Below are 72,089 nucleotides of genomic sequence, written 5' to 3'. Positions count from 1 at the left end.
TGTTTTCCCTGAAACTGCTGGATCAGGAGTCGACATTGGCGAGTGGTGTGCTTTGGGTAAATGATATTCCCCTCTTCATCTTTCTTCGTGTGAATGTGACACGGCATATCCATCACGTCGTTCCCTTCTTTATCCTTTACCTTCTTGGGGTTCCAGGATCCTTTTGGTTTCCCCTTAAACTTTCCTTGAGTCACGGCCAGAGCCTCTCCAGGAGCTGCCGGTTCAGCCTTCCGCTTCTGTTTCCGACTGGTGTTTCCTTTTTCCGACTGACTCGGCTTGTGCTTGCCGCTTCGGAGTCGGTCTTCTTCTTCGCCGTTGGCGTACTTGGTAGCAATCTCCATCATCCGACTCAAGGTCATGTCGCCGGTTCGACCAAATTTCAAACTCAGTTCTCTGTTCTTGACGCCGTCTTTGAAGGCGCATACTGCCTGATGATCAGAGACATTTTCCACAGTGTGGTGCAAAGTGATCCACCTCTGAATATACTCTCTGAGAGTCTCATTAGTTTTCTGCACGCAGACTTGCAACTCTGTCAATCCCGCTGGTCGCTTGCAAGTCCCTTCAAACGTTCTGACGAACACTCGGGACAGATCTTCCCAAGTGTAAATGCTGCTAGGAGGTAATTGAGTCAACCATGCCCTGGCAGAACCTTCCAACATGAGGGGCAAATGCTTCATGGCCACCTCGTCGTTCCCACCACCGATCTGAACTGCCACTCGGTAGTCTTCAAGCCAAGTTTCAGGCTTAGACTCACCAGTGAACTTGCTGACTCTTGTTGCCAACCTGAAATTGGGGGGGATAACTGCGGCTCTGATAGCTCTGCTGAAACATTAAGGACCAGAAACATGTACTCGACTGCTCGTGGGTACATCTCTATCGAGTGCGCCTCGATGGGCTCTGTTCCGGTCGACCAACCCTTGCACGATAATGGATCGCGCGTCGAAGCCTGGCTCTCTGGGGTCAACTGGAACCCTACGCCCTGTACTGTATTGACGCCTATCATCTGGCTGTCGAGGAGCGTAAGACCCACCCCTCAGAGGGGAATAGGGCACTCGACGCCTATCATCTCGGTCGAGTCTGTCGCCATATTGATCTCGCCGATTCTCACGCCCTTCGCGCCGCGGAGGCGATCTGGGGCTGTGAGCCGACTGAACCGTATTCACAGTGACAGATCGATTGTGAATTCTGTTGCGTGACTGAGACACGGCTGAATTCTGATCTCCTGCTGCCCGGAGCAGATCCCTGATCTGCAGCAAACCTCTGCCAGCTTCCGATTGCGAAGGCTGAATGGACTCTGCTATACGGGTCGCAGCTGCTAAATTCTGAATTGGGGTTCGATATACCTGAGTCGGCGGGAAGAGTTGACGTCGACTGGTGTCGGGAACTCGTTGCCGCGCGCGCTCGTCGAGTGCTCGCTGAAGGTTCTCTAGTCGAGTGCGCTCGGCCAAATTGGCCATACGTGCCTCCTCCAAGGCACGAGCCTCGGGGGTTTCTCCTGCGATGGGAATACGCAGGGGATCCTCGTTCCTGCGGCGAAGCTCTTCTCTTTGCAGGGAGTCGAGTGGCTCGGGCTGGTACTCTTCGTAGTCTCGTGCAGGGTCGCCGCCGTCACCTGCTCCACCACCACGGGCGAAGCCAGGAGGGCTGTGGGGCCCGTCGACCATCAAGATTTCTGCCGCTGGATCACTGCTTCCGCACTCGGATGCAGTCTCTCCGGAGCCAGTCGACTGATCGAACAAGCCGTAGAGAGATTCGTTGGGCTCGATTGCCGCAACTTGTGTAGTGGCCGATTGGCGAGCCACCGCGTGACTCACCCATCGCTGAAGCCTCGACCGGCCTGAGCGCTTGCGCTGGCGGGAGACCGGAAGGGTGGACGATGGAGGAGCTGACCGATACTGGGTCGACGGTTGCCGCAGTAGAACGCCGCGGACACATGCGCGAAAATGCGTCGCACCGCGGACGGGGAGCACGTCTACGTCGAGTGGAGCCTCCTGGAGCCATGCGGAGTCGTCGGCGATGAAGGTGAGGGTGCCGAGACGGATCTCTTGACCCTTGACCAAAACTCCAGCAGACACCATGATGAGAGTACTCGGAAGAATCGCAACTTCTCCACAAAATCGCTAAAACACCTGCCCCACGGTGGGCGCCAACTGTCGTGGTTCTAAGCCTGACAGTAGAGTGGGGGGTAGGTATGGAGGGGCAAGGTCCTAGCTATGGAGAGGTTGTAAGCACAAAGGATGTACGAGTTCAGGCCCTTCTCGGAAGAAGTAACAGCCCTACGTCTCGGAGCCCGGAGGCGGTCGAGTGGATTATGAATGTATGAATTACAAGGAACCGAACCCCTCTGCCTGTGGAGGAGGGTGGCTTATATAGAGTGCGCCAGGACCCTAGCCAGCCCACGCAGGAGAGGGTTTAAGGTGAGTTAAGTCTGGGGCGTTACTGGTAACGCCCCACATAAAGTGCCTTTACTATCATAAAGTCTACTTGATTACAGGCCGTTGCAGTGCAGAGTGCCTCTTGACCTCCTGGTGGTCGAGTGAGTCTTCGTGGTCGAGTCCTTCAGGCCAGTCGAGTGAATCCTCGATGGTCGACTGGAAGGCGACCTCTTCTAAGGATGTCCTAGGGTAAGTTACTTGGATCAGGTCCATGATCCTACCCTAGGTACACAACCCCATCACTTGTGCCCTCGACAGGATCTGTTAGATAGTCAGGCTTCTCAGCCTTTTTCATTTGTAGATGTCTGTACTCAGACATCTTTTTAATATCTTGGCTCCTCGGAGCCTAATGAATAAATACCTTGAGTCATACAGTTATGTTGTTATGCCATGTTGTATTTAGACATATCGAGCATATTGTGTGTATGATTGAAATACTTGGTATGTGTGGGATCCGACAATCTAGTTGTTTATCCTTGGCCGCCTCTCTTATGGGGAAATGTAGTCTAGTGCTTCCATGAGCCATAGTAGTCCGCTACAGCCCGCTTCACCGGAGTCCTGCTAGTCCAGCACTACTGCTCAGGACACTTGACTGGCCGGCATGTGTTTCACTTCGTTCATGTGTCTGTCCCTTCGGGGAAATGTCACGCGGTGACATCCGGAGTCCAGCCTAGCTTGCTACAGCCTGGGTTACCGGAGTCCTGTTAGCCCAGTGCTACAGCCCAGATTCGCACGCTGCTGACCGACATGCTCGAAGTTGATTCATGTATGTCTGTCCCCATGGGTTTGTGCCACTTTGGGTTCACGACTAGCCATGTCGGCCTGGGTTCTCTTTCATATGGGTGCTAGCGACACTATCATATATGTGAGCCAAAAGGCGCAAGTGGTCTCGGGCCATGGTAAGGCGACACCCATGGGAATACCATGCGTGAGGCCGCAAAGTGATATGAGGTGTTACCGGCTAGATCGATGTGACTTGGAATCGGGGTCCTGACAGCATTGGTATCAGAGCCTGACTGCCTGTAGGATTACCAAGCCAAACTGGTCAAAGTTCAGTCTAGAAATGCTTTACCTATATAAGCGAATTGATTGTGGATGAGAACGTAAGGCTCTTTTTACTCCTTATCCTCATGACCTTCTAACCTGAGTCAACCTCTTCTTTTCTACGGGGGTTAAGAACTAGGCTTCTCTTCTATCTCTCAGGATGACGTGTTACTAAACCGTAGTTGCCTAGGATTGTTCAGTTCAAGCCTCCGTTCAGTTCCTACTGCTTCCACATGTTCATAGCTGGCCTCAGAAACCTTGATATTGTGATGTTAAGTGGTTATGCCACTATTTTGCAGGATGTCTCGAATATTTTTGAGCATTTACAGCTGTTATGTTGTCCGAGTCATCCCAGGTTTCTAAATAGTCTGATGCATTTGTAAATTCCTTCTTCCCGTTCTCGACATTCCTTTGGGCCAGATTAAGCACACTACACGGTCTGTGAGGTACTCCGTTGCCTCGGCATATATGTTGGAGCTACTATTATGACTCTAGGTGTCTTATGGAACCATCTAGTAATCTATCCATGTTTTGTGTTCCTAGTGTGATGAATCTGGCCACCATTCTCGAAAGCATCCCATGATGCCACTTAGTAGTAGGCATTCTACTCCTGGGTTTTGAACCCGAGACTCACCCTACTTACCTCATGTAGATAGTGTTTGCTAGTTCCTTTAGGATATTAGTAACCTTTGCTACTTCCGTGAGGCCGCAAAGTGATATGAGGTGTTACCGGCTAGATCGATGTGACTTGGAATCAGGGTCCTGACACCCACCTTCTTCCCAGAAAACTGAAATGGGGATGACAGAACCCCCAGCACCACCTGGAACAACTAGGGTTTACTAAAAACTTTTTCAATGGACCTGAAATGCCCTTCTAAAAAGTCCACCCTTTTTGTTTTGGTTTAAAACCTTTGACAAAAATGGTGCACACGTTTCTAGGACATCATAAGGTCATTGGATTAAATCATTACTAATTGCATTTGGGCAATTTAAATCCTATAAATATTTTAAAATGCCCAAATAATCTTGAAAGTAATTTTAGGCTATTGAGAATATTTTCCAATGTGCCTCTGAATATTTTCAGGTTTTTCCTAAATTAAATAGTACTTTTACTATTTCAAAACACAAAACAGAATAAATAGAAAACAAAAAAGGAGAGAGAAAGGAAACTAACCTGGCAAAGCCACCAGCCGGCCCACCTGGCGGCCTAGCACTATGCTGGCCCGCGCCAGCCAGCTACTTCGTCCCCGCAAGGCAGGCAGGGAGGTGACGCCGGCGCGCGAGAGCTCGCCACCGCGCCGCTTGCTTGCCGCTCGCACCCGTGGGACCTTGGGTGAGCTCCACCGCGCCGCCTGCTTGCCGCCCCGACCCCGCAGACACACCCATTCTCCCCCAGTCTCTCTCCCTTGCCCTCTCCCACCATGGCCGACGCCCCTCCGGCCACACCGTCGACGTAGCCACGCCCTCCGTTGTCCTCGCGCTGCGCCACCATGTCCACGAGCTCCGCCATCATCGACTACGTCGAGCAGGCCGAGCCCCGAGCACTCGCCCGCACTGGAGTCACCCCGACCCCGTCTTCCCCAACTCCGGCCACAGGAGATCCCCTTAGCCTTCACCGCAGCCCCAACTAGTCCGCGACCTCACCGTCTGCCTTTACGTGACCGCCGTGAGCTCAGCCACCTGCCCATCCTATCCGTTTACCCTCTCGAGCACCGTAGCGACTACACCAAGCTCGGCCGCACCCACCGCCGTCACCGCACGTTGCCGTCATAGCCACAGCCACGTTAGCTCGCAACCGAGCACCCCATCACCTTCACCGCACTCGTAGGAGCCCGTAGCACCCCCGCACGCTCCTCGCCATGCCTCCTAGCGACTAGTTCGACCTCGCCCGAACTCCGACAGCCGCAACGCTCGTCGCCGACGTCGTTTTCGGCGACCCTGAGCCCAACCTTTTGCCACCACTCGACGCGGCTTGCTCCTAGCTACGCGTAGGAGGTCTCCGCAGTCAATTTGGTCGCCGGAGTGCAAAACCCGCACTGCCCCGCCGCATCTGGGCTCGCCGGCGGCTAAACGCCGGCGAGTTTGACTCCACTGACCCAGTTTGACCCCCCCTCAGGGTCAATGACGTGTGGGCCATGCCCCTGTTTAAATTAGAATTATATTAGTTAGCGCTAATTACTTTAGTTAATAGGTTTACTCACTGAAATGTGGGCCCAGGCCCTAACTAACCTAGTTTAGTGCTAAAGTAACACTATCTAATTCTGTTAGTTAGTTGTTACACTGACAGACGGGGCCCACCGGTCAGGTTTGACCTGGGCTGGCGCCTTTGACCTGCTGACGTCACCCTGACGCAATGCTGACGCAATAACTCAATTACTGGAACTATTCTTATACAGGAAATTCCAGAAAATATTACAAACTTCAAGTATTCATAACTTTTAATCTGTAACTCCAAATGCAAAGATTTATATATGAAATTTGATCCGAAAAATTCAATCTTTCCATCTGTAGTGGTTTCATGCATTGCAAAACACTTTAACCTTCATGTTTAGGTTAACAAAGCTAATACACTTATAAGGGTTAAGAACATAAGCTTCCATTTGAATCTTTGATTCAAATGGACCCAAACCAACTTGTTTCACATTGCATTAGGCAGGACACCTCATATTGCCATGTCATAGCATGCAACATATTGTTGCATATTGCCATGTGATGATTGTGTTTTGTGGTGTCTTTCGCGGTAGGTTCTGCCTCCGAGGATATTTCCGAGTATCCAGCTGAAGGGCAGTACCCTACTACTACTCATGAGGTGTTACCGGCTAGATCGATGTGACTTGGAATCGGGGTCCTGACAACAATGTAGAAATCAATGCTAGATGCAACCACTATCAAACTGCCATGTTAAAACCGTCCAATCATGAGTGACTGATGCGGGATACACAACATCAGTACTTTGATGTAAGAACACGGTATGATAGATAGATGCAGTGTATTCTAGACACAGAAAGCCATGTCATATGCACATGTATAACGTATAGACTCAGCAGGTGCAATTTAATCAAAATAGAAGAAATACAGGCTAGACAACATATGCAACATGAAACCAATTATCACACTCTCAACTTAGAGCAAACACCTGCGATGGTGCAGCACGGGAGATGAACTCATCATGTAGACTTGGGACTTCAACTTCATTAGGAGTAGCATTGGCAAATCTAGAGAGTCTCTATTTGCATCGGTGCGGAGGATGACCAACATCCCCTAACTTACTCTTTTCCTTCCTATTTTCTGATATTGCGTTATGAAGTCAAAACCATAAGAAGATGAATAAAATTAGCTCTGCATAACTGGTTGATGCATGATACAGACGAACACTACTTTGATGTAAGGCAAGCGCATTATAGGCGGATGGAATATATACAAAAAAGACAGTGTTTCATATTCACACGTACGATAGGAGGATGGAATATGTATGAAAAAACAGTAAGTGGAAGGCATTTCAACAAAAATAGAAGAAATGAAAGCTAGGCACCATATGAACATGCAACCAATATCACCCTATGAGGTAAAAAGTGTCTCGTCGTAAGTGCTATTTCAAGAAATTAGAAGCAGTACAAGCTAGAAGACAATGCAACATGCAACCTACATTACAGTCCCAAGTTAAATGTGTCTTATGGGTAAGTGGTCGTTGCAGGTATAAGTTGTAAGCTACGTAGATGCAATTCAACATAATCAGAAGCAATACAGACTAGACATCATACAGAAAACGCAACCATGTATAACAGTTCCAAGTAAGAGCAAGCACCTGTGATGGTGGAGTAGGGGAGATGTGCTCATCATGTACACGTATGTTCTAGAAACAGGAACACGTGTCATATTCACAGGCATTATGTGTAAAGTAAGCAGATGCAATTCAAGTTAGAAGCAATACAAGCTAGACATCATACGCAACATGCAACCACATATAATAGTGTCAAGTTAGAGCAAGCACCTGTGATGGTGGAGTAGGGGAGATGTGCTCATCATCTACACAACTACGTTGACTGTCCAGCCTTGTGTTTGTCTTGCAAATCTTGTTGGGAGGATGACGGAGTAGAATCTGTAGAGACCCCTTGTTTGAGTTGCTCCGAAGGACCACCGTCATCCACTACCGGACTAATTTCCTTCAGCTGTAATGATTTTGCATTGTGAAGTCAAACCGATAAGAAAAAGGAATAAAATTCGCTCTTCAGAACTCGTTCATGCATGATACTGACGAACACTACTCGGATGAAAGGCAAACACATGATGCGAGGATGGAATATGTACGAAAAACAGGATGGTGTGACATATTCACACATATGATGTGGTAACTAAGCAGAAGGCATTTCAACAGATTAGAATCACTGCAAGCTAGACACCATATGAAAGATGCAACCAATATCACTCTGCCAAATTCAAACTGTATGGCGTTTCAACAAATTAGAAGCAGTACATGCTAGAAATCATATGCAAGACACAATCAATATCACAGTGGCGACTTAAAGGTGCCTTATCATAAGTGACTGATGCGGGATATGCAAGAATAGTAGTCCGATGTAGAAACAGGAACACATGTCATATTCATAGGCATTATATGTAAAGTAAGCAGATGCAATTCAACAAAGTTAGAAGCAATACAAGCTAGACATCATACGCAACATGCAACCACATATAATAGTGCCAAGTTAGAGCAAGCACCTGTGATGGTGGAGTAGGGGAGATGTACTCATCCTCTACACAGCTACGTTGTCTATCTAGCCTTGCGTTGTCTTGCGAATCTTGTTGGGAGGATGGCGGAGTAGAATCTGTAGAGAACCTCCATTTTAGTTGCTCGGAAGGACCACCATCATTCAATGTCTTGCCAATTTCCATCAGCTTTATTGATTTTGCATTGTGAGGTCATACCGACAAGAAAAAGGAATATCATTCGCTCTTCAGAACTCATTCATGCATGATACTGACGAACACTACTCTGATGAAAGGCAAAGTCATGATACGAGGATGGAATATGTACGAAAAATGGACGGCTTGACATATTTGCACCTATGATGTGGTAACTAAGCAGAAGGCACTTCAATAAATTAGAAACACTACAAGACACCATATGGAAGGTGCAATCAATATCACTCTGCCAAGTTAAAACTGTCTCATCATAGGTGGTGTTCATCAAACTAGAAGCAATACATGCTAGAAATCATATTCAAGACGCAAACCAATATCACACTACCAACTTAAAGGTGTCCCATCATAAGTGACTGATGCAGGATACACAAGAAGAGGAATTTCATGTAAGAACATGGTGTGATAGACAGATATAGTATGTACCAAAAACAGGAAAGCGTGTCATATTCACATGTATCATGTGTAAGCTAAGCAGATGTAGTTTACACTAATTAGGAGCAATACGAGCAAGACACCATATGCAACATGCAACCAGATATCACACTACCAAGTTAGAGCAAGCACCTTGGATGGTGGAGTAGGGAAGCGGAGACTTGGACCTTGTAATGCACTATCAGTACACGGAGAATCGGTACAGATGCTCCGTTTACGTTGCTGCAGAGGACCACCATCATCGCCTTCCTTACTGTTTTCCTTCCTCTTTCTTGATTTTGCCTTGTCAAGTCAAACCCACAAGAAAAAGGAATACAATTTGTTCCTCAGAACTCATTCATGCATGATACTGACGAACACTACTTTCATGTAGGGCAGTCGGATGATAGGGTAATGGAATATGTATGGAAAATAGGATGGCGTGACATATTGACATGTATGATGTATAAAGTGTAAACTCAGAACAAGGTGCTTGAACTTGTTAGAATCGATGCAAGCTAGAAACCATATGAAAGATGAAACCAATATCAGTCTGCCAAATTAAAAGGGTGCCCTAACTAATGTATTTGACCAAATTAGAAGCAATACATGGCAACAGGCTAGAAATAATATGCAATATGCAACGAATAAAGGTGACTCATCGTAAGTGATTGATGCAGGATACAGAAGAGAGGTAGTTTCATGTAAGAACAAGGTTAACACATAGATGTAGTGTGTACCAAAAATAGGAAGGCATGTCATATTGACAGGTATAGTGTGTAAACTAAGCAGATGCAATTTACCCTAATTAGAAGCATTACAAGCTAGAGACCGTATGCAACATGCAACCACATATCACACTGCAAAGTTAGAGCAAGCACCTGTGATGGTGGTGTAGGGAAAGTAAGGTCTTCAAGTACAGAGCTACGTTCAATATCTTCATTTAGGCTTGCTGTTTCTTGAGAATCATGTGGAGAGGATGAAATTGCATTCTTTATAAGAGTATTGCGTCTCATATTAACCCAGCGCGTGACTGTCTCATCATAAGCGATAGACGTAGGATACACAAGAACAGTAGTTTGATGTAAGAACATGGTGTGATAGGCAGATGTAGTATGTACCAAAAATAGGAAGGCGTGTCATATTCACATGTATAATGTGTAAGCTAAGGAGATGCAATTTAACAAATTAGGAGCATTGATGAGGGATACACAAGAAAAGTAATTTGATGTAAGAAGATGGTTAATAGAAAGACGTAGTATGTACCAAAAATAGGAAGGCATATTCACAGGTATAATGTGTTAACTAAGCAGATGCAATTTACCCTAATTAGAAGCATTACAAGGTACACACCATATGCAACACGCAACAACATATCACAATGCCAAGTAAGAGCAAGCACCTGCGATGGTGGTGTGGGGGAATTGCGGTGATCAACTAGAGAGCTACGTTGACTATCTTCATTTAGCCTTGTTGTTTCTTGAGAATCATGTGGGGAGGATGACACTGAACTCTTTAAACGAGTAGGGCATCTCACAGTAACCCACTCGGGTGACTGTCTCATCATAAGTGATTGACGAGGGATACAAAAGAGCATTAGTTTGATGCACGAACATGGTTAATAGACATATGTAGTATGTATCAAAAACAGGAAGGCATGTCATTATCAAAGGAATAATGTGTAAAGTAAGCAAATGCAATTAAACCAAATTGGAAGCAATACAAGCTAGACACCATATGCAACATGCAACCACATTTGACAGCTCGAAGTTAAAGCAAGCACCTGGGATGGTTGTGTGTGGCAATTGAGATCATCAACTACAGAGCTACGTTTACTGTCTCCAACTGCTGACACTGCACCCGTTAGAGTGCTGAAACGCTTAGTGCTTATCTGTCACATCCCTACTTCTGGTCTGCTCTGGGTTAGCTAGTCTTGTGTTGCATCATGTTTAAATTTCTCTTAAACCTCAAATGGGGATCAATAAAACCAACCACCCCCCTGAAAATACAAGGTTCAACTATTTCAATGAATCCAAAATGCCCTTCACAAAAGTTCATCATTTTTGAATTGGTCTAGAACCTCTCCCAAAAATGGTGCACATTTTCTAGGCTATTCTGGATTTTTGAATTAAATTATATAGTATTTGCATTTGGGCATTTAATTGCTAATAATAATTTAAATGCTCAAATAATGTTCGAAGTATTTGTGGGCCACTGAAATAATTTAGAAAGTGCTCATGAATATTTTCAGGAGTTATAAAATTGATTTGGTTTTTTTAAACTAGATCAAAAACAAACTGGAAATTAGAAAACAAAAACAAAAATAGAAATAAGAGAGAGAGAGAGAGAGAGACTTACTGGCTTACCTGCGCAGCCCACCTGGCGGCCCAAGTGGCCGGCCCAGCCCACTAGCCTAGCACTGTTGGCAAGCCCACCAGGAGCCCCACCGTCTTCAACCTCTGCCAGTAGACAGAGGCGTGTCAACGCATGCGCGCCGAGCTCCATCTCCTGCTTCCGCCGCTTCTGGAGCCAGTCCCGAGCGCCACGCGGTCTCCTGCTTCCCCTGCACCTCTCCCCACTCTCCCCCTGCTCTTTCCCCTCCCCTGTCTCTCTTCCTCGCGCGCAGTCCGAGCACTGCTGTCACTGCCGTTCGCTGCTGCCGCAGCCACCGCCTCCCCCTTGCTTCCCCGACCGGTCCATGAACTCCGCCACGACGTCCTCGACCTCCTCGCTCCACCACTCATCGCCGGGCGCGCTCCTCTGGCCTCATCGAGCTTGTCCCCGACTGCCGTCACCAGAGATCCCCCCTCACCTCCTCGACCGCTCCAGCCCCTCCCGAGCTCGCCGTTCGCCTCGTCACAACCGCCGGGAGCTCTTGCCCCTGCTCCCTCTCTCTGCTCCCTCTCTCACACGCCATAGCTGCCGCACCGCGTCCACCCACATGCGCCGCCGCCTGCTCTTGTCGACGATGTGCTTCCGGCCAACCAATGGACCGGCCGTTGTGCCCAACCTGCTCGCCGTGCTACGTAGAGCCCGTAGGTGCCACGCTCGCGCCACTACGGCCACCGCAACTGCAACACCGCGCGCACCCGAATGCCGGCCGCCACGGGCAAGCTCCTTGCCGTCGTCTCCGGCTGCCCCAGCCCCTACAACCACTACCTTTGGACGCGCCGCATTGCGGCCGTTCCAACGAGACCAGCCCCGCTTTCTCTTGTCGCCGGAGTTGGCTAGACGGGCAACGCCGCCGCGTCCTGGTTACGCCGGCGATTAGCCGGCGGTGATAGCCACTGTTTGGGGTTAATCACCCCGCTAACTAAGCCTCTAAGCCACTAACAGCCGGGCCCCACCGAATTATTTAAACCCCTAACAAATTAGTTAGACTTAAGTTAATCCCGGTAGACCCACGCGTCCGAGTTGAACATGCTGACGTGGGTGTTGACCTGGCCCACATGTCCGTGACACTAATGGCTCTTGCCACTGACCAGTGGGTCCCATGCGTCAGGTTTGACCCGGACCAGCCCCTGTTGACCAGGTGACGTCAGCATGACCTGATGCTGATGCAGTTAATTATTCTCTGGATTTATTCTTATATTGGAAATTCCAGAAAATAGTTAAAACTTCTAAAAATCATAGAAATTCAACCGTAACTCCAAATGAAATAATTTATATATGAAAAATTATCAGAAAAATTCAAGGAATCTGTTTATGGCATTTTCATGCATGTTAGAACAACTTATGGATGCTGTTTAGGCCAATTCGTATAAATGGAATTCAAACTCTCAGATATGGAGTTTGAATTTGAACCTAGGGTTCAAACCAACTCCATTTAACATGTTGCTAGTTGCATTAGCTCAAACCACAGCATATTGACATGTCATGATCATGGATCATATTGTGCATTGCATTGATAGTGTTTCTTTCTCTGTTTCCGGTATTTGTCCCCTCTCGATAGACGTGGTTTCGACGATGAGATCGATGACACCGATGAAGATCAATGTTATCTTCATGAGTGCCAGACAAGCAAACCCCCTTGTTCATTCCGATACAATCCCACACTCTCGCTCCTGCTCTCTTTTACTGCATTAGGACAACAATGATTCAACTGTTACATGCTGCGGTAGTTGAACCCCTTTCCTCTGCATGACCTATCATTGCCACAATAAATAGATGAAACCCACTAGCATGAGTAGGAGTTGTCTGAGCCCTCATTCATGTTTGTTTGTCATGCCTGCTACTTCTTAGAGTTGAGTCAGGTCTGATTCATCGGGGATGAATCGGAGGCGTGTAAACATGTCCTACTGTTGAGAGCTAAGTGTGTGAACACGATTTGGTAAAGGTAGCGGTGAGAGGCCATGTAGGAGTACATGGTGGGTTGTCTCATTGAAACTGTTCTTAGGAACTAAGTTCTATGTTTGTGATCCATGAACAGTTACTACCACGCATTGGGCCCGAAACCAATGGACCCTCTCGGCTTCTTGATCACCCTTGTCCTCTGTCCAGGAGTTGCAACTAGTTGCTGGTGTTTGTAGGATATGTGTTGGCGGCCGTGCATAGTGCTGACCCTAGGGGTGGGCTATGATGTAGTAGATACATCGTGGCCCGTTTGGTGTCTCGGAACCCTGTACACATCGTCCGGGGCCGTATGTGGAAACCTCGGCCGGACTCCCTGCGGATGGAACCTGGATAGGCGATAAACCTGGACTAGAGACTTGAGTGTTTAGGTAGGCCGTGGCCGACACCCTCGTTGGGCTTCCGCTTGAAGGTTGCCGAGTACATGTCATGTAAACGGCGGTAAGTGGTGAGAGCGTGTGTGAAGAAGTACACCCCTGCAGGGTTAACATCATCTATTCGAATAGCCGTGTCCGCGGTAATGGACTTCTGGTTTGCCTATAACAGTTCATATACAAGTGAAAGTGGATACTCTACAACTCGCAAGATAAGTGTGAGTGCTATGGATGGCCTTCTCGTAGGGAGACGGGAGCGGATCAATAGCGGTGTATTGAATGGTGAATATGTGGACTCGTGTGCGCCACCTCAAAAGAGTTGCTTGCAGTGTAGTTCAGGTTAGCCAGTGAGTCAAAGCTAGCTTGCTGCAGTTAAACTCCACCAACCCCTTTATTGATACTGATGCATATGTAGATAGTTCTGATGTAAGTCTTGCTGGGTACATTTGTACTCACGTTTGCCTATTTTTTTTGCAGAGAGACGTCAATGCCGCTAGTAGTTCCGTGTGGACTTCGATGTTTAGCTTGATACCTCAGCTAAGATCTTGTGCCCTCAGCAGGATCTGGTAGATAGTCAGGCTTCTTAGCCTTTTTCATTTATAGATGTCTGTACTCAGACATGTTAAGCTTCCGCATGTGCTTTGATTTGTATGCTATGATTGTTGGGTCATGATACCCATGTTTGTAATTTCTCGCTCCTCGGAGCCTAATGAATAAATACTTGAGTCTTAGAGTTATGTTGTGATGCCATGTTGTATTTACACATATCGAGCATATTGTGTGTATGATTGAAATGCTTGGTATGTGTGGAATCCGACAATCTAGTTGTTTATCCTTGGCAGCCTCTCTTATGGGGAAATGTAGTCTAGTGCTTCCATGAGCCATAGTAGTCTGCTACAGCCTGGTTCACCGGAGTCCTGCTAGCCCAGCACTACTACTCAGGACACTTGACTGGCCGGCATGTGTTTCACTTTGTTCCTGTGTCTGTCCCTTTGGGGAAATGTCACGCGGTGACATCTGGAGTCCTACCTAGCCTGCTATAGCCCGGGTTCCTAGAGTCCTGTTAGCCCAGTGCTACAGCCCGGATTCACAAGCTGCTGACCGACATGCTCGATGTGATTCATGTATGCCTGTCCCCATAGGTTGGTGCCGCTTTGGGTTCACGACTAGCCATGTCGGCCCGGGTTCTCTGGCATATGGATGCTAGCGACATTATCATATACGTGAGCCAAAAGGTGCAAACGGTCCCGGGCCAGGTAAGGTGGCACCCGTGGTAATACCGTGCGTGAGGCCACAAAGTGATATGAAGTGTTACATGCTAGATCGGTGTGACTTAGGATCAGGGTCCTGACAGCTTTGGTATCAGAGCCTGACTGCCTGTAGGATTACCAAGCCAAACTGGTCGAAGTTGAGTCTAGAAATGCTTTAGTTATATAAGGGAATTGATTGTGGGATGGAACGTAAGGCTCTTTTACTCCTTATATCTCATGCCATCTGATCTGAGTCTCCCTCTTCCTTTCTATGGGGTTAAGAAACTAGGCCTTCTCATCTATCAATCAGGATGACGTGTTACTAACCTGCTGACTTATAGGATTGATGGATTCATGCCGCAGTTCAGTTTCTAGTACTTCCATGTGTTCATAATTGGTCCTAGAACCTTGATATTGTGATGTTGAGTGGTTATGCCACCATTTAGTAGGATGTCTCAAATCTTTTTGAGCATTTACAACCGTTATGCTGTCTGAGTCATCCCAGGTTTCTAAGTAGTCTGATGCATTTGCAAACCCCTTCCTCCTGTTCCTGATGTCCATTTGGGCCAGATTAATCACACTAATCGGTGAGTTGAGGTATTTTGTTGCTTTGACATATATGTTGGAGCTAGTACTATGACCCTAGGTGTTTTAGGGAGTCACCAAGTAATCTAGCCATGTTTTGTGTTCCGGTGTGATGATTCTAGCCACCATTCTTGAAAGCATCTCGTGATGCCATGTAGTGGTAGGTATTCTATTCATGGGTTCTTGAACCCGAGATTCACCCTACTTATCTCATGTTGATAGTGTTGCTAGTTCCTATAGGATATTAGTAACCTTTGCGATAGTCCTCGAGGTTCGTGGTACATCCTTCTTCCAATTATCGTGGACCTTTCTTGGCAGGAGTTCTTTTGAACCAAAAGGTCACGACAGAGTGCTCCTGATGAGTTCTCCATTCTATGTTGTGACTCTGCCAACCCTACCTTCCTACATGGTTTATCTGGAAGAAATATGTTGAACTTGTTCGATGTCGGGACCAGTTTTTCGGGATATTAATTTCCCAAAAGAGGCCCTTGTGCTCACCAGCCCCAGGATTACTGTTAGCTGATGAGACACCAACTTGTTACAGAAACTCCAAGAAAACTACATAATATTTAGTACAAGACCATTCTGGCCTATGGGTACAACAATTGGTTTCTAGTGGTTGATGGCGGAAGCGGTTTGCGGATCATCAGCGTCTATGGGACTCTATTTCCCATAGGAACAGCTTACCAGGATAACTCCTATCTTCACGAGGCTGCTATCTCCATTGCGTAGGTTCCGAGGCTGTCATCGCAACATTCCTTTTCATGCAAGAAATCTGGCCAAGACAATAGCTAGGGACAAGCCAGTGAGTACTTTGAATGTACTCGCAAACATTAAGAACACAGGTATAATATAGCCATTGATAATCCTGCTTTGAAATATTCTATGATTACTTCGTCAGTCATAAATGAAGCTCATGATGCATGCAAGCAGGTTAATCATGTCATATATGACTATGCAATCAGCGAGTATAAACAGAATGCACCGATCGGGTGTCTGAAGCGACGCCTCGAAAGGATAAAAATATAAAGTATGCCTCAGTCGGGCGTCTAAGAGACACCACATAAAGGGCTTATAAGTAAATGAAATGACAAACATGCCACAGTCGGGCGTCTGAGCGACACCACATAAAGGGCTTATAAGTAAATGAAATGACAAACATGCCACAGTCGGGCGTCTGAGCGACACCACTTAAAGGGCTTATAAGGAAATGAAATGACAAGCATGCCATAGTCGGGCGTCTGAGCGACACCACATAAAGGGATTATATAAGAATAATCATAGTGAATATCCAGGAGGTAGAACCGTCTCAGGGATACTCATAAAATTCAAATAATAAAAATGATTAGTTCACAATAATAATAATCATAATCATCATATGTCACAGATCATAACTAATGTTCTGGTTCAGTAGTTTTTCCTCCGAAGGCCGACGCTAAGACCAACACTTGACCCATCCCAGACTGTAGTCCTTAACCATGGACATGGCTATTCGAATAGGTATAATATCTCTGCAGAGGGTGTACTCTTTACCCACGAGTAACGGATTTCCTTAGCCCATCGGAACTAATTCCGTCTACGGTCTTTTAATTGAAAACCCACCTAACCGCGCACACCAGCCAAACTCACCGGTGTCTGGAATCACCCTTGACACCCGTTAAGCAAAACTCTAAGTGGGGAGGCTACAACCTCGACTTAGCATGAGATCACAAAATTTATACCGCGTGCAAACTGGGGGAGCTACCCCCTTCGGCTACAACCGAAAACACCCATGCCCCCGGACCAAGTGGCATGCCTACCGGATGCAACCGGTATCTTCCACCATGGCCTCTCTGTATGGTGTGTGCTAGACAGGGGTTGACAACTTACCGAACCGTACCCTACCTACAGCAGGGACAAGTGGTAGCACGAAACAAGTATAGGGGTTACTGGAACAAGACTCAATCTACGGCCGACTCGGGAGGCTTAAGTATTTCCTGCATGATTAGCTGAAGGATAATATTTCACATCCATCAGACACAACCACCACTCATCATACCTCCCCCTGCCCCACCGGTCATAACCGTCTTGACGAGGGAAAGCTCGTGTCTACCCAAGACAGAGACTGTCCCGAATCCTTCCCGGTAGGCATGAGAGGCATATGAGTGTGATTGCTACCACAAGTATGTCCATTTCCAACAGCAAAAATTTCCATTTTTGCACTCAAAGCATATGATCATATCGTCACAAACACATAACGGATACTCCGTGTCATGGTGGTGTTGCAACTGTATCGAACAACACACAATAATATTATGCCTGAGTTCAGAAATGCTTTCCTTCAAGGTGTGGAGAGGTGAGGTGCCCTCCAAAACTTTTGAAAGTTATATCTCCCTTCCAAATTCCTTTTTTCAAAAATATTCAAATAACACATACTTCAAAAACAGTACAAAAATTTGTCCTAATTATTTTTGAAATAAATCTTAAAATAAACTAGGTGAAATTTGAGAGAGGTAGGAAAAAGAATCAATTCATTTGGAGTTTTATTTAAAAAGATATAGCCATTCAAAGTTTCAGTCAAACTCTGTTTTTAAAATAAAATAGAAAACGAAAACGTTTCGAATACGCATACGCTTTCGGGCAGAGAAACGTACTTTAGGTTTTGCGCTTCCACTTAAAACACGTGGAGGCGGGGCGGGGGTCACCGACAGTGGGTCCCTTGGGCCCACTGGTCAGGTTTGACCAGTCATCCCCCGCCTTCCCTCTCCTTCCGCTGAACGAAGGCAGAGCTCTGGCGATCTTCGCCGGTGAACGGCGGCCCCTCGAGGGCATCCGAGGGCAGGGATGGATCCGCCACTCCTAGGCGGTCCTACCGGTGGTCGACTGGCCGGCGGGGATAGAGGGAGTCGCCGGCGGCGAGCTCCGCGGCAGAGGAAGCTTCAGGCATGATTGGGGAATTGGGCTACGGTGGGTTTTGATCGCGTTTGAGGGGTCGGGCAACTCCGCACGGTCGAGGGGAATCACATGGTGGCACTGGTTGGACGGGAGGGGCTCGGGTTGCTACTGAATGGACCGGAGGGCGGCGGCGGCTGTACTGGCCGGAGATGGGGAAGAAGACCTTCCCTGGTCGACTGCTACGGGATTGCTAGGTGGGGTGGCTTGAGGTCGCCTGAGGTTTCGGAGAGGCTCGGGGCTCCTTAAATAGGCGGTCGGGGTCGGTTCCGACGATGGCCGTGGATAAGAACATCGGCGACCGTCATTCTGTTGCAGCAGGGGGACGTGGCGGCGACAAGCGCTTGCGGACAAGCTTGTGGATGAGCTCGGACTGCTCTAGAGGGCAGCTGGCATGCGGGGGTGGCTTGGGCGGCGCCGTCCATGGTAGGGCACACTGTGGCCGCCCGCTAGCCGCCGTGTCCGACCTGACGGCGGAGCTGTAGGGCGCCAGGGGCAGCTCTGCGACGCGGGAGGGGTCGGGTGCATCTACTGGGAGAGGGGAAGGGCCAAAACGAGCACGGGGCGTCGGCAGTGGGACGCGGCGACTCGGTGCGCGCGCGTGCAAAACGTGCGCTCTGGGCGCACCCAGAGCACGCACGCTGCGTGTTCGGCAGAATGCCACGGCATGCCAGAGGTCTCCAAATCACCTAAGGTTTAGCAGGTCTAGGCTAGGGCCATCTAGGAGTTTAGTGGACAAGCTGGTTAGGTCAGGGGATCAAGTTCACAAAGCAAACTAATAATCATGCCAAATCTGCTTATGCACTCAAGGTGTTCGACAGAATGCTAAGTGCATCTAGGCATCTCCTGGGGTGGCCTAAAATCTCCAGACAAGTGTCTCTTTAGGTGATAGAGAGGGTGGCAGTGTTAGTTTGTCAGAAGCACAAACTTGTTAGTGCAAGTTTGTGAGAAAACTGATTCTGGACAAAAAGAAAAAGGCACTAATGCATGCTCTAAAAATCCTCCAATGAGTCCACTCTCTTGGACTTAAGGGTTTTGCAGGATAGGCTATAAGTAGGAAAAGGAATCATAGCTAAAAGGGCAAGTTAAATGATGGTTGCTGTACGAATCACCATGCTGGACCTGATTGAAAAAGAAGTTGATTCACTCAAATTTTTCAAACAACATAGAAAGGTTTTTGCATAAAGTTGAATAATACATTCCTATTAATATCCCATATTTTTGGTGGAAGCTTTAGAGAAATATTTAAATGGGTTGTAGTGCAAAATTGCCCACTGGACCAGATTTGAAGAATTGGTGTAGAGCTCAAAATATCCAGTGAATGAAATATATTTTTGCATAAAAGTGATTTAAAAACATCACATGACATCTCCAAAATTTGGTTGGAATTTTAGATAAATATATCAAAAGGTTGCAGTGCAAAATTTAGTCCTGAAACTTAAGAAAAATCATTTTAAGGAATAAGGCTCAGAAAGGAATAATTATGCAAATAAATCCACTGATAATAGAAATGTGTTTCTTGAGGGGAGAAACAAGTCCAATAATACATTTGGAAAGTTTTTCACTTGAGGAAAAAAACCCATAATAATAAGGTAAAGAAAGGCCCTGAAACCAGAAGAAAATCCAGAAAATAAAAGTTTAAATTTCCTGGCAAAATTTTTAATCAATAAAACAAGGGTTAAATTTTGGGGTGTCACATTCGACATACTAATCTATGCATCCACAACTCAGAAAGTTATATGTTCCTTTGAGTTGTCCCCCTTCCGTTATATTCCGACCTTCATCTATCAATTGATAGTCAAGAGTATGTGAGCATTCGTTCATCGGTGCCTATTATTCTAGTGGTCCGTTGAGCCGTTCTATTTCAGAATGACTAGGAGAAACAAACTCCAGTACCTCATCCATTCCTAGGATTGGGTCAAATCAGTTGTATTTCGCAGATCAAATGCAATCAAGCTATTGGTCTGTCCTACCCTGAAGTACTATCCACTTTATGTCAGGAATGTCATGAGAATTGCACCTTCCCTTATGAATTCTTAATGTAGTGATACTTCTCGCCATCATTATTCATTCCTCGGTGTCGTGCTGTCGCAACCGGAATACCGACAAGTGAATCGTGATGTGTGAAATCTATACTCCTAGCAACCCTTTGCTTGGTAGTTAATGGACATTAATATCATTCTTAGTGTGCTGATTATTGATTGGGAACGTAGCAGAAATTCAAAATTTTCTTACGTGTCACCAAGATCTATCTATGGAGAAACCAGCAACGAGGGGAAGGAGAGTGCATCTACATACCCTTGTAGATCGCTAAGCGGAAGCGTTCAAGAGAACGGGGTTGAAGGAGTCGTACTCGTCGTGATCCAAATCACCGGAGATCCTAGTGCCGAACGGACGGCACCTCCGCGTTCAACACACGTACAGCCCGGTGACGTCTCCCATGCCTTGATCCAGCAAGGAGAGAGGGAGAGGTTGAGGAAGACTCCATCCAGCAGCAGCACAACGGCGTGGTGGTGGTGGAGGAGCGTGGTAGTCTAGCAGGGCTTCGCCAAGCACCGCAGAAGAGGAGTACGAGAGGTAGGGCTGCGCCAAGAGGGAGAAGTTCTCGTGTATTGGGCTGCTCAAAAACCTCCAATATATATAGGGGAGGGAGAGGGCTGCGCCCCCATCTAGGGTTTCCCCCCCCCCCAAGGGGTGCGGCCAGCCCTAGATGGGGCTTGGGGAGGCGGCCAAGAGGGGGAGAGAGGGGAGGCGCCCACTAGGTGGGCCTTAAGGCCCATCTGGACTAGGGTTTGCCCCCTCCCACTCTCCCTTGCGCCTTGGGCCCCTTGTGGGGGGCGCACCAGCCCACCTAGGGGCTGGTACCCTCCCACACTTGGCCCACGCAGCCTTCTGGGGTAGGTGGCCCCACTTGGTGGACCCCCGGGACCCTCCCGGTGGTCCCGGTACATTACCGATATCGCCCGAAACTTTTCCGGTGACCAAAACAGGACTTCCATATATAAATCTTTACCTCCAGACCATTCCGGAACTCCTCATGACGTCCAGGATCTCATCCGGGACTCCGAACAACATTCGGTTACCACATACAAGCTTCCTTTATAACCCTAGCGTCATCGACCCTTAAGTGTGTAGACCCTACGGGTTCGGGAGACAAGCAGACATGACCGAGACGTTCTCCGATCAACAACCAACAGCGGGATCTAGATACCCATGTTGTCTCCCACATGTTCCACGATGATCTCATCGGATTAACCAGGATGTCAAGGACTCAATCGATCCTGTATACAATTTCCTTTGTCTAGCGGTATTATACTTGCCCGAGATTCGATCGTCGGTATGCCGATACCTTGTTCAATCTCGTTACCGGCAAGTCTCTTTACTCGTTCCATAACACATCATCCCGTGATCAACCCCTTGGTCACATTGTGCACATTATGATGATGTCCTACCGAGTGGGCCCAGAGATACCTCTCCGTTTACACGGAGTGACAAATCCCAGTCTCGATTCGTGCCAACCCAACAGACACTTTCGGAGATACTTGTAATGCACCTTTATAGCCACCCAGTTACGTTGTGACGTTTGGTACACCCAAAGCATTCCTACGGTATCCGGGAGTTGCACAATCTCATGGTCTAAGGAAAAGATACTTGACATAAGAAAAGCTTTAGCATACGAACTACACGATCTTTGTGCTAGGCTTAGGATTGGGTCTTGTCCATCACATCATTCTCCTAATGATGTGATCCTGTTATCAACGACATCCAATGTCCATAGCCAGGAAACCATGACTATCTATTGATCACAACAAGCTAGTCAACTAGAGGCTCACTAGGGACATATTGTGGTCTATGTATTCACACGTGTATTACGATTTCCGGATTATACAGTTATAGCATGAATAAAAGACTATTATCATGAACAAAGAAATATAATAATAACATATTTATTATTGCCTCTAGGGCATATTTCCAACAGTCTCCCACTTGCACTAGAGTCAATAATCCAGTTAACATCGATATGTGATTAACACTCAAGGTCACATCCCCATGTGACTAACACCCAAGAGTTCTGGGTTTGATCATGTTATGCTTGTGAGAGAGGTTATAGTCAATGGGTCTGATCCTTTCAGATCCGTGTGTGCTTTACAAATCTCTATGTCATCTCCTAGATGCAGCTACCATGCTCTATTTGGAGCTATTCCAAATAACTGTTCTACTTGGAGCTATTCTAAATTGTTGCTCCATTATACGTATCCGGTATCTCTACTCAGAGCTATTGGGATAGGTGTCAAGCTTGCATCGACGTAACCCTTTACGACGAACTCTTTTACCACCTCCATAATCGAGAAAATTCCTTAGTCCACTAGTTACTAAGGATAACTTTGACCGCTGTCCTGTGATCCATTCTTGGATCACTCTTGTACCCCTTGACTGACTCATGGCAAGGCACACTTCAGGTGCGGTACACAGCATAGCATACTATAGAGCCTACGTCTGAAACATAGGGGACGACCTTCGTCCTTTCTCTCTTTTCTGCTGTGGTCGAGCTTTAAGTCTTAACTTCATACCTTACAACTCAGGCAAGAACTCCTTCTTTGACTAATCCATCTTGAACACCTTCAAGATCATGTCAAGGTATGTGCTCATTTTGAAAGTACCATTAAGCGTTTTTTATCTATCCTTATAGATCTTGATGCTCAATGTTCAAGCAGCTTAATCCAGGCTTTCCATTGAAAAATACTTTCAAATAACCCTATATGCTTTCCAGAAATTCTACGTCATTTCTGATCCATAATATGTCAACAACATATACTCATCAGAAATTCTATAGTGCTCCCACTCACTTCTTTGGAAATACAAGTTTCTCATAAACTTTGTATAAACCCAAAATCTTTGATCATCTTATCAAAGTACACATTCCAACTCCGAGATGCTTACTCCAGTCCATGGAAGGATCGCTAGATCTAGCATACCTTTTAGCATCCTTAGGATCGACAAAACCTTTCTGATTGTATTACATACAACCTTTCCTTACGAAAACTGGTAAGGAAACTCGTTTTGACATCCATCTGCCAGATTTCATAAATGCAGCTAATGCTAACATGAATCCGATGGACGTAAGCATCGCTACGGATGAGAAAATTTCATCATAGTCAACTCCTTGAACTTGTGAAAAACTCTTCGCCACAAGTCGAGCTTCATAGACGGTGACATTACCGTCCACGTCCGTCTTCTTCTTAAAGATCCATTTATCTTAATGGCTTGCTGATCATTGGGCAAGTCCACCAAAGTCCATGCTTTGTTCTGATACATGGATCTGATCTCGGATTTCATGGTTTCTAACCATTTGTCGGAATTTGAGCCCACCATCGCTTCTCCATAGCTCGTAGGTTCATTGTTGTCTAGCAACATGACCTTCAAGACAGGATTACTGTACTACTCTGAAGTAGTACGTATCCTTGTCACCCTACGAGGTACGGTAGTGATTTTGATCCGAAACTTCATGATCACTATCATAAGCTTCCACTTCAATTGGTGTAGGTGCCACAGGAACAACTTCCTGTGCCCTGATACACACTAGTTGAAGTGACGGTTCAATAACCTCATCAAGTCTCCACCATCCTCCCACTCAATTCATTCGAGAGAAACCTTTCCTCGAGAAAGGACCCGATTCAAGAAACAATCCATATTGCTTTCGAATCTGAATTACGAGGTATACCCAACTGTTTTGGGTGTCCTATGAAGATGCATTTTATCCGCTTTGGGTTCGAGCTTATCAATCCTGAAACTTTTTCACATAAGCGTCGCAGCCCCAAATCTTTAAGAAACGACAACTTAGGTTTCTCTAAACCATAATTCATACGGTGTCATCTCAACGGAATTACGTGGTGCCCTATTTAAAGTGAATGTGGTTGTCTCTAATGCCTAACCCATGAACAATAGTGGTAATTCGATAAGAGACATCTTGGTACGCACCATATCCAATAGGGTGCAACTATGATGTTCGGACACACCATCACACTATGGTGTTCCAGGCGGTATTAATTGTGAAACAATTTCCACAATGTCTTAATTGCGTGCCAAAGCTCGTAACTCAGATACTCATCTCTATGATCATATCATAGACATTTTATCCTCTTGTCACGATGATCTTCAACTTCACTCTGAAATTACTTGAACCATTCAATAATTCAGACTTGTGTTTCATCAAGTAAATATACTCAACATCTACTCGAATCATCTGTGAAGTAAGAACATAACGATATTCACTGCATGCCTCAGCATTCATTGGACTGCACACATTAAAATGTGTTACTTCCAACAAGTTGCTATCTTGTTCCATCTTACTGAAACCGTGGCTTTTCAGTCATCTTGCCCATGTGGTATGATTTGCATATCTCAAGTGATTCAAAATCAAGTGAGTCCAAACGATCCATCTACATGGAGTTTCTTCATGCGTATACACCAATAGACATGGTTTGCATGTCTCAAACTTTTCAAAAACGAGTGAGTCCAAAGATCCATCAACATGGAGCCTCTTCATGCGTTTTACACTAATATGACTTACATGGCAGTGCCACAAGTAAGTGGTACTATCATTACTATCTTATATCTTTTGGCATGAAAATGTGTATCACTACGATCGAGATTCAATAAACCATTCTTTTAGGTGCAAGACCATTGAAGGTATTTATTCAAATAAATAGAGTAACCATTATTCTCCTTAAATGAATAACCGTATTGCGATAGACATAATCCAATCATGTCTATGCTCAACGCAAACACCAAATAACAATTTTAGGTTTAATACTAATCTTGACGGTAGAGGGAGCGTGCGATGTTTGATCACATCAAACTTGGAAACACTTCCAACACATATCGTCAGCTCACCTTTAGCTAGTCTCCGTTTATTCCGTAGCTCTTTTATTTCGAGTTACTAACACTTAGCAACCGAACCGGTATCTAATACCCTGGTGCTACTAGGAGTACTAGTAAAGTACACATTAACATAATGTATATCCAATATACTTCTATCGACCTTGCCAGCCTTCTCATCTACCAAGTATCTAGGGTAATTCTGCTCCAGTGGTTATTCCCCTTATTACAGAAGCACTTAGTCTCGGGTTTGGGTTCAACCTTGGGTTTCTTCACTAGAGCAGCAACTGATTTGCCGTTTCATGAAGTATCCCTTCTTGCCCTTGCCCTTCTTGAAACTAGTGGTTTGACCAACCATCAACAATTGATGCTCCTTCTTGATTCCTACTTTCGCGGTGTCAAACATCGTGAATACCTCAAGGATCATCATATCTATCCTTGCTATGTTATAGTTCATCACGAAGCTCTAGCAGCTTGGTGGCAATGACTTTGGAGAAACATCACTATCTCATCTGGAAGATCAACTCCCACTTGATTCAAGTGATTGTTGCACTCAGACAATTTGAGCACAAGCTCAACGATTGAGCTTTTCTCCCTTAGTTTGCAGGCTAAGAAAATCGTCGGAGGTCTCATACCTCTTGACGTGGGCATGAGCCTGAAATCCCAATTTCAGCCCTCGAAACATCTCATATGTTCCGCGACGTTTCGAAAACGTCTTTCGTGCCTCAACTCTAAACCGTTTAACTGAACTATCACGTAGTTATCAAGATGTGTATGTCCGATATTCGCAACATCCACAAACGACGTTTTGGGGTTCAGCACGCTGAGCGGTGCATTAAGGACATAAGCTATCTTTTGTCCGCATAATCGCTACTGTCAACTTTCAACTATATTTTCTCTAGGAACATATCTAAACAGTGGAACTAAAGCGCGAGCTTACGACATAATTTGCAAAAGGTCTTTTGACTATGTTCATGATAATTAAGTTCATCTTATGAACTCCCACTCAGATAGACATCCCTCTGGTCATCTAAGTGATTACATGATCCGAGTCAACTAGGCCGTGTCCGATCATCACGTGAGACGGACTAGTCATCATTGATGAACATCTTCATGTTGATCGTATCCACTATACGACTCATGCTCGACCTTTCGGTCTCCGTGTTCCGAGGCCATGTCTGTACATGCTAGGCTCGTCAAGTTAACTCTAAGTGTTTTGCGTGTGTAAATCTGTCTTACACCCGTTGTATGTGAACGTAAGAATCCATCACACCCGATCATCACGTGGTGCTTAGAAGCGACGAACTGTAGCAACGGTGCACGGTTAGGGGAGAACACTTCTTGAAATTGTTGTAAGGGATCATCTTATTTACTACCGTCGTTCTAAGTAAACAAGATGCATAAACATGATAAACATCACATGCAATCAAATAGTAGTGACATGATATGTCCAATATCATATAGCTCCATTGATCTCCATCTTCGGGGCTCCATGATCATCATCGTCACCGGCATGACACCATGATCTCCATCATCGTGTCTTCATGAAGTTGTCACGCCAACGACTACTTCTACTTCTATGGCTAACGCGTTTAGCAATAAAGTAAAGTAATTTACATGGCGTTGTTTAATGACACGCAGGTCATACAATAAATTAAGACAACTCCTATAGCTCCTGCCGGTTGTCATACTCATTGACATGCAAGTCGTGATTCCTATTACAAGAACATGATCAATCTCATACATCGCATATATTCATCACATTCTTCTTGGCCATATCACATCACAAAGCATACCCTGCAAAAACAAGTTAGACGTCCTCTAATTGTTGTTTGCATGTTTTACGTGGCTGCTATGGGTTTCTAGCAAGAACGTTTCTTACCTACGCAAAACCACAATGTGATATGCCAATTGCTATTTACCCTTCATAAGGACCCTTTTCATCGAATCCGTTCCGACTGAAGTGGGAGAGACTGGCACCCGCTAGCCACCTTATGCACCAAGTGCATGTCAGTCCGTGGAACCTGTCTCACGTAAGAGTACGTGTAAGGTCGGTCCGGGCCGCTTCATCCCACAATACCGTCGAAACAAGATTGGACTAGTAACGGTAAGCATATTGAACAAAATCAATGCCCACAACTACTTTGTGTTCTACTCGTGCAAAGAATCTACGCAATAGACCTAGCTCATGATGCCACTTATGGGGAACGTAGCAGAAATTCAAAATTTTCTTACGTGTCACCAAGATCTATCTATGGAGAAACCAGCAACGAGGGGAAGGAGAGTGCATCTACATACACTTGTAGATCGCTAAGCGGAAGCGTTCAAGAGAACGGGGTTGAAGGAGTCGTACTCGTCGTGATCCAAATCACCGGAGATCCTAGTGCCGAACGGACGGCACCTCCGCGTTCAACACACGTACAGCCCGGTGACGTCTCCCATGCCTTGCTCCAGCAAGGAGAGAGGGAGAGGTTGAGGAAGACTCCATCCAGTAGCAGCACAACGGCGTGGTGTGGTGGAGGAGCGTGGTAGTCCAGCAGGGCTTCGCCAAGCACCGCAAAAGAGGAGGAGTACGAGAGGTAGGGCTGCGCCAAGAGGGAGAAGTTCTTGTGTATTGGGCTGCTCAAAAACCTCCAATATATATAGGGGAGGGAGAGGGCTGCGCCCCCATCTAGGGTTTCCCCCCCCAAGGGGTGCGGCCAGCCCTAGATGGGGCTTGGGGAGGCGGCCAAGAGGGGGAGAGAGGGGAGGCGCCCACTAGGTGGGCCTTAAGGCTCATCTGGACTAGGGTTTGCCCCCTCCCACTCTCCCTTGCGCCTTGGGCCCCTTGTGGGGGGCGCACCAGCCCACCTAGGGGCTGGTACCCTCCCACACTTGGCCCACGCAGCCTTCTGGGGCAGGTGGCCCCACTTGGTGGACCCCCGGGACCCTCCCGGTGGTCCCGGTACATTACCGATATCGCCCGAAACTTTTCCGGTGACCAAAACAGGACTTCCATATATAAATCTTTACCTCCGGACCATTCCGGAACTCCTCGTGACGTCCGGGATCTCATACGGGACTCCGAACAACATTCAGTTACCACATACAAGCTTCCTTTATAACCCTAGCATCATCGAACCGTAAGTGTGTAGACCCTACGGGTTCGGGAGACAAGCAGACATGACCGAGACGTTCTCCGGTCAACAACCAATAGTGGGATCTGGATACCCATGTTGGCTCCCACATGTTCCACGATGATCTCATCGGATGAACCACGATGTCAAGGACTCAATCGATCCCGTATACAATTCCCTTTGTCTAGCGGTATTATACTTGCCCGAGATTCGATCGTCGGTATGCCGATACCTTGTTCAATCTCGTTACCGGCAAGTCTCTTTACTCGTTCCGTAACACATCATCCCGTGATCAACCCCTTGGTCACATTGTGCACATTATGATGATGTCCTACCGAGTGGGCCCAGAGATACCTCTCCGTTTACACGGAGTGACAAATCCCAGTCTCGATTCGTGCCACCCCAACAGACACTTTCGGAGATACCTGTAATGCACCTTTATAGCCACCCAGTTACGTTGTGACGTTTGGTACACCCAAAGCATTCCTACGGTATCCGAGAGTTGCACAATCTCATGGTCTAAAGAAAAGATACTTGACATTAGAAAAGCTTTAGCATACGAACTACACGATCTTTGTGCTAGGCTTAGGATTGGGTCTTGTCCATCACATCATTCTCCTAATGATGTGATCCCGTTATCAACGACACCCAATGTCCATAGCCAGGAAACCATGACTATCTATTGATCACAACGAGCTAGTCAACTAGAGGCTCACTAGGGACATATTGTGGTCTATGTATTCACACGTGTATTACGATTTCCGGATAATACAGTTATAGCATGAATAAAAGACTATTATCATGAACAAAGAAATATAATAATAACATATTTATTATTGCCTCTAGGGCATATTTCGAACAATTATTGAATCATCACCCTAAGGTTGATCGTGCTACCTAGTCCTTATTTCTTGGTGCACTCTTCGATGAACGGGTTAGGTGTAACACCCTCGATGCGACTATAGCTCCCACGTGTCGAGGCATGACTTAGAGACATAATCGCATTGAAGGCATATGTCGCAAGTTAGGCAATCTTCACAACATCCCATGTAATATGAATAATAAAGGGGAGATAACATAGTTGGCTTACACTCGCCACGTCAATCAAGTACATAAATAACATTACATCATCCAAACACTCATGGCCCGACTACGTCGCCAATATAAAAGAGAACCCAACATGCGACACGGTCCCAATCACCCCCAACTGGGCACCACTACTGATCATCGGGAAAGGAAACATAGTATCGTTGAGACTCTTCGTCGAACTCCCACTTGAGCTCGTACGCGTCTCCTGGAGCGGAATCATCAGGCCCTGCATCTAGTGTAATAGTAATCTGTGAGCCACAGGGACTCAGCAATCTCGCACCCTCGCGATCAAGACTATTTAAGCTTGTAGGAATGGCAAGGTAAAATAAGAGTGGAGCTGCAGCAAGCGACTAGCAAATATGGTGGCTAACTTATTCGCAAAAGAGAGCGAGAAGAGGAGGCAAAGCACGAGCGAGGAACTAGAGAGCAACCTGCGCAAACATTACTCCAATAGCGTGTCCACTTCCCGGACTCCGCCGAGAAGAGGCCATCACGGTAACACACTCAGTTGATTCATTTTAATTAAGTTAAGGTTCAAGTTATCTACAACCGGACATTAACAAATTCCCATATGCCCATAACTGCGGGCACGGCTTTCGAAAGTTCAATCCCTGCAGGGGAGTCCCAACTTAGCCCATGACAAGCTCTCACGGTTAACGAAGGAATAGACCTCCTCCCAAGACGTTCCGATCAGACTCGGTATCTCGGTAATTCAAGACAACTCCGACAATGGTAAAACAAGTCCAGCAACACCACCTGCTATGCCGACAAATCCCGATAGGAGCTGCACATATCTCGTTCTCAGGGCACACCGGATAAGCTAAGCGTACGGGAGCCAACGTAACCCAAGTTGCCGAGGGACGGACCCGCACGGTGCTCTAGGTTGGACCAACACTCAGAGGAGCACTGGCCCAGGGGGGTTAAAAATAAGATGACCCTTGAGTCCGCGAAACCCAAGGGAAAAGTCTAGGTGGCAAATGGTAAAACCAAGGTTGGGCATTGCTGGAGAAGTTTTATTCAAGGCGGACTGTCAAGGGGTTCCCATTATAACCCAACCGCGTAAGGAACGCAAAATCCGGGAACATAACACCGATATGACGGAAACTAGGGCGGCAAGAGTGGAACAAAACACTAGGCGAGAGGCCGAGCCTTCGACCCTTTACCAAGTATATAGTTGCATTAAGATAACAAGGCAATATAATGATATCCCAACAAGTAAATAAAAGATGTTCCAACAAGGAACGACCTCCAGTCTTCACCTGCAACTAGCAACGCTATAAGAGGGGCTGAGCAAAGCGGTAACATAACCAATCAATGGTTTGCTAGTACAATGGTGGGTTAGAGGTTTGACATGGCAATTTGGGAGGCTTGCAAGCAAGTGGTAGGCATCGTAGCATTGGAAAAGCAAAAGACCGAGCAAACTAGCATATCAAAGATAGTAGTGATTTCGAGGGTATGATCATCTTGCATGCACAGTTGTCAGAGTTGACTGGATCCTCAAAAGCAAACTCAATGGACTCCTCGTTAGCGAACTCGTCTCCCGGCTCTACCCAAACAAGCAACAAGGATACAATCAACCACATGCAAGACCAAGCAATATGATGAAATGAAGATATGCTATGCGGGATGCGATGCGGGATGCAAAATGCAAGATATGACAGTAAATGCATGAACCTGGCCTCAACTTGGAAAACCAAGTGTGCCACTGGAAAGATGATATGAAATCGCTTGAAAACGATATAAAGAACACCAGAATCGGAGTTACGGTTTGGAAATGGCAAGTGATTCAAAAATGACACCGGTCTGCGATTTACAGCAAGTAGGCATCTAAATGCAACGACATGAACATGCTACAGCACCCAAACGTGACAAAAAAATACATGGCAGGGATGAATTCAAGATGCTTAACAAAAGTCTAGCACTGAGCTACGGCCAAATCCTCCATTAGGCGGTTCAAACAAGCATGGCAAAAATGCAAATGGTAAAACAGATCTCAGACTTAACGCGAATGGAATTTCAGATCATGTAGCCCTCTTCAGAGCAACAAAACAACATGCTACAGGACCTGAACATGACAAAGAAAGACATGGCATGGATCTACTCAAAAGCTTAACAAAATTCCCTTAGTGACCTTTAGCCAAAAGGGATCACAAAATATACTAACAAGCACACGAACACAGAAAAAACATAACCAATTTTCAGACTTGGTGAAAACTGGGACACGCTGAAACATAACTCACAAAGGCATGTTTACGAGCTCGATGCACTCACCACGGTGCAAGTCATGGAAATACAAGCATACATACCTTAAGAAGGCACAAAATGCAAGCTAGACATGGCAAGCACAATAACATAGCATGCACGGATCAACTACAACAGCATCGGCAAAATCGCAAACAAGTTGACGATCTGCCCAGATTCGCAACAAAGCAAAAGTAGAGCTCGATTGACTCAAGCTAGGGTGCTCCATAATTTCAAACAAAGACATGGATGGATAGCGCACTACAATAGTAACAAAACTCCCTTACTGATCATCCTCAAAAGAGGCACGGATAACTAGGAAACAACAAGAACATATGGCATCATGAGATAAACAATCCCAGGACTTAGTGAAATTACTAAGTCCCTGAAAACAGAATTAGCAAGTGCACCTCTTTGCAAGTTTGCATAAGTCACCACACACATCCTAAAAATACATGGGTTGCACCTCTGGAAAGATGAAAAAACCCTTAACAAAGCGTATGTAGAACTCACGGGCATATCATGCACACAATAATCATGGCAAAAATGACAAAAGTGCTAAACGGAGTAGCAGATCTGACAATTAACTTAAGTAGCCCTCTTCTAACAGCATTTCGGGCATCAAGATGAGCTCAAATGAAAATTATGCAATGGAATGGAATGATGTACTCTCTGAGTTGAACATTTTGATATGCTATATGCATGAATCGGAGCTACGAATGCAAAGTTACGGTGCCGCGAAAATGGGCATATGAACTAAAAATTCTGGGACTTAGAGAAAAAAAACAACCTCCGGAAAAAGTGGATCTCGCGGATCGGGACGGAGCGGTGCGGGGAAGGGCGAGGGGGTTTGGATCGGGGACCGGTGGATCTGGTCCCCATCCGGATCCGGCCGGGATCTCACCGGAGTTGACCCGGAGCCCGCCGTAGTTGACCCGGATCGGGGGCCCTGCCTGGGCTCGGCGGGCCGGCGCATGGAGGGAGGCGGCAGGCGTATGGGGAGGCGCCACGTGGCGGCAGCAGGGAGCAGCGGACGTGTCCGGCGGCGGCGGATCTGGGATTTTTAGGGTTAGGGGGGGAGAGGATCCACGAATTTGGAATGGGGGTGCATATATAGGCATAGAGGGAGCTAGGAGAGTCCAAATGAGGTGCGGTTTTCGGCCGCAATCGTGATTGAACGCTCTAGGACAGGGAGCAGAGTTTGGTGGGTTTTGGGCCAAATTGGAGGGGTGTTGGGCTGCAACACACACGAGGCCTTTTCGGTCCCTCGGTTAACCGTTGGAGTATCAAACGAAGTCCAAATGATACGAAACTTGACAAGCGGTCTACCGGTTGTAAACCAAGGCCGCTTGGCAAGTCTCGGTCCAATCCAGAAATGTTTAATCCCCACACACGAAAGAAAGGTAGAAAGGGCCATCGGAGGAGAACGAAGCGCCGGAATGCAAAACGTACAACGGGGAAAATGCTCGAATGCATGAGACGAACATGTATGCAAATGCAATGCACATGATGATATGATATGAGATGCATGACAACGACAACAACACATGGAGACAAAGACCGAACCCGAAAAAATAAAATAACTTAACACCGGAAATGGCAAGAGTTGGAGTACAAATAGGGAAAGTTACATCCGGGGTGTTACAACACTCCACCACTATGAAAGGATCTCGTCCCGAGATCAAGGACTGAAAGAACGCCGGGTACTCAGAACGGAGGTGATCCTCGCGTTCCCAGGTAGCTTCACGGTCGGAATGGTGTGACCACTTTACTTTGAGAAATTTGATCGACTTGTTACGAGTCTTGCGTTCATTCTCTTCAAGAATAGCAACTGGGTGCTCACTATAAGAGAGATCTTCTTGGAGCTCAATGTCCTCGAAGTTGACGGTGCGGTCAGGAGTCTTGAAGCACTTTCGAAGCTGAGAGACATGGAACACGTCATGAACATTTACAAAGTTTGAAGGAAGCTCGAGTTGATAGGCGAGGTCGCCTCTCTTGCTGACAATCTTGAAAGGTCCCACGTATCTAGGGGCAAGCTTCCCTTTGATACCGAAGCGACGAGTACCTTTCATAGGAGACACACGGAGGTAAACACGATCTCCTATCTCGAAAGTCAAATCACGGTGCTTACTATCATAGTAGCTCCTCTGGCGGGACTGGGCTGCTTTGAGGTTATCATGAATGACTTTGCACATTTCTTCTGCCTCTGTGATTAAGTCATTACCCAAAAGCTAACGTTCACCGGTTTTAGACTAGTTGACAGGTGTACGGCACTTCCTGCCATACAGAATTTCAAAAGGGGCCTTGCCCGAACTTTCTTGAAAACTGTTGTTGTAGGAGAATTCAGCATAAGGAAGACAATCCTCCCACTTCATGTCGAAGGAGATCACACAAGCCCTGAGCATATCTTCAAGAATCTGGTTGACACGCTCGACTTGACCGCTTGTTTGAGGATGGAAAGTTGTGCTGAAGCGGATGTTGGTGCCCATGGCCTTCTGAAAAGAATCCCAAAACTTCGAGGTAAAGATGCTGCCACGGTCTGAAGAGATCACTTGAGGAATACCGTGCAGAGAAACAATGCGAGAGGTATAGAGTTCCGCCAATTCAGCTGCAGTGATCGGCTCTTTAATAGGCAAAAAGTGAGCCACTTTGGTGAGTTTGTCGATGACAACGAATATAGCATCATTACCACGCTTGGACTTAGGAAACCCAGTCATGAAGTCCATCTCAATGTGGTCAAACTTCCATTTTGGAATGGCAAGAGGTTGGAGGAGACCTGCTGGCCTTTGGTGTTCTGCCTTCACTCTTCTGCAGACATCACATTCATTCACGAATTGAGCGATCTCGCGCTTCATTCGAGTCCACCAATAAGCTTGCTTGAGGTCCTAATACATCTTCGTGCTCCCAGGGTGGATGGAGAGGAGAGAATTGTGAGCCTCGTTCATGATTACTTTACGAAGTTCACCTTTGGGCACAACAATACGATCCTCGAAGAAGAGAGTGTCCTTGTCATCAAGGCGGTAGCACTTGTACTTGGACTGACTAATGGCAATCCCAATCTTCACCTTTTTCACCATAGCATCAAGAAGCTGGGCTTGGCGAATCTGGTATTCTAAGGTAGGAGAGACTTGAAGGTTGGCAAGGAAACCTTGAGGAACAACTTGCAGATTAAGTTTGCGGAAGGCTTCACAAAGCTCAGGTTGATAAGGCTTGAGAATCAGACTGTTGCAGTAAGACTTTCTGCTCAATGCGTCAGCAATCACATTGGCCTTGCCTGGAGTATACTCAATACTCGGATTATACTCTTGAATCATTTCGACCCATTGAGTTTTCCTGAGGTTGAGATTAGGCTGAGTGAAGATGTACTTGAGACTCTTGTGATCAGTGAAAATATCCACTTTTCTTCCCAATAGAAGATGTCTCCAAGTCAAAAGAGCATGCACAACTGCCGCCAACTCGAGATCATGAGTGGGGTAGTTCTTCTCATTAGGCTTCAACTGGCGAGAGGTATAAGCAACAACTTTCTTCTCTTCCATCAATACTGCACCAAGACCTTGGAGAGAGGCATCACAAAAGACCTCGTACGGCTTGGATTCATCAGGCGGAGTCAGAACTGGAGCAGTGATCAATTTCTCTTTCAAAGTGTTGAAAGCAATATCACACTCCGAAGACCAAACGTACGTGACGTGCTTTTGAAGAAGATTAGAGAGAGGCTTCGCGATCTTGGAAAAGTTTTCAACGAATCTTCGGCAATAGCTTGCGAGACCGAGAAAACTGCGGAGTTGCTTCACGTTCTGAGGAGGTTCCCAATTCACAATTGCAGACACCTTCTCAGGATTCACGGCAATGCCCTTGGCAGAGATGATATGACCAAGATAAAGAACCTCATCAAGCCAAAATTCACACTTGGAGAACTTGGCATAGAACTAATGTTCTCTGAGCTTATCGAGAACCAAACGCAAGTGCTTGGCATGATCTTCCTTGATCTTCGAGAAAACCGGAATGTCGTCGAGATAGACCAAAACGAAGTCATTGGTGTAGCCATTGAAGATGAAGTTCATCATGCGAGAGAACGTCGGAGGAGCGTTGGCAAGGCCAAAAGACATGACAGTGTATTCATATGAATCAAAGCTTGTTCTGAATGTTGTCTTGGGAATATCTTCTTCACGAACGCGAATCTGGTGATAACCCATACGGAGATCAAGCTTGGAGAATACTTGAGCACCTTTGAGTTGTTCGAACAGCTCATTGATGTTGGGAAGTGGGTATTTGTTCTTGATGGTCTTCTTGTTCACTGGACGGTAATCAACACAAAGTCGGTCCGTTCCATCCTTCTTCTTCACAAAAAGAGCACGACAACACCGCGGAGAAGAACTAGGCCGGATGAGACCCATTTTCTCTTGCTCATCGAGTTGCTTCTTCAGCTCCTTCAACTCTTCAGGTCCGAGCTTGTAAGGACGTTTGCACACAGGTTCCGTGCCAGGCTCAAGTTCAATAATGAATTCAACTGGCCGGTGCCGAGGCATTCCTGGGAGCTCTTCTGGAAAGACATCTTGATATTCGCAAACGACTGGAATTTGAGAGATGGCATCCAATTCACCCTTCTCATTGAGAGAAAACAGACGGATAGTGTCATCACGAGCGGCAAAGACAATTACATCCTCAGACGAATGAGTCAATTGAATCTGGCTGGCTGCACAATCAAGCTGAGCCTTGTTCTTAGAAAGCCAATCCATTCCGAGAATAAGATCAATATCCGAGTTACCAAGAACCATTGGAGAAGCCAGAAACTTGAAATCACCCATCATGATAGAAACATCCGGGACTATTGAAGTAGCCCTCATAGACTTAGCCGGAGAAACCACTCCCATAGGTTTACCCAACATTTGTGAAACGAAGTCATGCTTGGAAACAAATGATCTTGACATGAAACAATGCGATGCACCAATGTAAAAAAGAACTTTTGCTGGAAAAGAGTTAACTGGAAAGTTACCCATGATCACATCTGAGGAGTCCTCTGCCTGAGCTGCATTCATCAAATTGGCCTTGGCATGCTTGGGGTTATGCTTGACCACAGCTGTACTTGTCGATCTGACAGGAGGAGGAGGAGGAAGACGCCTCTGGTTGAGACACTTGTTGGCATAGTGACCCTTCTGTTGGCACTTGTTGCACGTGACCTCTGAAAGCGGACGGTGATACGGAGCACTCGATCTTGGAGCTTGAGACGAAGTCTTGTTCTGAAAGCCAGGGTTGGGTGGGTGGGAAGAACCACTGCCACCTTTGCTCTTCTGCTGATACGGCTGACAGAACAGAGGAGGAGGAAGCCAAAACTTCTACTGCTTGGTCACTTGAGTAGAGGAAGAAGGAGTAACATCTCTGACTCGCTTCTTGGAAGCATCACACCTCAACTGAGCAGCCTCTTGCTTCAGTGCCATGTTGTAGAACTCACCGTATCTCAAGGGCTCAAATAGGACAAGAGCAAGCTGAATTTCTTCTCTGAGACCACCCCTGAATTGATATATCATGCTCTTCTCATCCGGGACGTCCTGCTTGGCAAAGCGGGCAAGCTTCTGGAACAACTTGATGTAGTCATAGACAGACAAAGAGCCTTGCTTCAAATTGCGGAATTCCTCACGCTTGCTTTCAACCACGCTCTGCGAAACATGATGAGCTCGGAAGTCTCGACGGAAATCATCCCAAGTGATAACACGTCCACCTCTGGAGTCCTTGTACTGCTGGAACCATTCTGCAGCTTGATCTTTGAGTTGGAAGGAAGCAAACTTAACAAAGTCCTCAGGCCTGACGTTACTGCACTCGAAATGCTTGCACAGATCCACAAGCCAATCGTCAGCATCGGTTGCCTCAACACAATTGCTGAAAGTCTTTGGCCCATTAGCAAGGAACTGGTTGAGTGTAGCAAAGTGACTCTGATTGCTGCCTTGATTCCCATGACTGCCTTGATTGCGCTCTTGAAGAATTTGCATGATCAACTATGTGTTTGCATTGGTTGCGGCCATCACTGCTTGCCATGCCTCTGGAGGAGGTGGAGGTGGTGGCGGATCAGGATTCAGAGTCGTGCGCGTTGGAGGAGCCATCCTGAAGAGGTTGACCACCATTAGCACATTGACAGAAAATTATTGAAGCTGAATCCAACGGAATGAAAATTGCAACATATAGTCTTCACATCCGAACAAAATGAACGAATGCATTCCTCTTGAAATGGTCACATATCCATAAATTGAGAATCCACATAGAATTAAGGTAGAGAAATAGATCAACAAGGTACGGATGAAGAATGAATAATTGGTAAGAAATCCCAATCTCAAACCAATATCCGTGGAACAAAAACTAGAGCTACTAGAATTCCCACCTATGAAACTCCCGAACCTTTTCGGTTATGCAATCAGGTGTTGGGGATACAGGGGAAGCATAATATCTCACCCAAACTAGCAAATCCTACATCCAGTTGTATCCATCCTTCAACACATAACCAAGAAACCTTTGGAAACCATCTACCTCAACCTTCGAAAAGCATCCGTTATACAAGTTATGGCGATACTCCCGAACTCCCACCCCAGTACTGGGTGGCGTTGAGGTTATCTCACCAACGAACTGCATAAAAGAGATTTTCGATGTCGGCGTACGAAACACAGGTATTCCAGAACTGCAACGATAAAATTATGATGACAACACCTCAGAGCTCAACTCCCCGGGACACTTCCACTAAACCCCTGACAGGAGGCACCAAGACAATGTTCTCATCATAAAACCATCGGAACGATTCCAAGATACCCGCGTGATCCTAAAAAAGAATTTAGTGAAATTTGAGAAGAGAAGAGTCAAAACTCTACGTCAGGATGCCTTACCAGAGCGATGAGGAGACTGGGAAGTAAAAAGAATTCCTAAACTCTCCGATATATAATTCCTAAAGACTCAAAACATTTTTCTAGACATAACTCGACCGCTAAAAACGATCAAGCAATGGGGCTCCTAAGGTCGGGGAAGGCTCTGATACCAACTTGTAACACCCTCGATGCGACTATAGCTCCCACGTGTCGAGGCACGACTTAGAGACATAATCGCATTGAAGGCATATGTCGCAAGTTAGGCAATCTTCACAACATCCCATGTAATATGAATAATAAAGGGGAGATAACATAATTGGCTTACACTCGTCACGTCAATCAAGTAGAAAAATAACATTACATCATCCAAACACTCATGGCCCGACTACGGCGCCAAAATAAAAGAGAACCAACATGCGACACGGTCCCAATCACCCGCAACTGGGCACCACTATTGATCATCGGGAAAGGAAACATAGTATCGTTGAGAGTCTTCGTCGAACTCCCACTTGAGCTCGTACGCGTCTCCTGGAGCGGAATCATCAGGCCTTGCAATCTGGTGTAATAGCAAACTCATCTCCCGGCTCTACCCAAACAAGACAAACAAGCAACAAGGATACAATCAACCACGTGCAAGACCAAGCAATATGATGAAATGAAGACATGCTATGCGGGATGCGATGTGGGATGCAAAATGCAAGATATGACAGGAAATGCCTGAACCTTGCCTCAACTTGGAAAACCAAGTGTTCCACTGGAAAGACGAGACGAAATCGCTTGAAAACGATATAAAGAACGCCGGAATCGGAGTTACAGTTTGGAAATGGCAAGCGATTCAAAAATGACATCGGTCTGCGATTTACAGCAAGTAGGCATCTAAATGCAACGACATGAACATGCTACAACACCCAAACATGACAACAAAATACATGGCAGGGATGCATTCAAGATGCTTAACAAAAGTCTAGCACTGAGCTACGGCCAAATCATCCATTAGGAGTTCAAACAAGCATGGAAAAAACGCAAATGGTAAATCAGATCTCAGACTTAGTGAAATTAACACTTGTCTGGAATTTCAAATCATATAGCCCTCTTCGGAGCACAAAAACAACATGCTACGGGACCTGAACATGAGAAAGAAAGACATGGCATGGAGCTACTCAACAATCTTAACAAAAGTCCCTTAGTGACCTTGAGCCAAAAGGGATCACAAAATATACTAACAAGCACACGAACATAGCAAAAACATAACCAGTTTTCAGACTTAGTGAAAACTGGGACATGCTGAAACATAACTCATGAAGGCATGTTTACGAGCTCGATGCACTCACCATGATGCAAGTCATGGCAAGACAAGCATACATCCCTTAAGAAGGCACAAAATTCAAGCTATACATTGCAAGAACAATAACATAGCATGCACGGATCAACTACAATAACATCGGCAAAATCGCAAACAAGTTGACGATCTGCCCAGATTCGCAACGAAGCAAAAGTAGAGCTTGATAGACTCAAGCTAGGGTGCTCCATAATTGCAAACAAAGACATGGATGGACAGAGCACTACAATATTAACAAAACTCCCTTACTGATCATCCTCAAAAGAGGCATGGATCACTAGGAAACAACAAGAACATATGGCATCATGAGATAAACAATCCCAGGACTTAGTGAAATTGCTAAGTCCCTCAAAACGGAATTAGCAAGTGCACCTCTTTGCAAGTTTGCACAAGTCACCACACACATCCTAAAAATACATGGGTTGCACCTCTGGAAAGATGACAAAACCCTTAACAAAACGTATGTAGAACTCACGGGCATATCATGCACACAATAATCATGGCAAAAATGACAAAAGTGCTAAACGGAGTAGCAGATTTGACAATTAACTCAAGTAGCCCTCTTCTAACAGCATTTCGTGCATCAAGATGAGCTCAAATGAAAATGATGCAATGGAATGAAATGATGTACTCTCTGAGATGAACATTTTGGTATGCTATATGCATGACGGGCGAGGGCGTTTGGATCGGGGACCGGTGGATCTGGTCCCGATCCGGATCCGGCCGGGATCTCACCGGAGTTGACCTGGAGCTCGCCAGAGTGGCTCCGGCCGGTGCGGCAGCGGCGGCGCGGCGCAGAGGCGGCGGCAGCGGCGGGCGGAGGCGGCGCGGCACGGCGCGGAGGCGGCGGCGGCGGCGCGGCGCGGAGGCGGTGGTGGCTGGCGCGGTGGCGGCGGGCGGCGAGAGGCGGCAGGGAGCAGCGGCGCGGCGGCGCGCGCCGATGGGCCGCGGGGGCCCTTCCTGGGCTCGGCGGGCCGGCGCATGGAGGGAGGCGGCGGGTGTATGGGGAGGTGCCACGTGGCGGCGGCGAGGAGTAGCGGACGTGTCCGGCGGCGGCGGATCTGGGATTTTTAAGGATAGGGGGGAGAGGATCCGCAAATTTGGAATGGGGGTGTATATATAGGCATAGAGGATCCGCGAATTTGGAATTTGGAATGGGAGCTAGGAGAGTCCAAATGAGTTGCGGTTTTTGGCCACGTGATCGTGATCGAATGCTCTAGGACATGGAGCAGAGTTTGGTGGGTTTTGGGCCAAATTGGAGGGGTGTTGGGCTGCAACACACACGAGGCCTTTTCGGTCCCTCGGTTAACCGTTGGAGTATGAAACGAAGTCCAAATGATACGAAACTTGATAGGCGGTCTACCGATAGTAAACCAAGTCCGCTTGGCAAGTCTCGGTCCAATCCGGAAATATTTAATCCCCACACACGAATGAAAGCTAGAAATGGCACCGGAGGAGAACGAAGCGCCAGAATGCAAAACGGACAACGGGGAAAATGCTCGAATGCATGAGACGAACATGTATGCAAATGCAATGCACATGATGACATGATATGAGATGCATGACAACGAAAACAACGCATGGAGACAAAGACCCGAACCCGAGAAAATAAAATAACTTAACGCCAGAATGGGCAAGAGTTGGAGTACAAATAGGGAAAGTTACATCCGGGGTATTACATTAGCATTTTGCCAAACCCTTGCTCTTTTGATCATATCGTCTTGCCCTGAAAAGCAAGATTGTTCTCGAGCTTAGTAACATATCGGTGGTTCGTGATTTTCCGAAGATCTTCTCGGAAGTATTACCTTGCTGTAACCTGACCGCTATGTTGAGTGCGTGATCAAGTTGGTTTTCTTATAAATCACCCCTTCTCCAAGAATCTGTGTTGGATATCCCTGAGCTAGTTGGTTGAGCTAGACAACAACTTGGAGAATTGGAAGATAAAAGCTTGTCTGACTTAGTTCATGTTCAGGGATATCTTCTGTGTGTGTGTGTGTTGAAGAAAGATGATATCTCCATCAATTGGTCCTCGTGATCAGTTCTTGAATCTATCGTCTTGTCCAACCTTGATTTGAGTGTGGGCTATCCTCAAATCAAATCAGAACAACGATATTCGTAATGTTGTCTACTCCTAGTTGACTCCTCAAGCATACACCATTACATCTTTTGGTCTGACAATTACTATCATCGTGTTCACATGATGGTGGAACTCCAGTGATATGGAAATTCCGATGAGTTGTTGTTGAGCCCATCAACACCATTTTGTCTCCCCCATGATTCATGTTGAACATCAACCTAGTGTTGGAAACTTTATAAGAAATGCCTTCGTGTTCCGTTCATGAAGCTGATGCTTGGATGGAAGAAGTGACTTCCTCGAATTCATGTGCATTTGGTGCAAGTTGCCGCCGTGAGTTCGAGAAAGATTGTTTTTGTTTCCCCTGGTACCATCCCAAGTCAGTTATGCATGTGTGAATGTATTCTATGGTTTGGTAGATTAATTACCTCCACTCCATATGTATTCCCTAGCACACAAGCCACTATTTGACTTGTTCAATGCAAAGAAGTCTATGCTTGGGATCTAATCAATGGACTTGCGTAAGACTTCAAAATCCTTGATGATGGTTCCCCACCTGAACTCGATAATGTTTTACTATAAGACTACTACGTGGTCATGCTCGTCTTGGATAGCGTGTTTACAGATTTGTAGCAGAACCAACTCATGTTTTGGAGCTTGCTATCGCAGTTCATTCCCCGAGCATCTCGCAATGTCATCTCGTCAAATTGTGTTGCAAACTCTTATTTTCTTTCTAGACTGGATGGGTCTGGAATATCCTAACACCAACCAGATCTGAATCTTAGGCAGATATGATAGTTGGAACGTACTCCAAGAACTATAATGTTGGTCTCTCTGTAACCGGTAACGTGGATGTCGTGGCCAACACACCTAGCCGGAAGGCCTATTATTGTAGTATCTTGGTTGAAGAAGTTGGTCACCTCCCCATAAGGATCTCACAGGATCTGCCTCCGCAGTTATTCCTTATGGATTCTTGAGCTACCGAAGTTCGACCTTTTACTTGATGTTCTAGATATCAAACCATATCTATGAATGGATTACGCTAGCACATCAAGGAGAACATTAGAAGCGGAGTGCTAAATGTCTCTCGGTCGATCGTCCAGATTCTGTTCCCTTAGCCTCTCTAAGGGAAGATCTGAGAAGGTGTTATCTTCCTTTGTATCCGGATCATCCATCACTAGTCATCATGGTAGTATGTCGTGTTTCTAGGATCCTTGCCACGGATGTTGGTAGAACCTTGATGAATATGGAAATGCTCAAGTTCTTGAGAGCACGCGCAAGAAAAATCATCCCTTGCTTGTCTTCAACAAGGTAGTCCACTTCATCCATCCTAGTCCGAGTATGCCATTTCTTCGAGCTATCTCAAACGATCAATTGTAAATTGCCTTAAGCTGGTATGAAGAGTTTCAATGATTTATGGACCAAAAGTAATTCTTTTTGCCACTTAAGGGAACAGTTCAATGAGTCACCTTCTCCGAGGTGCCCTGTTATGGGTTCATGACAATTATCTCCTCGCAACTTTGAAACCTTGCACCACCTTACTCAAGAGTGGAATTGCTACCTACCAACTTGAATCCTCGTCATCTGATTTCCATCACCCTGATGTGAACTTTGTGTCTCAATTGGAGAGATGTTCCTATGTCTCACTCCATGAGTTGATCCTGAGTTGTTCGATCTTCGAGAAGATTGATCCTTCTAGAGTTTTCCCTTCCCTCTCGTTGTCATGTTGGTTGGAGTTCTCAGAGCAAGACATCGAGACAAAGATGGTGATCGAATCAACGTTCTTATGAAATGCAACTTGGATCGTGAAGATTGGGTTAAGTTTGCGTCCCCCTTCATCTTACCCTACGCTTGAATCTCGGGATGAGATTCTTATTTAATGGTGGTGAGTTGTCACATCCCTACTTCTGGTCTGCTCTGGGATAGCTAGTCTTGTGTTGCATCATGTTTAAATTTCTCTTAAACCTGAAATGGGGATCAATAAACCCCACCACCCCCCTAAAAATACCAGGTTCAACTGAAAAACATTTCAATGAATCCAAAATGCCCTTCATAAAAGTTCATCATTTTTGAATTGGTCTAGAACCTCTCCCAAAAATGGTGCACATTTTCTAGGCCATTCTGGATTTTTGAATTAAATTATATAGTAGTTGCATTTGGGCATTTAATTGCTAATAATAATTTAAATAATCAAATAAGGTTGGAACTATTTGTGGGCCACTGAAATAATTCAGAAAGTGCTCATGAATATTTTCAGGAGTTATGAAATTGATTTGGTTTCTTAAACTAGATCAAAAACAAACTGCAAATTAGAAAACAGAAACAAAATAGAAATAAGAGAGAGAGAGAGAGAGAGACTTACTGGCTTACCTGCGCAGCCCACCTGGCGGCCCAAGTGGCCGGCCCAGCCCACTGGCCTGGCACTGTTGGTCAACCCACCAGGAGCCCCACCATCTTCAACCTCTGCCAGTAGGCAGTGGCGTGTCGACGCACGCGCGCCGAGCTCCACCTCCTACTTCCGCCGCTTCTGGAGCCAGCCCCGAGAGCTACGCGGTCTCCTGCTTCCCCTGCACATCTCCCCACTCTCCCCGTGCTCTTTCCCCTCCCCTGTCTCTCTTCCTCGCGCGCAGTCCGAGCGCTGCCGTCACCGCCGTTCGCTGCTGCCGCAGCCACCGCCTCCCCCTTGCTTCCCCGACCGGTCCATGAGCTCCGCCACGACATCCTTGACCTCCTCGCTCCGACACTTGTCGCCGGGCGCGCTCCTCTGGCCTCATCGAGCTCATCCCTGACTGTCGTCACCGGCGATCCCCCCTCGCCGCCCCGACCACTCCAGCCCCTCTCCGAGCTCGCCGTTCGCCTCGTCGCAACCGCCATGAGCTCCTGCCCCTGCTCCCTCTACCTGTCGCACATCGTAGCTGCTGCACCGCGTCCACCCGCATGCGCTGCCGCCTACTCTGGTCGCCAACGTGCTTCCGGCCAACCAATGGACCGGCCGTCGTGTACTCGCCGTGCTGCGTAGAGGCCGTAGGTGCCACGCTCGCGCCGCTACGGCCACCGCAACCGCATCGCCGCGTGCACCAGAACACCGGCCGCCGCGCGCGAGCTCCTCGCCGTCGTCTCTGGCCGCCCCAGCCCCTGCAACCACCACCGTTGGACGCGCCACATCGCGGTCGTTCCAACGAGACCAGCCCCGCTTGCTCCCGTCACCAGAGTTGGCCGGACGGGCAACGCCGCCGCGTGCTGGTTACGCCGGTGATTAGCCGCCGGTGATAGCCACTATTTGGGGTTAATCACCCCGCTAACTAAGACTCTAAGCCACTGACAGCCGGGCCCCACCAAATTATTTAAACCCCTGACAAATTCGTTAGACTTAAGTTAATCCCGGTGGAACCACGCATCAGAGTTGACCGTGCTGACGTGGGTGTTGACCTGGCCCACATGTCCGTGACACTAATGGCTCTGGGCCACTGACCAGTGGGTCCCATGCGTCAGGTTTGACACGGACCAGCCCTTGTTGACCTGCTGACGTCAGCATGACCTGATGCTGACGCGGTTAATTATTCTCTGGATTTATTCTTATATAGGAAATTCCAGAAAATAGTTAAAACTTCTAAAAATCATAGAAATTCAACCGTAACTCCAAATGAAATAATTTATATATGAAAAATTATCAGAAAAATTCAAGGAATCTGTTTATGGCATTTTCATGCATGTTAGAACAACTTATGGCTGCTGTTTAGGCCAATTCATATAAATGGAATTTAAACTCTCACATATGGAGTTTGAATTTGAACCTAGGGTTCAAACCAACCCCATTTAACATGTTGCTAGTTGCATTAGCTCAAACCACAGCATATTGACATGTCATGATCATGCATCATATTGTGCATTGCATTGATTGTGTTTCTTTCTCTGTTGCTGGTATTTGTCCCCTCTCGATTGACGTGGTTTTGACGATGAGATCGATGACACCGATGAAGAACTATGTTTATCTTCAGGAGTGCCAGGCAAGAAAAACCCCCTTGTTCATTCCGATACAATCCCACTCTCTCGCTCCTGCTTTCTTTTACTGCATTAGGACAACAACGATTCAACTGTTACATGCTGCGGTAGTTGAACCCCTTTGCTCTGCATGACCTGTCATTGCCACAGTAAATAGATGAAACCCACTAGCATCAGTAGGAGTTGTTTGAGCCCTGATGTGCCTACTCATTCATGTTTGTTTGTCATGCCTGCTACTGCTTAGAGTTGAGTCAGGTCTGATTCATCGGGGATGAATCGGAGGTGTGTAAACATGTCCTACTGTTGAGAGCTAAGTGTGTGAACACGATTTGGTAAAGGTAGCGGTGAGAGGCCATGTAGGAGTACATGGTGGGTTGTCTCATTGAAACCGTTCTTAGGAACTGAGTTCTGTGTCTGTGATCCATGAACAGTTACTACCACGCATTGGGCCCGAAACCAATGGACCCTCTCGGCTTGTTGATCACCCTTGTCCTCTATCCAGGAGTTGCAACTAGTTTCTGGTGTTTACAGGATATGTGTTGGCGGCCGTGCGTAGCATTGACCCTAGGGGTGGGCTATGATGCGGTAGATACACCGTGGCCGGGCATGCCGGGCGCCCGTTTGGTGTCTCGGAACCCTGTGCACATCGTCCGGGGCCGTATGTGGAAACCTCGGCCGGACTCCCTGCGGATGGAACTTGGATAGGCGATAAACCTGGACTAGAGACTTGAGTGTTTAGGTAGGCCGTGGCCGACACCCTCGTTGGGATTCCGCTTGAAGGTTGCCGAGTACATGCCGTGTAAATGGCGGTAAGTGGTGAGAGCGTGTGTGAATAAGTACACCCCTGCAGGGTTAACATCATCTATTCGAATAGCCGTGTCCGCGGCAATGGACTTCTGGTTTGCCTATAACAGTTCATAGACAAGTGAAAGTGGATACTCTAAAACTCGGAAGATAAGTGTGAGTGCTATGGATGGCCTTCTCGTAGGGAGACGGGAGCGGATCCATAGCGGTGTATTGAATGGTGAATATGTGGACTCGTGTACGCCACCTCAAAAGATTTGCTTGCAGTCGTAGTTTAGGTTAGCCACTGAGTCAAAGCTCGCTTGCTGCAATTAAACTCCACCAGCCCCTTTATTGGTACCGATGCATATGTAGATAGTTCTGATGTATGTCTTGTTGGGTATATTTGTACTCATGTTTGCCTATTTTCTGTTTTGCAGAGAGACGTCAGTCTCGCTAGTAGTTTCGTGTGGACTTCGACGTTTAGCTTGATACCTCAGCTACGATCTTGTGCCCTCGGCAGGATCTGGTAGATAGTCAGGCTTCTTAGCATTTCTCATTTATAGATGTCTGTACTCAGACATGTTAAGCTTCCGCATGTGCTTTGATTTCTATGCTGTGATTGTTGGGTCATGAGACCCACGTTTGTAATTTCTCGCTCCTCGGAGCCTAATGAATAAATACTTGAGTCGTAGAGTTATGTTGTGATGCCATGTTGTATTTACACATATCGAGCAGATTGTGTGTATGATTGAAATGCTTGGTATGTGTGGAATCCGACAATCTAGTTCCTTGGCAGCCTCTCTTATGGGGAAATGTAGTCTTGTGCTTCCATGAGCCATAGTAGTCCGCTACAGCCCGGTTCACCGGAGTCCTACTAGCCCAGCACTACTGCTCAGGACACTTTACTGGCCGGCATGTGTCTGTCCCTTCGGGGAAATGTCACACGGTGACATCCGGAGTCCTGCGTAGCCTGCTACAGCCCGGGTTCCTAGAGTCCTGTTAGCCCAGTGCTACAACCCGGATTCATGTATGCCTGTCCCCATAGGTTGGTGCTGCTTTGGGTTCACGACTAGCCATGTCGGCCCGGGTTCTCTGTCATATGGATGCTAGCGACATTATCATATACGTGAGCCAAAAGGCGCAAACAGTCCCGGGCCAGGTAAGGTGGCACCCGTGGGAATACCGTGCGTGAGGCCGCAAAGTGATATGAAGTGTTACATGCTAGATCGGTGTGAGGACCCCGATTCCAAGTCACATCGATCTAGCCGGTAACACCTCATATCACTTTGCGGCCTCACGCACGGTATTCCCACGGGTGTCGGCTTACCATGGTCTGGGACCGTTTGCGCCTTTTGGCTCACGTATATGATAGTGTCGCTAGCATCCATATGACAGAGAACCTGGGCCGACATGGCTAGTCGAGAACCCAAAGCGGCACTAACCTATGGGAACAGGCATACATGAATCACATCGAGCGTGTCAGTCAGCAGCGTGTGAATCCGGGCTGTAGCACTGGGCTAACAGGACTCCGGGAACCCGGGCTGTAGCAGGCTAGGCAGGACTTCGGAAGTCACCGCGTGACATTTCCCCGAAGGGACAGATACAGGAACAAAGTGAAACACATGCCGGCCAGTCAAGTGTCCTGAGCAGTAGTGCTGGGCTAACAGGACTCCTGTGAACCGGGCTGTAGCGGACTACTATGGCTCATGGAAGCACTAGACTACATTTCCCCATAAGAGAGACTGCCAAGGATAAATAACTAGATTGTCGGATCCCACACATACCAAGCATTTCAATCATACACACAATATGCTCGATATGTGTAAATACAACATGGCATCACAACATAACTCTACAACTCAAGTATTTATTCATTAGGCTCCGAGGAGCGAGATATTACAAACATGGGTCTCATGACCCAACAATCATAGCATACAAGTCAAAGCACATGCGGAAGCTTAACATGTCTGAGAACAGACATCTACAAATGAAAAGGCTAAGAAGCCTGACTATCTACCAGATCCTGCCGAGGGCACAAGATCGTAGCTGAGGTATCAAGCTAAACGTCGAAGTCCACGCGGAACTACTAGCGAGACTGAAGCCTCTCTGCAAAAACATAATTTAAGCAAACGTGAGTATAATTGTACTCAGCAAGACTTACATCTGAACTAACTACATATGCATCGGTACCAACAAAGGGGGTGGTGGAGTTTAACTTCAGCAAGCCAGCTTTGACTCAGTGGCTAACCTGAACTACGACTGCAAGCAACTAGTTTGAGGTGGCACACACGAGTCCACAAATTCACCATATCAATACACCACTATGAATCCGCTCCCGTCTCCCTGCGGGAACGCCATCCATAGCACTCACGCTTATCTTGCGAGTTTTAGAGTAACCACTTTCACTTGTCTATGAACTATGCAACGGGTCCAAGTTTCCATATCCGAGGAATCCGGCTATTCGAATAGATAATGATAACCCTGCAGGGGTGTACTTCTTCACACACGCTCCCACCAGTTACCACCATATACACGTCATGTATCTCGGCAATCTTCAAGCGGAAGCCTGGCGAGGGTGTCGGCCATGGCATACCTAAACACTTAAGTCTCTAGTCCAGGTTTATCGCCTATTCAGGTTCCATCTGCAGGGAGTCCGGCCGAGGTTTCCACATACGGCCCCGAACGATGTGAACAGGGTTCCCGAGACACCAAACGGGCGCCCGGTACACCGTGCCACGGTGTATCTACCGCATCATAGCCCACCCCTAGGGTCAGCGCTATGCACGGCCGCCAACACATAACCTACAAACACCAGAAACTAGTTGCAACTCCTGGACAGAGTGCTAGGGTGATTAAGAAGCCGAGAGGGTCAATTAAGGATCCCAATGGGTGGTAGTAACTGTTCACGGATCACAGACACAGAACTCAGTTCCTGAGGACGGCTGCAATGAGACAACCCACCATGTACTCCTACATGGCCTCTCACTGCTACCTTTACCAACTCGTGTTCACACCCTTAGCTCACACACAGTAGGACATGTTCATCACTGTTCCAATTCATCCCCGATGAATCAGACCTGACTCAACTCTAAGCACTAGCAGGCATGAAAACATGCATGAATGAGTAGGCACATCAGGGCTCAAACAACTCCTACTCATGCTAGTGGGTTTCATCTATTTACTATGGCAATGACAGGTCATGCAGAGGAAATGGGTTCAACTGCCGCAACATGTAACAGTTGAATCGTTGTTGTCCTAATGCAGTAAAAGAGAACAGGAGCGAGAGAGTGGGATTGAATTGGAATGAACAAGGGGTTTTTGCTTGCCTGGCACTTCTGAATATAACATAGAGTCTTCAGCAGTGTCAACAATCACAGCGTCGGAGTAGCGTCTACCAAGAGGGGACATTTACCGGCAAACAAGGAAGAACACAATCAATGCGATGCAACAATATGATGCATGATCATGACATGGCAATATGCCGTTGATTGAGCTAATTCAACTAGCAACAAGTTAAATGGAGTTGGTTTTAACACTAGGTCCAAATTCAAATTCAAACTATGAATTCAAATAGTGCATTATCATGTTTTGGACTAAACAGTGATGTTAAGTTGTTCAAACATGCATGAAAATGCCATATTCAAATTCCTTGGATTTTTCTGATAATTTTTCATATATAATTTATTTCATTCGGAGTTATAGATTATTTTCTATGATTTTTAGAAGTTTTAGCTATTTTCTGAAATAAATAAATCATTTTTGATTTATTTAAAATCCCAGAAAAACTTTACTGCGTCAGCATTGCGCAAGGGTGATGTCAGCGGGTCAACTGGTCGGCCAGGTTAAACCTGACCAGTGGGGCCCACTGGTCAGTGACACACCGCTGGCATGAGTCACTGACGTGTGGGGCCGGTCAAAGGCCACGTCAGCAAGGTCAAAGCTGACGCGTGGGTCCCGCGGGGTTGGATTAGTTCTAACTAATTTCGTTAGCTGACTAACTAAACCGGTGGGGCCCGTGTGTAAGTGGGTCAGGGGGGTTAATTAGTGGGCGATTAGCCCTAACTAGGTGGCCACGTCAGCGCACCGGCGGCTAGCTGCCGGCGACCAAACGAGGCGGCCGAGGCGCTCGGGATTCGCCGTCCGGCGACCGTTCGACTCACGGTTTGGCCCTACGGGCTGCTGGACGTGCGCCGCATCCAACATAGTATGCGTCTAGGCAAGAGGAGGCCGGAAACAATGACTGGCGGAGGCCGGAGTTCGTCTTAGCACGGGCGAGGCGCTGCGCTAAGCTGACGAGCGAGCTAAGCAGCGGGGTGGATTCCTGGGAGCTCCAGGAGCACGCTGGTGCCACTGGACCGAGCGGAGATGCTCAGGAGCGAGGACATCATCGGCCATGGCGGACGCCGGCTTTGGTCGTCAGTGGAGTAGGAGCTACGGCGTGAAAACGGAACAACGGAGAGGGGGGTTCGAGGGAGAGGCTTACGGCAGTTGCAACGGTGCATACGGCAAGCTCGGAGGAGGCCAGGAGCGGTCGGGGCGGCGAGATGGATCTCCGATGACCGAGGAGGAAGGAGGGGTCGGGGACGGTGAGACGAGGCACGTCCGCTCGCGCGGCTTGACGGAGATGATGTAGAGGTTGACGGAGGAGCTCCTTGGCGCGTCGGGGAGGCGAGGGGAGCATGGTGGCTGCAAGCTTCATGGTGGCGAGCGCTCGGCAGCGCCGGCCATGGCGTTCAGAGGAGAGGGAGAGGGCGAGGGGAAGAGCAGAGAGTGAGGGAGAGGAGCGAGGGGGACCAGGGGGCTGCGTGGCGTCATGGAGGCGTCCAGGCCCTCGGCGGCAAGCAGGAGGTGGCGTGCGGTGGCCGGGCGCGTGCCGGCGTGCGGTGGCCATGCACCTCGGTCCTTCTGGCAGAGGAAGGAGAAGACACGGGTGCCCCTGGTGGGCTAGGCCGCCAGCTGGGCCACCAGGTGGGCTAGAAGGCCAGGTAGGTTGGCCCAGGTAGATCTCTCTGTTTTTTTAATTCTGTTTTCTATTTATGTTATTTTGTTTTGATTTAGTTTATAACCCAAATCATTTTAATAAATCCTGAAAATAATTGTGGGCATTAAATGAATTATTATAGAGGCCCTTAACTATTTTCAGAATTATTGGAGCATTTTAAAAATATTAATAGTATTTAAATGCCCCAATTCAAATACAATATGGGTTATTCAAAAATCCAGAATGGCCTAAAAATATGTGCATCATTTTTGGCAGAGGTTTTCACCTTTATCAAAAGTAATGAACTTTTCTAAAGGGCATTCTGGGTTCATTGAAAATATTTTTATTTTGATCCTAATTGCATTTCATTTAGTGCTAGGGCTTGTCATCCCCATTTCAAATTTCAAACAAATATAGACATGATTCATGGATGCTTATAATACTAATTGCAATCAAATTCTAGGGCTATGACAACTCGCCCCCACTAAACAAGAATCTCGTCCCGAGATTCAAGACTTGAGGTAAGAAGATAGAGGGAACACAAAGCTAACACGATCTTCATGATCCAACTGTCCTTCTGAAAGATGTTGATTCATTGCTTCAATTTGATCTTGACGTCTTTGCTTTCGAGATCTCCATCCAGCACGATGATGGCAGAAAGAAACTCTACAGGAATCGACCTCCTCAAAGATCGAGTACTCATGATCAACTCAGGGAGTGAGACGTTGAAACATCTCTTGAGCTGAGAGACAAAACACACATCAGGGGTGATGGAAAGAAGCGGATGACAACGGTTCAAATTGGTAGACAAAAATTCCACACCTAAGAGGGTGGAGTGAAACGGATGGCGAAGGTTCACTAGGTAGGCAACAATTCCATACTCGAATAAGATGGAGCATGAATTTCAAAGTAGCAAGAAGATATTTTCCATGATTTCGTAACGTGATACCTCAGGGAAGGTGACTCGTAGAATTATTCCCTTAAGTGGCAAAAAGAATTACTTTTGATTCGGAGATCATTGAACTCTTTATGCCAGCCTAAGGCAATCACAATCGATCATTTGAAGGAGTTCAAAAGAATGACATACTTGGACTAGAAAGGATGACGTGGACTCCCTTGTTGAAGAAAACGCAATGGATGATTTTGCTTATCATCGGAAATGGATGGGACCCATGGTAAGTCCACTTTTGAAGATGATCCTGAACAACAACTACTGTTTGAAAAGGTTATAACATAATGCAAATGTTGGGACTGATTCTGGTAACTGGGGAAGAACTCAACAGTCGAGAGTGAGTCCACTGTTTGAAAAGGTTATAACATAACCGAGGAAGCTGGAAGCAAATCCCAGTTAACGCCAACGGTAAAACCTAGTGCTTGCGCGTGCTCTCAAGAACTTGAGCATCTCCATATTCATCAAGGTTTACCAATATCCGTTTCAAGGATCCTGGCAACACAACATCCTACCATGATGAATAATGGTGGAAGATGCAGATGCAAAGAAAGACAACACATTCTCAGATTTCACCTTAGCAAGGCCAAGGAATCAAAATCTGGATGATCGACCGAGAGACATTTAGCACTCCGCTTCTAATGTTCCCCTTGATGTACTGGTTACCATGGTCATGCTTTAAAGCATCAACCTAGCCATCATGTAGTGGTCAGACTTCGGGATACTACAATAATTGATACTACAATAATTGATCTTCCGACTGGGTGTGTTGGCCACGACATCCACTTTACCGGTTATCGAGAGACCAATATTATAGTTCTTGGAAAATGCTCCAACCATCATATCTGCCTACGATTCAAATCTGGTTTGTGTCAGGATATTCCAGACTCATCAAGTCTAAAAAGGAAAATGAAGGTTTGCAACACAATTTGACGAGATGACATTGCGAGATTCTCGAGGAATGAACTGCGATAGCAGGCTCCAAAACATGAGCTGGTTTTGCTACAAACCTGTGAACACGCTATCCGAGACAAGCGTGACCACGTGGTAGTCTTATAATAAAATACTACCAAGTTCCGGCTAGGGAACCGTCATCGAGGGTAACGAAGTCCTAACATAAGTCATGATTCTTAAGAAGGAACTTCTTCTCCTTGAACAAATCAGTCAGTGGCTTGGTGTGCTAGGAAACACATATAGAATGGAGGCGGCCAACCTATCAAACCATAGAGTACTTCGCACATATGTGTGACTAACTTGGGAAGATTCCAGAGGAATCAAAAACAATGTTTCTCGAATTCATGGCGGCAACTTGCATCGATTGCACGTGAACCAGAGGAAGTCACTTCTTTCATCCAGACAGACACTACTAGAAAAAGGGCTATAGATGGGATTGACACTAATGGCGCACCAGACAAGCGGTGCGCCATTAGTATATACTAATGGCGCACCACCTTCTGATACGCCATTAGAGTTGAAACTACTAACGGCGCACCTGGTCCAGGGTGCACCATTAGTATCAATTTTTTTTGAACTAGTGCGCCTGTCCAAACATACTAATGGCGCATCCAGACACAGTGCGCCATTACTAGTTGTAACTAGTAATGGCGCACCTGTCGGAAAGTGCGCCACTAATGTTGTTTTTTTATTATATTTTTTATTCCTTTTTTTGCAAAACTACTAATGGCGCACTGTTCCACCGTGCGCCATTACTAGTTTAAACTAGTAATGGCACACTGTGGAACAGTGCGCCATTAGTATGTTTTTTTTGCAAAACTACTAATGGCGCACCACCAGAAGGAACAGGGTGCGCCACTAGTATTATTTTTTTTCCATTTTTCCATACATACTAATGGTGCATCAGGTCGATAATGCGCCATTACTAGTTCTAACTAGTAATGGCGCACCAGGCAGTGAGTGCGCCATTGCTATCTATACGTATGGCGCACCCCTACCAGTGCGCCATTGCTATCACCCCTTATCCCCTCCCTCTCGTCACGTTCTCTCCCCTCACCTTCCTCCTGACACACCCACCCCCCTCCCTCGACTTCGATTTAGATCAAGAATCCTCGGCCGCCCGCCTCTTCCTCTCCCTCCTGACCACATCAGATCCAGGGCATGGAGCCGTAGTGAGCTCCTTCCCCAACCCTCCTCACCGGATCCAGAGGAGAGCTGGTGACCACGTCCTCCAGCGACGGCGTTGCTCCAGGGTGTGGAGGCTGCCGAGCTGCAGGAGGAGGAGCTCCCCGCCACCCCAAGGCCCCAGATCCAGCCGCCACGGACAAGGATCCCGCGGCCATGGCGACCTAGTAGGCACCACAGGAGGAGGCCGGCCATGGCGACACCGGATCTGGCAGCCACGGTCGCCAGAGTCGTCGACCTGGCTGGGCCGTGACGGAGGTCGCCTTGGTCCTCACCACCGGGAGAGGAAGGCCTCTCTTTCTGCTGCTCCGCTCTTCCCCTGCTCCTCCTCAAGGTCATCTTCTCATCTTCGATTTTGATTCCCTCCTCTCCCCTTGCCATCCTCTACCTGCTCTTCTTCCCTTCCCTTCTCTTCTCTAATGGTCCTCCCGTTCCTCACGCAGGCAGGCAGGCAGGAGCACGCCTCACACACACCCAACATCCGTCGAGCAAGAGAAGCGCTTCTCTGCTGCTGGCCACGAGTTTTTCCATGTGAGGTGAGCCGCACCTCCTCCTCTGCTCTCAGCCCACGACCATCGAGCCGTGAAAATGTCAGTGCTTTATGTGTGCCCATGCCAAACTTAATTTGTTACATAAGAGTTGGAGCTGCTGTTAAACAAAGGATGGATTGGATACACGAACTCTATTGCTGGCACCAGGGCTATTTAATTTGTTACCTATTCAAGAGTTGGAGCCTATGTAGTATGTACAGATGCTTAGAAGGTGATCCGAAGTTTAGTTGGTTGTCGAAGAAGAATAAATTCATAAATCAAATGTGCAAAATTAGTCCAGTCATCTCAGTTTCAGGTTCATAGAGAAGATACTGATTTCTATATATGATTTAGCCAATTGAAATTCACACTGCACTGTGCCTGTCTCACTGAAGTTGTTAGTTACTTGGTCTGAAAACTGTGTACTGAAATTGTTGGTCTGAAAACACTTTACTGAAACTGCAGCGAATCTGCTTCAGTTAGGACTTAGGATTTGACAATAAGTAAGCATGCAAATTGACGGCTTTAATTTGGTGCTAACGTGCTTTCATTCAGATGATTCGATTTTTCAGTTTAATATAATATGCCACTAATGGAAAACTTTGGAACTTATAAAAATCTAAATAAATTCAGTCTGCCTCATAGAGAAGATAATTTCTACTGAATTTTTTTAGCCTACTTTAATATTGTTTTTAATATCTTTTTTCTGCACCTTTTTCTTTCAGTTCTTAGTGCTGCTGCCCCATGAACATATTTTTTTTAATTTGACTGTACATTCAAATGAATCCTTTGTTAAGTATACACTCCAAAATTCAGTTATCAGTAGCCTAACTAAATTTTTTGTTTCTAAATTTATAAACTCACTTTATATTCAGTTTATAAATTAACAGTAGCTTCAAAATTAAGTATCATTCGCATGGATCAACTATTATTTTATTTTGTGGAGGATAAAGTTCAGATCATGAATAATGGCATTACAAGTGAACTTGGCAGAATTACACATGTCCTGAACCTCATAGAATCTGACACTAGCAAGTCTTCATTGGCATGCAGGTACTACTGTTACATTGTCATGACAGGAACAATTAATTTGACATGTATCATTGGTACTGCTAAAACATTTCGTTCATGTTTCAACAAATTTGGTGAAGACCACTTCATATGTATTTTGCATATATGAATTATCTCCTGTTGTTTTCTAAGATGTTAGTTCTTTCAGTTCTAGCCCTCCTATCTTTAATTCCTGGCTGCTGGACTACCTGCAGGACAACGAGTTCATCTGCGGAAGCTATCGCTTTGAGTCCGCAGCGTCTTCGCCGGGCACAACGAGATCCTCAACGTCTGGAAGTAAGTCACCTGCCATCTGTTTCCTGATGAATTTTCTTTCTAGCTCAATGTGATCGGATCTGACTAGTACATTCAGATTTACTCTTGTTTTCTTTTCAAATAGTACTAGTAGTCTATATTCCAGCTGTGCGACTACCTATAGCCACTTGAACCGATGAGAATTCTTCAAGCCTACCTATATCCAGTTGAACAAATGTCTATCTCAGATCTGCTCATCTAAAAAATCCAAGTGGAGTAGTATACTGGTAGTATAGTATAATAATATTATCAAAAGGTAAATGCCCTGATTATTTAGCTCTGTCAGATAAATACTCGTCGAAAGTGGGCTCCTATCAAAATTCATTTCCATTATAATCTTACTCATACAATATTCACACCATGTAATTATGGAAATATATGCTGATATCTAGTTCTGCATAAAAAATGACAGTATTGACATGTTATAAATAGTTTGTTTGTGTTTCTGTTTATTTTGTTACATTTTGCAGGGATAAAGTGAAGAAAAAGAAGAAAAGATTACTAGAAGATTAGCTTTAGGATTTTCTTTTATTTCCTTGCAATTTTCCTTCTATTGGAAACTTGTAAAGACATTGTAATATTCTTACTATAATAAAAATTATGATGCTATTTCATTTTTTGTTTTTAAATTATTTTTCCTTATAGGTTGTTTTCTGTAAATTTAGATTTTATTTGTTTTCCAAATGCATTACTAGTGGCGCATTTAAGCCCTTATTAGTGGCGCACCTTCCTTTATTACTAGTGGCGCACCTATAAGGTTATTAGTGGCACACTTGGAGGGAATACTAGTGGAGCACCGAATGGTATACTAATGGCGCACCACATGGTGTGCCATTAGTATCTAGTATACTAATGGCGCACCTGTGGTGCACCATTAGTATATAATACTAGTGGCGTGGTACTAGTGGCGCACCAGTAGTGCGCCATTAGTAGGCAAAACTGGTGCGCCACTAGTAGGCCTTTTTCTAGTAGTGAGATACTTCATGAACAGAGCATGAAGATATGCTTGCACAAGTTTCCAACACTAGCTTGATGTTCGACATGAGCCATGGAGAAAATAAGATGCTGCTGATGGGCTCAACAACAACTCATCGGAATTTCCATATCTCTGGACTTCCACCATCATGTGAACACAGTGATAGCATTGGTTAGACCAAAAGATGTAATGGTGTATTCTCGAGGGATCAACCACGAGTAAGACAACACTACGAACATTGTTGGTTCTTATTTGACTTGACGATAACCCATACTCAAGTCAAAGTTTTGACAAGACAATAGATCCAACAACTGATCACGAGGACCAATTGGTGAAGATATCATCTTTCTTCAACACACACACAACACAAAAATTTCCCTTCAGGAAGAACCAAATTCGGCAAAGCCTTTTATCTTCCAACTCTCCAAGTTGTTGTTCAGCTTAACCAACTAGCTCAGGGATATCCAACACAGATTCTTGGAGAAGAGGTGATTTATAAGAAAACCCATTTAATCACGAACTCAACATACTGGTCAGGTGACAGCCAGGTAATACTTCCGAGAAGATCTTCGGAAATAACGAACCACCGATATGTTACTAAGCTCGAGAACAATCTTGCTTTTCAGGGCAAGACGATATGATCAAAAGAGCAAGGGTTTGGCAAAATCCTAACCCGTTGATCGAAGATTGCACCAGAAATAAGGACTAGGTAGCACGTTCAACCTTAGGGTGATGATTCAATAATCAGCACACTAAGAATGATATTAATGTCCATTAACTACCAAGCAAAGGGTTGCTAGGAGTATTGATTTCACACATCACGATTCACTTGTCGGTATTCCGGTTGCGATAGCACGACGCCGAGGAATGAATAATGATGGCGAGAAGTATCACTACGTTAAGAATTCATAAGGGAGGGTGCAATTCCTATGATATTCCTGGCATAAAGAGGGCAATACTTAAGGGTTGAACAAAATCAAAAGCTGGATTGGCACTTTGATTTGCGGAATACAACTGCTTTGACCCAATCGTGGATATGGATGAGGTACTGGAGTTTGTTTCTCCTAGTCATTCCGGAATGGAATGGCTTGACGGATCACATGAATAATAGGCACCGATGAACGAATGCTCACATACTCTTGACTATCAATTGATAGATGAAGGTCGGAATATAACGGAAGGGGAACAACTCAAAGGAACACATAATTTTCTGAGTTATGGATGCATGGATTAGCATGTTAGTTCTTCCGGATAACCCATGCAGAAATGTTGATCTGGCAGAGTCACAACATAGAATGGAGAACTCATCTGGAGCACTCTATCGTGACCTTTTGGTTCAAAAGAACTCCTGCCAAGAATGGTCCATGATAATTGGAAGAAGGATGTACCACGAACCTCGAGGACTATCGCAAAGGTTACTAATATCCTAAAGGAACTAGCAACTCTATCAACATGAGATAAGTAGGGTGAATCTTGGGTTCAAGAACCCATGAATAGAATACCTACCACTGCATGGCATCACGGAATGCTTCCGAGAATGGTGGCCAGAATCATCACACCGGAACACAAAACATGGCTAGATTACTAGGTGACTCCCTAAACACCTAGGGTCATAATAATAGCTCCAATATATATGTCGAGACAAGAGAGTACCTCAACTCACCGATTAGTGTGATTAATCTGGCCCAAATGGACATCAGGAACAGGAGGAAGGGGTTTGCAAATGCATCAGACTATTTAGAAACCTGGAATGACGCGGACAACATAACGACTGTAAATGCTCAAAAAGACTTGAGACATCCTGCAAAATAGTGGCGTAACCACTTAACATCATCATATCAAGGGTCTGATTTGACTGACAACATACTAAAAGTAGTAGAAACTGAACTGAAACTCGAATCCAACAATCCTATAAGTCTACGGATAAGTAACACGTCATCCTGATAGATAGATGAGAAGGCCTAGTTCTTAATCCCCGTAGAAGAGAAGAGGATGACTCAGATCAGAAGGGCATAAGATATAAGGAGTAAAAAGAGCCTTGCGTTCCCTTCCACAATCAATTCCCTTATATAAATAAAGCATTTCTAGACTCAACTTTGACCAGTTGGCTTGGTAAACCTACAGGCAGTCAGGCTCTGATACCAAAGCTGTAAGGACCCCGATTCCAAGTCACATCAATCTAGCCGGTAACACCTCATATCACTTTGCGGCCTCACACACGGTATTCCCACGTGTGTCGCCTTACCATGGTCTGGGACCGTTTGCGCATTTTGGCTCACGTATATGATAGTGTCGCTAGCATCCATATGACAGAGAACCCGGGCCGACATGGCTATTCGTGAACCCAAAGCGGCACTAACCTATGGGAACAGGCATACATGAATCACATCGAGCGTGTCAGTCAGCAGCGTGTGAATCCGGGCTGTAGCACTGGGCTAACAGGACTCCGGGAACCCGGGCTGTAGCAGGCTAGGCGGGACTTCGGATGTCACCGCGTGACATTTCCCTGAAGGGACAGACACAGGAACGAAGTGAAACACATGCCGGCCAAGTAAGTGTCTTGAGCAGTAGTGCTGGGCTAACAGCACTCCGGTGAACCGGGCTGTAGCGTACTACTATGGCTCATGGAAGCACTAGACTACATTTCCCCATAAGAGATACTGCCAAGGATAAACAACTAGATTGTCGGATCCCACACATACCAAGCATTTCAATCATACACACAATATGCTCGATATGTGTAAATACAACATGGCATCACAACATAACTCTACAACTCAAGTATTTATTCATTAGGCTCCGAGGAGCGAGATATTACAAACATGGGTCTCATGACTCAACAATCATAGCATAGAAGTCAAAGCACATGCGGAAGCTTAACATGTCTGAGAACAGACATCTACAAATGAAAAGGCTAAGAAGCCTGACTATCTACCAGATCCTGCCGAGGGCACAAGACCGTAGCTGAGGTATCCAGCTAAACGTTGAAGTACACGCGGAACTACTAGCGAGACTGAAGCCTCTCCGCAAAAACATAATTTAAGCAAACCTGAGTACAATTGTACTCAGCAACAGTTACATCAGAACTAACTACATATGCATCTGTATCAACAAAGGGGGTGGTGAAGTTTAACTGCAGCAAGCCAGCTTTGACTCAGTGGCTAACCTGAACTAAGACTGCAAGCAACTCGTTTGAGGTGGCGCACACGAGTCCACAAATTCACCATATCAATACACCACTATGAATCCGCTCCCGTCTCCCTGCGAGAACGCCATCCATAGCACTCACGCTTATCTTGCGACTTTTAGAGTAACCACTTTCACTTGTCTATTAACTATGCAAGGGGTCCAAGTTTCCATATCCAAGGAATCCGGCTATTCGAATAGATAATGATAACCCTGCAGGGGTGTACTTCTTCACACACGCTCCCACCACTTACCACCATATACACGTCATGTATCTCGGCAACCTTCAAGCGGAAGCCTGGCGAGGGTGTCGGCCACGGCCTACCTAAACACTTAAGTCTCTAGTCCAGGTTTATCGCCTATTCAGGTTCCATCCGCAGGGAGTCCGGCCGAGGTTTCCACATACGGCCCCGAACGATGTGAACAGGGTTCCCGAGACACCAAACGGGCGCCCGGTACACCGTGCCACGGTGTATCTACCGCATCATAGCCCACCCCTAGGGTCAGCGCTACGCACGGCCGCCAACACATAACCTACAAACACCAGAAACTAGTTGCAACTCCTGGACAGAGTGCTAGGGTGATTAAGAAGCCGAGAGGGTCAATTAACGATCCCAATGGGTGGTAGTAACTGTTCATGGATCACAGACACAGAACTCAGTTCCTGAGGACGGCTGCAATGAGACAACCCACCATGTACTCCTACATGGCCTCTCACTGCCACCTTTACCAAATCGTGTTCACACCCTTAGCTCACACACAGTTGGACATGTTCATCACTGTTCCAATTCATCCCCGATTAATCAGACCTGACTCAACTCTAAGAAGTAGCAGGCATGACAAACATGCATGATCGAGTAGGCACATCAGGGCTCAAACAACTCCTACTCATGCTAGTGGGTTTCATCTATTTACTGTGGCAATGACAGGTCATGCAGAGGAAAGTGGTTCAACTACCGCAACATGTAATAGTTGAATCGTTGTTGTCCTAATGAAGTAAAAGAGAACAGGAGCGAGAGAGTGGGATTGAATCAGAATGAACAAGGGGGTTTTGCTTTCCTGGCACTTCTGAAGATAACATAGAGTCTTCATCAGTGTCAACGATCACAGCGTCGGAGCAGCGTCTACCGAGAGGGAACATTTACCGGCAAACAAGGAAGAACATAATCAATGCGATGCAACAATATGATGCATGATCATGACATGGCAATATGCCATCGATTGAGCTAATGCAACTAGCAACAAGTTAAATGGAGTTGGTTTGAACACTAGGTTCAAATTCAAATTCAAACTATGAATTCAAATAGTGCATTATCATGTTTTGGACTAAACAGTGAGGTTAAGTTGTTCAACCATGCATGAAAATGCCATATTCAGATTCGTTGGATTTTTCTGATAATTTTTCATATATAATTTATTTCATTTGGCGTTATAGATTATTTTCTATGATTTTTAGAAGTTTTAGCTATTTTCTAAAATAAATAAATACTTTCTGATTTATTTAAAATCCCAGAAAAACTTTACTGCATCAGCATTGCGCAAGGGTGATGTCAGCGGGTCAACTGGTCGGCCATGTCAAACCTGACCAGTGGGGCCCACTGGTTAGTGACACACCGCTGGCATGAGTCACTGACGTGTGGGGCCGGTCAAAGGCCACGTCAGCAAGGTCAAAGCTGACGCGTGGGTCCCGCGGGGTTGGATTAGGTCTAACTAATTTCGTTAGCTGACTAACTAAACTGGTGGGGCCCGTGTGTAAGTGGGTCAGGGGGGTTAATTAGTGGGCGGTTAGCCCTAACTAGGTGGCCACGTCAGCGCACCGGCGGCTAGCCGGCGGCGACCAAATGGGGCGGCAGAGGCGCTCGGGATTCGCCGTCCGGCGACCGTTCGACTCGCGGTTTGGCCCTACGGGCTGCTGGACGTGCGCCGCATCCAATGGAGCATGTGGCTAGGTGAGAGGAGGTCGGAAACGATGACTGGCGGCGCCCGGAGTTCGGCTTAGCACGGGTGAGGCGCTGCACTAGGCTGACGAGCGAGCTAAGCAGCAGGGCGGATTGCTGGGAGCTCCAGGAGCACGCTGGTGCCACTGGACCGAGCGGAGATGCTCAGGAGCAAGGACATCATTGGCCATGGCGGACGGCGGCTTCGGTCATCAGTTAAGTAGGAGCTACGGCGTGAAAACAGGACAACAGAGAGGAGGGTTCGAGGGAGAGGCTTACGACGGTTGCAACGGTGCAGACGGCAAGCTCGGAGGAGGCCAGGAGCGGTCGGTGCAGCGAGATGGATCTCCGATGACCGAGGAGGAAGAAGGGGTCGGGGACGGTGAGACGAGGCACGTTCGCTCGCGCGGCTTGACGGAGATGATGTAGAGGTCGACGGAGGAGCTCCTTGGCGCGTTGGGGAGGCGAGGGGAGCACGGTGGCTGCGAGCTTCACGGTGGCGAGCGCTCGGCAGCGTCGGCCATGGTGATCAGAGGAGAGGGAGAGGGCGAGGGGAAGAGCAGAGAGTGAGGGAGAGGAGCGAGGGGGACCAGGGGGCTGCGTGGCATCGTGGAGGCGTCCAGGCCCTCGGCGGCAAGCAGGAGCTGGCGTGCGGTGGCCGTGCGCGTGCCGGCGTGTGGTGGCCACGCACCTCGGTCCTTCTGGCAGAGGAAGGAGAAGACACGGGTGCCCCTGGTGGGCTGGGCTGCCAGCTGGGCCACCAGGTGGGCTGGAAGGCCAGGTAGGTTGGCCCAGGTAGATCTCTCTGGTTTTTTAATTCTGTTTTCAATTTATGTTATTTTGTTTTGATTTATTTTATAACCCAAATCATTTTAATAAATCCTGAAAATAATTGTGGGCATTAAATGAATTATTACAGAGGCTGTCGGGGATATACCCCGCGGCATAAACCGGCCGGAAGCATAACCCGGCCGGACTTGGCGGTTTACTTGAGACCCGACTAAGACTTGATGACTCACTGGCGACCCGTTTGGGCCTGGCGGTTTACGGTTCATTGGTAATCCGGCAGGCGGGTCAGAAGAACGACAAGACCCAGTGGCCCAACAGGCGGTTCATGAAGGCCGGTTCATACTATGGTGGGCCGGTTTAAGGAGAAAGGCATGACGAATATTTACATTACAAGGAGTTAAGACCAGGACTTGTGTCCGGTTCGTATTAGAGATAGACTAGTCCTAATCCTAATAGGACTCCACATGTAAACCACCAATTCAACATATATAAGGAGGGGCAGGGCTCCCCAAAGAGGGAGGAGCAAGAAGAAACAATCTTAGGGCTAGACACAAAGAGGAGAGCCGGTTTACGGCGACTCCCTCGTGATGATAATGAGACCTAGCCTCAAACAGCATGTAGGGCTAATACGGGATGATGTTTCCCTGGGCCCGAAGGTGTCTAAATCCTTGTCTTGCGTGTTGATCCGCCCTGCGTCTCTCGTTCCACTCAACCCCTCTCAAGCTACCACATATATGTGTTGGCCTCGCGACTAAGTCCTGACACTAAGGACATCTTCCGTGACAATTCCACGACAGTTGGCGCCCACCGTGGCGCCTGCGCACGGTGGTGTTGAGTTCTTGAAGGGATTCTTCTTCAGAGTTTCCGGAAGTTCGCAATTGACCGGACGAAGAAAGTTCGGCAGGAAATAGTGTTTGGCAGAGCCGGGTTTGGAATTCTGCTGCGCGCCGCCAAGGCAAAGTGATCCATCAAATCCGATCTGGTAACTAGCAATTTGCCCGAACCCGAACCATGACCACGCCATTTGGTTGGCATAAATGCCACTGTTTCATCTGGGGACCTGGCTGACTAGAACCATAGTTACACCTAACGGGAGCTTGGTCGTGTTTGGCCATGGTAACGCCATTTGATCAGTTTAAATAAAACTTTTCTTTTGCTTCACACTTTTCTTTGAAGGGGGGTTTTTGCTTTTCATTGTGTTTTTTAAACCGACAATAGTTTTTTAACCAATCAATTGACGGAACACAATTCACGTTAATCCGGAGACTATTTGCCCGGTTTGATCCTTGTTGTTAACATCCTCTTATGGAGTAACATGGTGTTTATCACAACCCGGCACGGTTTTATCATAAACCGGCACAATATTGAAGGAGTTATCAGTACTCGAGATTTGGGTTATCACCCTTACTAAAAAATAAGTTGGTAAACCAACGATGTGATTCAATGTCGCAGGTATGATATGTTTCATATTCCATTATTCTAAATGCAGCCTTGGTTATAAACCTAGGTTATATGTTGGGCATTATGACCCGTCCGATGGTAAACCGCCAGGACACTTTAAACTTGTTGTATGCAGAAACAGGTTTGTTAACCCGACCTGCTTTTTGGACTATAAAGTCGCCAGTATATATATTTGGATTGCGCCGTCGGAGTTATGCGCTTATAAATCATTGGATTATATTATCTTGAATAGCCAACATGGCTGGATTTTTATGGTTATTAATAACCAGTATTATTGAGTTTTCAAAGTCGCTTTAGCGCAACGGTTATTATTTTATCAAAGGATATGATTTATTCTACAATGGAAGGAATAGTCCCGAGGTTCTGCAGGCTCATGATCCGGCACATGGGGGCTACATTATTCAAACTGAGGTTACATGCAAGTCTCATGTCGCTGCAAGCATGAACCATGACACTTGGGTGCTAATGCAAAGTCATTTTTACTAGTCTTATTGAAGACCCGACTCATCATATTATAATGAGCCAGCCCTTGGGGGCTACCAATTGCTCCAGTCAACAATTCAAGTATATATCAAAGTCCCGGTTCAGTATTATTTTACTAAGCCGGCCCTTGGGGGCTACACATTGCTATTCAAAGTTTACAAGATTATATTTACAAAGTCCCTGCTCATTATTTGCATAATGACCCGGCCCTTGGGGGCTACACTGGTTGAAGTTTTTATGAGCATCAAGCAATTACAAGTCCCAGGTTGCTGCAAACATGACAACCCAGCACTTGGGGGCTACATATATGGAGTATTCAATTTATATAATTGAGATGAACAAACCGGATTTCCTCAAGGTTGAAACACTTATTGGAGCAAGTCTTAAGTTATCACTATGTTCTCCTCTTAAGACTTGGGGGCTATAGGTATTATGCATATAAAGGAGCAACATCTTCGTTTTATCAGTTTTGAGCAAATCAGGAAGATCAATTACATGACCCGGTGTCTGCAACAATCATAACCCGGCATCATCAACAATCATAAACCAGAATTATCAGTTTTTATAAACCGGTAGTTTTAGCAATGATAAACCAGCAAGTTCTACATCTTCAAACCGGATGGATATCAGATAAGTATTTCAAGACCAAAATTTCTTAAGTCGGCGTTTTTTGAAGCCGACTCAAGTGGATTATTCTTCACAATATTTTTCTATGAGAAACCAACGTCAGCAATTTAATGTATGAAGCTGATTATTGATCCAGATTTCTTAGAAGAAGGGAATGACAAGGACTAAAGGATAATCAGGTGCCGGTCCACAAGAATTCTTAACCCGGAGCACAACCTGTCAAATTTGTTCTTGTGTTTATTTTACAGGATTAGTTTAATATGGATAAATCCAAATTAAACTGGGGGCTAATGTCGGGGATATACCCCGCGGCGTAAACCGGCCGGAAGCATAACCCGGCCGGACTTGGCGGTTTACTTGAGACCCGGCTAATACTTGATGACTCACTGGCGACCCGTTTGGGCCTGGCGGTTTACGGTTCATTGGTAATCCGGCAGGCGGGTGAGAAGAACGACAAGACCCGGTGGCCCAACAGGCGGTTCATGAAGGCCGGTTCATACTATGGTGGGTCGGTTTAAGGAGAAAGGCATGACGAATATTTACCTTACAAGGAGTTAAGACCAGGACTTGTATCCGGTTCGTATTAGAGATAGACTAGTCCTAATCCTAATAGGACTCCACATGTAAACCGCCCCTTCAACATATATAAGGAGGGGCAGGGCTCCCCAAAGAGGGAGGAGCAAGAAGAAACAATCTTAGGGCTAGACACAAAGAGGAGAGCCGGTTTACGGCGACTCCCTCGTGATGATAATGAGACCTAGCCTCAAACATCATGTAGGGCTATTACCGGATGATGTTTCCCGGGGCCCGAAGCTGTCTAAATCCTTGTCTTGCATGTTGATCCACCCTGCGTCTCTCGTCCCACTCAACCCCTCTCAAGCTACCACATAGATGCGTTGGCCTCGCGACTAAGTCCTGACACTAAGGACATCTGTCGTGACAATTCCACGACAGAGGCCCTTAACTATTTTCCGAATTATTGGAGCATTTTAAAAATATTAATAGTATTTAAATGCCCCAATTCAAATACAATATGGGTTATTCAAAAATCCAGAATGGCCTAAAAATATGTGCATCATTTTTGGCAGAGGTTTTCACCTTTATAAAAAATAATGAGCTTTTCTAAAGGGCATTCTGGGTTCATTGAAAATATTTTTATTTTGATCCTAATTGCATTTCATTTGGTGCTAGGGCTTGTCATCCCCATTTCAAATTTCAAACAAATATAGACATGATGCATTGATGCTTATGATACTAATTGCAATCAAATTCTAGGGCTGTGACAATCGGTGTGACTTAGGATCAGGGTCCTGACATTATCTTCGAATTACACTGGAGTGACTTCTGTCTTTTCTCTTCTGCATTCATCAACACTGCGTCAGAGTCTGAAATACCCATGCATAAAAAAACAATAGTGTGAGTATGGGTGAAGTGTGTGCACAATTAGTACAGTGTAAAGGTAGCAGATAGCAGGTCGGTGAGAAATAAATGACGGGAGACATATGATAGCTCTACAACATGCATGGCGCACTAGATTACTACAGGATTCTATGAAAATAACAGTCGACTGAAAGCAAATAGGCCAGTCCATTTTTTCTGCACCGTCCGATGTACAAAGAACGGGCAAATTGCCTTCATCTACCTCGAGCCAGTCAGTGTTCCTGCCCTGCCTGCGCCATCCCCTTGACCTCACCACACCGTCGTGCTTGGAACCGCCCCGGCCATCCATTCAAGCCCCGCCGACCTCCAGATCGAGCGCAATCATCTCCTGCACCCCATGCCCCTATGATAGACACCGATGCGCCGCTTCCTCGGGGAATAGGCGGACTAGGTGCTCTGCGCGCCTAAGAAGGTGCTGCTTCTTTTAATTGTGGTTCGACTGACCATGAGTTGAAATCCAGGCAGGCTACTGACCTCTAGCAAAGGTGAAATAGTAAAAGGGAGGAAACCTTGTGTATTTAGTATCACGAAGAAGATGCAGTAAGAAGCGCTCAACTAGTTTATTTCGTGGGATGAATACGGTGTGAGCGGAGACGTATGATTTGCACGAATAAGGGAAGAGGAGTACCTCTTTCTCCTGGCAGTGATGTGTCCACCTTCTGTTTTTTCGACGATCTTCTTGTTCTTTGCTGGAAACCAGAAGTTGTGGACGACGGTGCAGCCTTGGACGAACCCATGGCCAAGTTGTTGAGTGTGGTGTGGTGGCCGTCTGTCGGTGGTGGGGAAGTAGATCCGAGGCAGAGAACGACGACATAGAGGGAATAGCTCCGGTGCGGTGGACGGTTCCGGCAGTAGAGCCGCAGAAGTGAGGCGCAGGACGGCGTGGTGGGAGTGGTTCTGGTATGGCGCACATCGACATCGGTGTCATGGAGGCAGCTCTGCCTCGGCTTTAGCTGCTAAGTCCTTGAGGGTGTTGCGGTTGCAGTTGCGTTGGACGACGACGTCGGGGTACCGGCTCCAGCGTGATGGAGGAGGGCGGAGGTGGATTGGCCGCTATGGAGTGGAGGACGGAGGAGGCTGTGGTTTTGCGGCTGGTGGAGAGGGCATTTTCGCGCCCACGGAGTGTGAATGGGGAAACGGAGGGAGGCGGGGAACTAAGGGGGAACAATGTTTCAGTTTCAGACGCACTTGTTTGAAATTTGGGGAAAGTTACAAACTTTTCCCCCATCTAAAATTTCGGACATATTGCGGGTTGGGGGTAGGACAGTCATGTCAGGTGTCCCAAATGTGGGTGGGATAGATTTCGACCGAGCGCATGGGTAGGCGCCCACAGTGTATGAATGCTTCTCGGAAGCGGTTGAGACTGGCGTCTTGGTGAAGTTACAAACCTACCCCGGTCTAGACATTTGGACATCGGGCCGATAGGCTACATGGGCCAGAGTCAGGACAGTAATTTCCTACCACCAAAACATTAGTCTCGTGCGGTTTCGGGTGACCGGAGGCCTATTTGGCGCTTCGTTCAATATTTGGGAGCAGAAGCATTAACGTTTTCGGTTCTCTTGAATTGAACTTTCAGGATTTGTCAAACTTCACAAATCTTTACTTTTGACAATCCTAAAGCTACGATTATTTTGGAATGGAGGGGTTACATTTGAATATACATTGTACATGAGTATATATTAAAAAATACGCAACTTACCTCAGTTCATGAATGGTTCCAGATATAATCTGCTTGGTTGCAAAAAAAAAGTTAGATATGCATATGAATATATATATATAGCATGTTCAAACTCACAACAAAGATTGATGCCCCCTTTTACATCTGATTTACAAATGCCATTATCTCGGGTTCAAATAGATGAATGCACTTCCTATGAATTCGAATCTTCGAAATCCCCTCTATGTTGAATTCGACGTGTATTCTATTTCATAGCTAGCAATTTGGAATGTATCCATGCAAGTGACAAATGTATAAAGTGCTTCAGACTAACAACATGGAGTGCACTAATTAATGTTTATCTATGAATTGCAAAAGCATCCATTGCCGGTATTTCAAACTGCTCTCACTCTATGGATCGATAATATGAAATAAACACATGCACATGCTAGAATTCAATAGAGTATGGGTGTCGGATAGACCGATTTTCGTCCATACGCAATTTGCAAAATTCATGATCTCATCCAAAAATAATGATGCCATTTATATTTTAATTTAATGCGTAGAACCTCCTTTTACACGTAGATGCACTATGCCTCGCCCCGTTCTCACAAATGCGTTATATATCTCTCTATCTAACGCATAAGTGCACACACTTTATATGCATCGGCATTTCTCTTTCACACATGCTCACAATCTCTCTCAGGGTGTCAGGGTGTCTCATGCACATGCTCTCTATGTCTCTCTCTCTCTCTCTCTCTCTTTATGACGACGATGTACCACTCTTTTCACTAATCTCGGTTGGAAAACACTATTTCTCTCACATGCATATATACACATGCACAGTCTCTACTAGCCCTCTATACGCACATATATGTGCCTACGTGTCTCCCGCACCCACATTATCTTCAGGCCTCTCTCGCAAACATTGCCCCCCCCCGACACACCTCTATCTTAGTAGTTGGAAGATATGATTTCATCATATCATTCGGTAGGATATCCCTGGCTGTTAGGCTGGACGGTAATACGAGGCAAAGTTTTACCCTAGTTCGGATCGGACCCTTGCAGTTGAAGAAAGAGCTTACTCCTGGTACTGTATATTAGTGATAGGGGTGTGTACAAAGTACACGTGAATACCAGGCATTGTGCTCGTGTATATACTATCGACGAACAAGCCCCGAGCTTGTATAACATACTAAGGGCGTAGGGTTACAAATCATATATTGTCGGCTTTTCACCAGTGGGAATAGAGTCCTCCGCGACTCTGGTAGCTTCGTGTTGTACGCCGAGTCCTCCACATGGGTCTTCGTATAACACGTCTCGGTCCAACCTATATGTGGCGCAGGATGGAACCGACCCATAAGTCTTCATGTTGACCCACCACAACTAGAAATGATGTGCCCACCACACCACACATGCAATCGGCCACTAAGAATATAAGCATATACAATAGTACAACGGTATCTAACTAACAATACGTCTCCATATTTTGTTGATGACACTGAAGGACTTTCATTTGATGCATGCTCCGTATTTTGTTGACGACACTTACGGTCATTGTATTTGAAGCGAAAGCACGATATGGTCACTGGACTTCAGAATAAGCTCAACATCGTCACCACACACATTTTGTCGTGCTAACCAACATGTGGTTGGATGGTTAGAGGACAGTGGTTTCTCGAGCCCACCAAGGTTAAAGTCCCGGTGCTCGCATTTATCTTGTGTTAATTTCAGTATTTTCCGGCGATGTATGTTCAGTGGGAGGAGACGTTCCACTCGACTACGAGGCACCTATGGTGACTTCGTAAAATCTGAAGATCATATATGCTGGACCACTCTCTCGAAGGTGCTCATAGGGGTAGGGTTCGCGCGTGTGCACTTATAGCGGTGAGTGCTTGCGCGTATATATGAGCCCTTGCGTCTATACCATCTTAAACAAATACATATCATGATTATACGGTCACTGCCTCACCCGTACAACTCCGTATTTTTTTGATGACACAATCAATTGACAAGTCAAACGTTCCACGCGATGCAACTAGTGTTGCACCATCGAGGCGCGTAACCATGGGGCCCACCTGTCAGCCTGTTTATGAAAGAAAGAAATGGTAGTTTGAGTCTGTACTGTGTTAAGAAAATAGGAGTAGATTTAAGGGTGATCGTACGGTCACTGGTTCACCATACAGCTCCATAATTTGTTGATAACACGATAAATTGACCAGTCAAACAGTCCACATCCAGCAGTGCACATTACCATAGGGCCAACCCGGCAGCGCATATATGAAGGACAGAAATGGTAATAAATTACTGGTCGGTGGGTATTCGAAGTCGTGAGACCTTTGGTTGGCAGTCACCGACGGTTGGGGGGCGTTCATTGGGCGGTGGTGTGGGGATCCCTAGAGAAAAAGCTCGGCGGGGGGGGGGGGGGGGCTAGAGGGATGGTCGGTGCGGTGGCGGATCGGCGGTGGGGAGTGGTTTCGGGGAGGGTAGGCCGGCCGCGGGCGGCGGGGGCTGGCGGCCTAGGGGGGTGGAGTTTGATGATAAACTGGAGGCCCTTGATTTCATATCCAATGGCTGGAAAATCTAATGACCAGAGATGAAAAAGTCAGTTGACTAACGTGTAGCCTCACCCCGCACGTACACATGCACGCACGCAAGACACGCACGCATGTAGCCATGCAACACTGACACGTACACATGCACGCATGCTGGCATGCAGCACTGACACGTACACATGCACTCACGAACACACGGACGTACGCACCCATGCATGCAACACCGAAACGTACCCTTGCACGCACGCAACACTTGCACGCCTGCATGCACACAACACACGACGCAAGACACACGCTCAACCTATACATGCAGGCACCCTTTGTTAAGGACATGGATTGT

This window comes from Triticum aestivum, chromosome 4A, assembly GCF_018294505.1.
Source record: "Triticum aestivum cultivar Chinese Spring chromosome 4A, IWGSC CS RefSeq v2.1, whole genome shotgun sequence".
Taxonomy (NCBI): Eukaryota; Viridiplantae; Streptophyta; class Magnoliopsida; order Poales; family Poaceae; genus Triticum; species Triticum aestivum.
The sequence above is the reverse complement of the archived record's forward strand: the minus strand, read 5'-3'. Positions refer to the sequence as shown.